Raw genomic sequence first — 72089 nt, 5'->3', positions numbered from 1 at the left:
CAACATCTTCATCTTTAAAATGAAGGGTTTGGATCTCACAGGATCACTGAGGTCCCGTTAACTCTGGAGACTCTTTGGGGAAGAAGCTAGCAAAGTATTTGGTTTGTTTTCAAAGGTGAAATAACTCTCTCTGAAATTTCAATGTAGATACACATGGCCTTGATATCATTATAAATGCTGTCAGCACACTCTTGTGCACCATTGGAAGAAGAGAAAGTCCATGACTTGGAATAGACAATAGAGACCTCAACATCTGGGTATTAGTTTGCTGGGGCTGCTATAACCAAGTGCCACCAACTGGATGACTTAAACAACAGAAATTAATTCCTTCACAGTTCTAGAATTTAGAAGTCTGAGAGCAAGGTCTCAGTAGGATTATTTCCTTCTCAGTAGGATTGTGAGAGAGACTCTGTTCCATGCCTCTCTCCTAGCTTCCAGTAGTGTGCTGGCAATCTTTAGTGTTCATTGGCTTGTAGAAGCATCACCCCCAATGGTGTTCTCTCTCTCTCTCTCACTCTGTGCGTGTATGTGTGTTCAAACTTTCTCTTTTTATAAAGACACCAGTCATATTGGATCGGGGCCCATTCTACTCAGGTACAATAAAATCTTCTTAACTAATACATCTGCAATAACCCTACTTTCAAATAAAGCCACATTCAGAAGTACTGGAAGCTAGGACTTTAACATATGAATTTGGTGGTGGTGGGGGGGGCACAACTTAACTCATAATAATTGAAAACCTGAGGTCCCAGATATGACAAAAGGTTTGAGTCACTGGGACCACACTTTGTGAGCAGTTTTGCAATGGGCTTCCAAGGTTGGCTCAGGAGTGTTCTTTTGATCCCTCAATCCCCCTTTGATTCCTACCGGAAATACAAGTCAGAGTCTGGGGTCTCCCCTGCCCCCTCTCCAACCAGCCATCCTGCCAAAAAGGACAAGAAGTTCAAGGAATCAACTTATTAGCTTGGCCACCTTCATGCCATCCAACCCACTATCTCTGCCACCAGCAACCTCCACCTCAGCCTGAAATGCAGGATCTCCAACTTCAGAATTGAAGATGCCTCTCTGAACATGTTTCACTATCAAAAAATAAAAATGACACCTGTGGGCCTAGAATTTGAGAAGGACACAGAACGCGCCCCTGTTCTTAACGCTAAGCTCACAGTCTAGTTGGGGAGACCCTCGGGGCTACCTGTTCGAGCAAAGTAACAATGCAATGCAGTGTATGGACTCTTCACTAAAAACCTTGGCATTTTCCCCAACTCAAGAATAAAATCATAGCAGGTGCTTTCTGCCGTGAGATTTCCAGGCAACACTTCTGGGCTTTTTTTTTTCTCGGTTGCAGTGGAGTTCCATAGTAAAGAGGCAGTGACTTCCTTTTGGGCATTGCGTTTTTCCTATCATGTGTATTTAGTGCATGACTCATACAAACCTCACGCCCTTCTCCTACGCGTGCACACATAACCGAAGTCTCCAGACCTGATAGGTGGCATATTCCTTCAATTCCTACATTGTTGTAGAAAATGCGTTCAAGGCAGACTTTAAGCACACTTTATGTCTTGACTTGGATGTCGTGACTCTGCAGAGTTGATATACATGATTTTACTGTGGGAATATCAACACGAACTGCTGTTGACCTACACCTTTGTATTGAAGGCCTAATATGCACACAGAAAAGCGCACGTTTCATACACTTAATGAATAGTCACAAACTGAACACATTCATGAAAGTGGAACCCAGAATAAGAAGAGAATTTGCCTTTGGGTCTTCTTCAGCCACTGTTCCCAAAAGAGTCACCATTATCCTACCTGTTTGTACATGTTCTATCAGTGGAATCATGATGCATACATTCACTTTTATGTCTGCCTTCATTTGTTCAGTAGCGTGGCTGCGAACTTCACCCACATTGTTGTGAATAGTTGTACACGATTCTTTCTCATGGGTGTATAGGGTTCCATTGTGTGCATATGAAACAAACGTTCACCCATTCTGCAGCTGTTGGGCACTTCGATGGATTGCAGTGTTTAGTTCCAACGAACAATGCTGCTCTAAAAGTCTTTGGGTGTTCACGTCACACATTCCTGGTGCCCATCCAAAGGTATATGTGCGCTAGCTTTACGAGATGGTGCGGAATGGTTTTCCTGAATGGCTGTACCAATTCACGCCCTCAACAGCAGTGGGAGGGTGTTCGAAATGCTCCACGTTCTGGTCAATATTTAGCAATGTTTACCGAGCTTTTAGTTGTCTTGGTGGTGCATAGTAGAATCTAAATTGTGGTTTGGATTTGAATTTCCTTGATGACTAATTAAGTGGAGCATATTTTTTTATACGTCCACTAGCCGTTTGGATATTCTCGTTTAGGAAGTGTCTTTTCAAGTATTTGTCCATTTTTCTCCTGGGCTAACTTTTAAAAAAATTGATTTGTAGGAGAGCTTCATATGTTTTTGATATGAGCCCTTTGTCAGGTATATATATATATATATATATATATATATATATGTATATACTATATATATATAGTTAGTATCTTCTCTGATCTGTGGGTTGCCCTTTTCAGTCTCTTGATGGCGTCCTTTGAAAAACAGAAGTTCTTAGTTTTAATAGAATCCAATTTACCACATTCTTCTTTTATGAATGGTGTCTCTTACATCTTATTTAAGAGGTCTTTGTCAATCCCAAATTCATAAAGATGCTTTCTCTTGTTTTTCTCTTTTATTGTTTTACCTTTCACCTTTAACTCTATCACCCATCTGGGATTCATTTTTGTGTGTGTCTGATGTATTGTCAGGGTAGTTCTTTCCCCAAAGAATATCCAACTGACCCAGCATCATTTGCTTATTTATTATCGGGTCTTTTTAAATGAAACAGCAGCTTCACCTTTTGTCAGAATCAGGTAATCATATTAGGACATGGTGCATCTCTGAACTCCAACTTGTCAGTTGGTCCGTGCCTTTATCCTTGTGCTAAAACCTCACTGTTGTCATTACTATTGCTTTAAAAACAGTGTTTGTTAACTGGTGCTTAAATTGCTCCAGACTGGTTTTCTCCTTTAAGATGTGGAATTTTTTTTTTTTTTAAACAAAGAAGCAATGTTTGGACTTCATGGGGCCTACTAAGTACATAGTGTTACTGTGTGACAGTTAAAATGATGAAGTCAGATTGAACGTGGACCCTGGGTGGACAGCTAGGTTCATACTGGGGGTGAACTAATGCTTTCCCTCGTGGAGCTCTTACATTATGGTCGCTGGATTTATGCTTCATCAGGATCATCCAGCACACGAGCCATAGCCCTTAGGGGTTGCTTGCGAAGACTGCCCGTACGCATTAAAGCTGTAGGTGCTGAGATTTGTACATGTCAGAGAATCAGATGAGTGGAATCACCACCAGCAGGCTCTACCACGGTGTAGACCACTTCTTTTTTTTTTTTTTTTTTTTAACGTTTATTTATTTTTGAGACAGAGAGAGCCAGAGCATGAACGCGGGAGGGGTAGAGAGAGAGGGAGACACAGAATCGGAAGCAGGCTCCAGGCTCTGAGCCATCAGCCCAGAGCCCGACGCATGGCTCGAACTCACGGACCGAGATATCGTGACCTGAGCTGAAGTCAGACGCTTAACCGGCTGAGCCACCCAGGCGCCCCTAGACCACTTCTTAAAGCGGACCACCATAGGTCAAACCCTGATTCCAAGTGCACTCCTATCCTCTCCTGATTGCCTGCGGGTAGAACTTGTAAACACCTTGAAAAGGAAAAAAAAAATTGCCACTTCTGCCTGAGGCCTTGTCAAACAAAGAGCGGTGGCCAGATCTCAGAGGACCTGTGAGGGCTGCCGGTAAAGATGTCCGGGCACAGGTGGATCAGGACTGGGTGCACACGCCGCTCTCCTCTGGCCGGGTTTCCTTCTGGAAACGTCCTGTGGTGAGTTTCCCAGCTATCATTTCGTTTAAGTAGATTTCCTCAAACATAAAGAACTCTTTGGCTGGAAAGAAGTCCCTTAGGGGGGCCTGTGAGCAGAGCACTGGCAGGTGCATCAACACGGAACTGCTCCCAAGCACCAGCAAGGTCCTACTGATGGGAATGTGGAGTCAAGGCTGCCCTTGGACTTCTTGGTCGGAACAAGGCCCTCCTTTTGCCCTACACCTTGTACGTTGAAGTGGCATGTTTTGTTTTTTTGTTTGTTTTTGTTTTTTTGTTTTTTCTGGGATCAATTAAATAATTAAATTACTTTCTCTTCATCCCTGCAGGAAACCCCCAGAAACTTCACTGTAATTAATTCTTGGCTCGTGGCCTGATTACCGGCCTCCACTGGGAATGCAAGTTACATGAACACAGGGACCTTGTGTCACTCAGTTCCTACTATGAAAGGAATGAAGGAGGGAAGGAAGGGAAGAATGCCACTCTAATGAGTAGATAAGGAAGAGTATTAAAGGATGATATTGAAGCCGTTACAGACATTTTCTATAACTAGAGGACCCAAGGGAGCTCGTCTCAGCTGAGAATACAACTGTAAGCCAAAGTTTTGTGGAAATGGGAACTGGATGGTTTACCTCTTTATACGGTTATAATAACTTCATAGCCCAGGGGGTGCAGGCATGGTGGGGGGGTGGGGCTATTTGGAGAAGTTGGGTAGAGAATCTTTTTTCTTTGTCTTAGCCCCTCTGTAGCACCTATCTTGAGAGTTCTCTTTCAAATCCCCCCCAGATTCTTCTACACCATAGCATTTCTGGCCCAAAATAGAAAGATCCTTTTGTCAGACTGAGAAGCAGAGTGGTAAATTAGCAACCAAACTTGATGGAGTAAGATTGCTGGAGTGTAGGAAGAACTCAGATTTTGAGCTATGCTCCCAAAAATAAATTTAAAAATTCCCCTCTGTATTTGAGTTACTAGAACAAAACTTATGATTAAAAAGCGTATCTTTTGTCCTATGGTTCCGCTTCCCATTTAGAAATGAAATATCTAGGAATTTAAATTGTGGGTGGAAAACTCCTTTTTTTTGGTTTTAAATTTTTTTAATGTTTATTTATTTTTGAGAGAGAGAGAGAAAGACAGAAAGTGAGTGGGGGAGGAGCAGAGAGAGAGGGAGGCACAGAATTGGAAGCAGGCTCCAGGCTCGGAGCTGTCAGCGCAGAGTCTGACGCGGGGCTCGAACTCACAAACCGCGAGATCATGACCTGAGCTGAAGTTAGACGCTTAACCAACTGAACCCCCCAGGAGCCCTGAAAATTCCTTTTTTAAAAAAAGAAAAGCAAAGTGGCTTTTCACGGGCCGTGTCTAAAAGTTCAGTACATATATGTTTGTGTGGGAGAAATTCCCTGGCCAAGATTCTTGTCCCAGCAAGAGAGACTGCAGGAGGACCCTTAGCACAGTAGCCTCAACTACCCTGTTGAATTCCCTTTTACCTGGATGAATGAGGTTGCCCCCTCCTCCCATCCCTGAGAAAGTGGATCTTTGCTCATCCACAGCTATGATGGTGCCTGGTATTTGCAAAGATTGTTCAAGACTCTGCAGGAACAATCTGGACTCCTGCCTCCTGTGTCTGCCAGGACATTTCTTCAGAACTTCTGCCTTCACATTTGTCTTAATTTGAATCATTCTCCACGGACATACTGGGAGAGGTGGGAGAGATGCCTTTCTTTTAACCATCTTCTAAGTTGAATCTACTCCAACTTATTTCCTTTAATACCTGCTGTGAACAATGGACAGGACTGGCGCCGTTTTAAAATAAAGCTGGTGAGGCCACAGCAGAGAAACTGCCTTACCCGTCTTTGAACGGGGCCAGAATCTTCGGATTGGGCAAAACAGCAACCGTTTTAAGCAACTGCCTGAGAAATCTGTGGGAAAATGGACATCCTGATCACAGCACGGACGGTTGTGGGCTTATAAAGACAGAATCAGTATTAATCAGTATATAACGAAAAATGGCTTAGCTCTTTTTTTCTCTTCCTTTTTTTTTAAAAAAAAAACTTTTTAAAATCTTTATTTATTTTTGAGAGAGAGAGAGAGACAGAGTGCGAGCAAGGGAGGAACAGAGAGAGAGGGAGACACAGACTCTGAAGCAGGCTCCAGGCTCTGAGCTGTCAGCACAGAGTCCGACGCGGGGCTCGAACTCACAAACCGACTGAGCCACCCAGGCACCCTTTTTTTTTTCTCTTAACTCAGGTAGTTGCGCTTCTCTCCCTTCCTTTTTCTTATAAAAACCCCTGCTTTCGGGGCACCTGGGTGTCTCAGTCAGTGAAGCATCAGACTCTCGATTTCAGCTCACGTCATGATCTCAATATTGTGAGATCAAGTCCCATGCTGGGCTCTGCATTGGGTGTGGACCCTGCTTGGGATTCTCTCTCCCTCTCTGTTCCTCCACATGCCTTCTTTCATAATAAATAAATGGACTTAAAAAAAAAACCCACAACAGCCTTGGGGTGCCTGGGTGTCTCTGCTGGTTAAGCGTCAAACTTCAGCTCAGGTCATGATCTCATGGCTTGTGGGTTGGAGCCCCGCATTAGGCTCTGTGCTGGCAGCTCGGAGCCTGGAGCCTGTTTCGGATTCTGTGTCTCCCCGTCTCTCGCTGCCCCTCCCCCACTCACACTCTGTCTCTCTCCCTCAAGAATAAATAAACATCAAAATAAAATTTAAAAAAACACACCGCCCCCCCCCCCAAAAACAACCTTGCTTTAACCCTACAAGTGGGGCACTATTTCAATTTCCGCCTGATCTGTGCTCCCTGCCTTGAAATTCTTTGATCCCAAATAAAGACTCATTTGCCTCCTATCGTGGCCCTTTACTTTCAGGTTAGCGCTCCTAGTGAGGGCACCCTTACCAAGTTCCCATTGTGTCCCAGGCACTGGGAACCCATAAGGCACTGCCGATGTGGCCTTTGATGTGTTAACATCCACGTGGTAGGGACAGGACGGAGGCCAGGACAGGCTGATCTCTAGGAGGCATCCTCCCCCTGGCCTTCTTCATACTTTGCATACGAAGTTGGTTTTCCTTTGCACCACTCCCGGCCTTCCCACATCCCTCGGTTACATCTTTGCCTGCTTTATTTCACCCTTAGGAAGGGCAGGGATGCAATTTATCAACAGGCTGCAATGATCTGATCACTTCCTTCTGTAATAAAGAAAGCCGGCTCCAGAGCATCCCTACCTCACGGGTCCCTCTGAGGAGCAAATGAGATAGTTTGTGGGAAGGCACTTTGTGAAGCATGTAAGGACCCATTGTGTTCGAAATCTATCCCAGGTTTCCACTGCGAAACACCATGTAGGCAAGTTCATTACCTCCTGGCAGGAGCCTCTGGGAAAACGCATCAAGGAGGTGGGCATTTACCTTCTGGAAATGTGGGCGTGTAGGCTGGGAGAGGCCAAGGGCCTTGGGGACCTGTCTTCCCGGATTCATGTCCTTTGGAGTCTTAATTTGTTTTGGAAATAAGTTCTTTCTAAGTGTAAGGGACTCTCCACAGGGGCCCGGGGAGGAAGACGGCATCCTTGTGCACGGCTACTTCCCGTCACATCACACTTGAACCGCTCTCTCTCAGCTCCGTGACCCACCCTGCACTTCTGGCCACCACATTCCTGATTTGTGGCCCTCTGCTCTCACACTGAGGGTTGCCCCTGCGGCATGAGCGAGCACCCTTGTGACACCAGGGAGTAACAAGGCCCTTGCAGATGGCCCACCCAGGCCAGATGGAGGTCCTCAGTGCTGACCTGGTGACTGATTCTGTTCATTAAAATATTCACCCCCATTGAATTTTGCATATATCTGTCTTCTCCAAAACTGATTAGGAAGCGTAATGGCTATTCTACCACCTGATCGGGCTAATCTTGTTTAGTCTGTTTTTGATCAGATGCCAGGCATGTAAACTATTCATATTGTTTTTAGGTAAGCTTGTCTCAGTGTTGTTAAACTTTCTGGGCATTTCATTTTTCTCAAAGTAGGATCTGCCCCTACTGGGACTGGTCACCATGCAACAGGGCTAATAAGATGCCTCACACAGTGACAGTGCAGGCTTTAGCATTTATTTTTCTCAGAAGGTGTTCGAACCCTGACTCCCAGATCCCAGGATCCTCTGAAACCTGAAGTTAAGCCGCAGCCTGACCCAATAGGAGGTAACTTAACTCTTTTATAGCCGCACTCAGAAAGCACTGTGCTCTTTGCATTATTAATTTACGGGAACACTTTTACCTGGCAGATTAAAGTTTATTTTCCATTATGGAAATCCGATCTCATCCCCAAATTATTCATAACCTCTGCTTGGTGGGCGTCTAAGTCTCTTTATAATCAAATTAAGCTTCTCTTAACATTCCTTAGGTGGAAAGTAATGTGGAATAAATCAATTGCACTCAGAGCTTGGGGTCTGTGTTTCTGGAAACTGAAAGTAAAGTGTCTTCTTGCCTGGTCTTTCTTTCTTTCTTTCTTTCTTTCTTTCTTTACAAATTAGGCAATATATTTCTACTTGGGCATAGGGCTTGGGCACCCTAGACTTGGTAGGGTAGTTAACACACTGGTACAGTTTTGCCACGAAAGTTGTTCTGGGAAGAATGGGCTTCCATTTTCTCTTGGTGGCTTTTGAAAGAGGTGGCCAATTTTCTGAGCATATGGATCCCTTTTAAAAGGATAAATAGAAATTTGCATACATCTCGGGGCACCTGGGTGGCTCAGTCGGTTAAGCATCGGACTCTTGTTCTCAGCTCAGGTCTTGAGCTCAGGGTCTCAAGTTCAAGCCCCTCATGAGGCTCCATGCTGGGTGTGGGGTCTACTTTAAAATTTTTTGCAGGCATTTCATGTTATAACGTTGTACTTTTTTTTTTTTTTTTTTTTTGTATTCTTAAATAGCTTTTGATAGGGACATGCATGTGTAAACTTGGATTCTAAGACCCCCGGTCACAACTGTCTTGCTGTCTGGGGTCCTCTGTCTTTGGTTAGGAAATCCAGGGTGGGAGATAAGGAAACCAGGTGCCTACTCGTTTTATTAACTGTGTAGGTCTCCAGGAAGGATTTCAGAGCAGGCCTGCTCTGACTCCTCCATGGCCTGAAGGATACACACCCTCCAGTGGTTGGTAAATCCTGGCCTAAAAAGGGCCTCTCTCCAGGCCTGAAATTTCCCTTTGAAAGCCCCCTGGGTCCCTGCAGCCCGTGGGTGGCATTCCTGGGGGCTGGGGCAGATACGCGTACAAATGAGTCACATCCGGAGTGGGTGGCCCCTGAAGGTCTTTTGCAGAAGACTCCGATTGTTTTAAAGCTTCCTAAATGAGCCGCACAGGGCTCTCAGGAGGCCTGTCAGGAGTTTACTCTTTCAGACCTCCGCAAGCCCCGGCCACAGTACCCAAGGTGAAACCGAGGTTAGGTTGCTCTGGCGCGCTTCTCGGCAGCAGGGGAAGCGATCGGATTTTCAAACGTAGACCTCCCCGTGGCCTTTTGGAAGGCTCTTTGTAGTCGCCGGAGCCAAAGTCTCAAAGAGACGTTACCAGCCGCATCCAGCGAGGGTGACCGCGGAGGCGAAGAGAAGATGGCAAGCGCCATTCTCCTTGTCCTCGGGTTACTCACATCTGGACACGCTCTCTTCTTCCTTTGGTGGGAGCCACAGAAGGTCACTGAGCTTTCCCCCCGCTGTGGTCTGGCCCACCTACGTGGGGCCCGGAGGCAAACGCACCCTGGAGACACATCGGAGACGGGATAAGCGGGGCGTGTGTTTGGAACCTTCTCCAAGGGTAGGTCTGTTCTCAGAGCGCAGGAAGAGGGCAGTTCAGCCTGTGCCAGATGTGGGGGCGCGGGGCGTTTCTCCTGGGAAAGGAGCCTGGCCTTCCAGGTCTGGGGGTGTGGCTGTCCACACTGAACAAAGGCTTCAGGGGGAGCAGGAGCCCACCGCACAGGATGGGCTGTGCAGTTGATGCCCAGGGCAGTGTCTGTGGCCCCAGGCACCCCTCATTATGTAAAACCAGCCATTGCCATCACTAACCTCCCCTTCCTGTTTGGAAGCGGCAACATAATGGGACCTCTGTAGTTCGTTTGTTTGACTAAGAAACGGAATTCTGCTGTGTGGCTCCCAGAGTGGAAAGATAAAATTCAAACGGTCAGAAATTGTCAGTTTTTTTTTTTCAGGCCGCAGGGAAGTTGGATGGAAAAAAAAAAAAAACCCACACCTCTTTCAAGTTTGGTTTAAGCCTCACCGTAAGCAAAAGATCAGAAAGAGGTGACAATCGACTGTGGGCCGTGGTCAGGGAGGTGGGAGCCTCCCCTGCTCGGCGAGTTAAGGGAGGGACCTCCCAGGAGCGGTACCTTGGCTAATTCTGAACTGAAGTGAGAATTTCTCAGAAGCACCAACTTTTTTGCAAGCCAACTTTTGCGGAGTGGGAAATTGAGCATTTCGGGAGAAGAAATAAATTGGCCTTGGCACCACACCTTGACTCTTTTCTACCCAGGCTGTAGAAAAAACTCCCAGGATATGGGGCCAAAGATTACAGAGTAGAATGGAATTGAGGAAAATAAGTGCCTTGGAAATGCAAAGCTGACAGTCTGGCCCAAGACGGTGGATAACCTCCTTGTCACAACATACCTACTGATACAGTAACAAAGTCGTTCCGATTCCATTTATTTGCAGGCTTGCCCTTAATCTTCTTCGGGGTGAGAATTGGCTTAGGAGGAGACTTGGGTATCCACAGGGACATCTGCGATTGGTATTAGATGTTGACATGCTTTAATAACTACAGAGCCGCTCACGTCTGAAGACAGAAGGAGGAGACAGACTACCGTTCTGAATCTTCATCAAGCTAGGCTCCTTGCATATGCAGAAACACGGAGCATTCAGAGTAGGCATCGTAAGAGATGCCAAGAATCTTTACAAGTGTGGATCTTGGGGAAGCAGGGCGAGGTGGGCCAAGAGGCATTAGCCTCCATCTACGAGTTCGCATGCAAGCCCTTGTTTTGCCAATATCATCATCCAAGGAGCCTCTCCCTCCTCAGTTCTGCATCATTTAGTTAATATTACAACAAGTAGAAACTTGATCACTTTAGAATGAATAGTATTCACACTGGCCCCTCCTCGATTGGAAGCTGCTGAGGGTGAAGGGCCCAGACCCTCTTAGTGGCAAGCCTAGCAGGTGAATTCCACTGAAGTCTGTGCACTAAAGAAGCATACACACTCCCCAGGGGACCATAAAAAGATAAATAACAAGATAACATGGAAAAGCTCCACTGGCCTCTGAAATGCGTGCTGTTCTGCCTGGACGTTGGTACAAAAACAGGGCTACGTAGACACGTGTGTAAAAGACTCTGTTGTGCATCTGTGTGGCTTCTTTATCCTATAAGGACAGCCCCTGGAAGACAGCATCACACGCAACCTTTCACTAGTTCCTGAAACTTGGTTGAGTGTCTCCTATACGCAAGGCACCTTGTGAGGCTCTGGGGAGTCAAACAAAACCGGTCCTTACCCTCAAGGAGCTTCCGGTCTATTGAGGTCCCAGTGACGGAACATGGGATTACATTAACCAGATAATCTTGCAAATAGATATATAATTAAGACCCATGAGTAGCGCCTTGAAGAAAAGTACAGGCCATTGAGAGTATAGCGGGGACAGTTTGAGGGAGGAGGAGGAAGCTGGAGGTATGCACACAGGGGAAGGAGGACACTGTTTTGAAGGCCAGATATAGGCACTATTTAGGAAGAAGAAGAAAAACCCAATCTTAACCATTGTACTTGGCTGGCTACTGAAGCCCTTGTCATCAAAGTAATCCGTGAATTAGGTTTGGCTTGTTTACAACAGAAGCCTTTTGAACACAGTGATCCTATAGACGCACAGGATGATGTGTAGATTTTCATGAGCATATATCTTGGGTGGCAATGTTTATAATGAATCCCGTTGTCCAATAGTAATCGATATTTTATTTTTTTTAAGTTTACTTATTTATTTTGAGAGAGAGAGAGCAAGCACGTAAGTGGGGGAGAGACACACACAGAGAGAATCCCCAGCAGGCTCTGCACTGACAGTGAGGAGCCTGATGTGGGGCTCGAACTCACGAACCTTGAGATCATGACCTGAGCTGAGATCCAAGAGTAGGATGCTTAACTGGCTGAGCCACACAGGAGCCCCAATAATGGATATTTTAAATGAAATGTGCTGTGTTCATAATCTCCCTCCAACCCCCAACACATAACAGAACTGGCAAACCCAAGGGAGTAATCTTATACAATAACATGAAGTGTTTTCCCCAGCATTTTGTACAGACAGATCACTTTTGAATGAAAAGTTCTTCCTTCTTTTTTCTACTCTTGAACATAACTCTATGCCCACAAGCCATGTCTTTCTCCTCCTTCTCCTCAACACTTACCAAATACAAAAGACTAACTCTAAAGCCAGAAATTGTTCATTTTCATTGCTCGGGTTGTATATACGTCATTACTTCCCATACGCTTATTTGGAAGTGAAAATGTTGCTGTTAGTCTTAAAGTTTAATTAGCTCAGAACCTGAACCAAAACAACTTCTGGCCCATGAAATCAGAACATGATGTCATGGCTTGAACAATTCCAACAAACTTTAAACGACTATACTTGTGCTGTATTTGTCCTGTTTATTCTATTTTTATGTTATTATTATAGTCATTCACTGTGGTAAGTAGGGGTGCAAAGTTTGACCAAATATTGTTGAACACGGATCGGTTTTTTTCCTCCACAGGTGAAGGTATGGAAGTATTAAAGGAGTTTAATTTGGTTTATATTTTTTCTGGGAAGGCGTTTCCATAAATCTAACCTCTCCTAATCTCATCTCATCTCATCTAATTTGTATTTTTTTTCAACTTTGGCACAGCTGTTTGTTTTTAATATACAAAGCAGGGATCTAGTATCCTAATTGGAAATTTGATAAATTGATGAGAAAAATCCCAGAGGATAAAGAGAAAGAAAAAAAACATTTTTCCCCAAGCAGAGAGCTGGTTTTGTTCTTTGGTATTCTCATAAGGACCTAAGGGATGCGGTACAAGTGAAATATTTTCAAAACTTACAACACTGTAACGCCATAGAGATGAGTTAGTCGAATTATCTGATTTTATAGAAATTTGGGTCCTGAGAGATGTCACCTTGTCCAGACTCCCATGGCTAGTCAGCAGCAATTAGGGTTTCCCAATTTTTAGTCCAGTGACTATACCTCTTCTTGGAAGACTGGATTATTTGGTAATTTTTACCTTGCAATATAAAGAAAGAAAATATTCTGATAACAATAAAACTTTAATTTCAGTCTTAGGGGTCCATTTATTATTGGGCTCTTGGTGTCCAAACTCCATTATTGTAACTCCTCCTTTCATAACCTGCTTTGTCTCCTTACAGCTCTGTGTGTACGTGTGTGTGTGTGTGTGTGTGTGTGTGTGTGTGTTCCTTCTTTAAAAAGCATTCTAGGAGGACAAGAGCCACCCTGAATGTTTTCCTTCAGCACCTGCAATCTTCAACTATTAATCTACACACGGTTCTAAAATTTTTATTTTATTTTTTATTTTAGAAAAAATTGTTTTTAACATTTATTTATTTTTTAGAGATAGAGCATGAGCAGGGGAGGGGCAGAGAGAGAGGGAGACGCAGAATCCGAAGCAGGCTCCAGGCTCCGAGGCATCAGCACAGAGCCTGACGCGGGGCTCGATCTCACCAACTGCGAGATCATGACCTGAGCCGAGTCGGACACCTAACCGACTGAGCCACCCAGGCGCCCCTAAAATTTTTAAAGAAATGCTTCTAAAAGCCTTCTCTGCAGGGCCCTGCACTGAGCATTACAGGAGCTGCAGTGACAAGTATGATGCTGCTTTCAAGGAATTTGCGACTTTGTTGGGAATTTGACTCTTCTGAAAATACCTTCTTCAGAGCAGATCTGCTGAGTGTCATTGTAGACCCAGAAACTAAATGCTATGAGAGGTTCAAGGAGAGGAAAGATCATATTTGTGAAGACGTGGCTGGGGATGGATGGACTCAAAAGGAGTTCACGATAAAGGCCGCCTTTGACATGACCTTGAAGAGTCGGTAGGATTCCAATAGTTGGAGATGAAGAGAGGCGTTTGTGACGTGGCAGGGAGCAGGGGCCAGATGACATCACCTGTCATTACAGACCTCCAAAGCCTTGGTCTCAAACTCTTCTCATGCAGTGACAGTGAATAAACGTGCGTTGCCTAATTGATACTTTGTACCAGGATCCCTGTCATTCATGTCTGTCTTTGGCATGGAAGGCCCACAAGTGCTGTCAGGCTCCATACGACGAGGCCACGGGGCACAAAGGTTATGTTCAGAGGCTTTGCCTCTGCGATGTACTTGAATGTCTGATCCAAAGATATCTGTCCTTGTTCCTTCTTTCAAAGCAACTTAACTTCAGGCCCATATCGGTTGTCCGTTTAGAATGATGGTCGTGTCCCGTTTGCACAAAAGCTAAACCCAGGTCCTAAAGATTTGAGCACAATTCTCTCAAAGGCTGGAGCTTCCTCCTGCCGGGTCCCATACATGGCTCCAGACCACTCCGGTTTAATCAAAGTGTTCATGGAAGCAGGCCAAGTCTCTGCCCAGCTCCTTTATAGTGGAACAGCCAGCTTGCTTTTCCTAATCAGGACGGCAGCTGTGTCTCCTGGCCTTTCCCCAGGAATCTGCCCCAGGACCCCATCAGGCCAGAATCTCTACTCTTCCTAGAGCAGAATTGGCAGCTGATGTTCTTTCCCTGAAATGGCCAGGCGCCCAGATCTCAGAGATGGAGAGCACAATCACCGTCTAGACCAGAGGTTTCCAACCACAGTATGGAAACTTGCTGGTGAGTCCTGGGGCGCCTGGGTGGCTCAGTCGGTTAAGCGTCCAACTTTGACTCAAGTCATGATCTTGCCGTCCTTGAGTTCAAGCCCTGCATCGGGCTCTGGGCTGACAGCTTAGAGCCTGAAGCCTGCTTCGGATTCTGTGTCCCTCCCTCTCTCTGCCCCCCCCCCCCATTCGCTCTCGGTCTCTCTGTCTCTCAAAAATAAATAAACATTAAAAAAAAATTGCGCGTGAGTCCTGTCAGTTGTGATCATGTTGCCAGAAACGAGCTGCAAGCGAAAGAGCACATAAGCTTACAAATCACGCAGCTAAACCACTAGAAAGGATGCAGTGTTTTTCCAAAAGTGCACTTATCTCATGCAGCAGTGTGGTTCTGGCCTAGGGTAGACCAGAGTGGACTTACAGCTTAGCAGGCTGGGATTACCATGCCACATCCACCTTCCTGGCATACGTGAGCCCAGAAGGGTGAGGCAGCTTATGAGTTCATCAGCCAGGCATTTCCCCGTGGAATGGAGCCTGAGAAATGCTGGTTTGGTGCATACCCAAACTGAGGGGGTCCTGAGGGATTGAGCACAAGTTGGGGGGCAATCTGTGTGCATTTGCAATGATTGTGCGGGTGACTTTTCATTGAACACCTTCCAAATGAGGTGAGCCATACCTTGTTGAGCTAGGGTTAGGCAGGGTGGCCTCATGCATTTACCCATTGTTCTTTAAACCCTGCGCTAGGTGCCAACGAGACAGCAGGGAAAGAGACACAGCTCTTGCCTTGGGGAGTTCAAGGTCCAATAACGTTCCACGTGCTATCATCGGTGGCCAGGGGAGGACATGGGAATACAGGATGTGGGAGACAGCATTTCAGTTTAGAGATGACTGAATCAAAACCTGCTCAGAGACAACACAAGTAGATCCTTGAAGACTTTGCTTGCTGGAACTTTTTTTTTTTTAATTTTTTTTTATAACATTTATTCATTTTTGAAAGTGAGAGAGACAGAGCATGAACAGGGAAGGGGCAGAGAGAGAGGGAGACACAGAATCCGAAGCAGGCTGCAGGCTCTGAGCTGTCAGCACAGAACCCGACGCGGGCTTGAACTCATGGACTGTGAGATCATGACCTGAGCTGAAGTCAGATGCTTAACCGACTGAGCCACGCAGGTGCCCCACTTGCTGGAACTTTTGTAGCTGATTGTGTCTGTACCAAAGTAACGATGGGGCCGTAAATGTTTTCGGGTGCTACCTTCTCCATTTAGGATGGGGTCAGTCTTCTGTGAAGACCCCTGGGTTGGGCATCAGGAAACCTGTACTGGTCACTGACTTTTCAACCAGGCAGAAGTTCTATCTATTTGGGTCTCAGTTTCTTCATCAGTAAGAGCAGACAATAACATCGTGTCCCTTTCCTCTTCACTGAGGCTCTGTGTTAAGTGAGTCAATATATGGTTTCCTGTGAAGGCAACTGTATTAGTTTCCTGGAGCTTCTATAACAAATTACTACAGTGTTGACATCTTAGAACAACAGAAATTCATCTGCTCACAGTTCTAGAAGGCAAAAGTCTGACACCAAGGTGTTGGCAGAGTTGGTTTTCCTTGGGGGGTGTGAGGGAGAATCCATCCCAGGCCTCCCTTTAGTTTCTGGTGGCCCTTGACGTAAAGCTGCATAAGCTTCTACAGAGTCTCTGCCTGTCCTCGCACGGCCCTGTGCTCTCAGGCTCTCTGTGCCTGCTCCTTGTCTATCTCTTAGAATGACAGTCATCATTTGATTTGGAACTTACCCTAATCCAGCATGATCTCATCTCCAGATCCTTACATGTCCATATTCACAAAGACCCTTATCCTAAATAAGGTCGCATCCTGAGGTTCTGGTTGGACATATCTTTTGGGGGCTGCATTTCTACTCACTGCAGTAACTTATAGTTCTTGGGGGATCTTCAAGAGTTTACATGGCAGTGGTCCCATCTGGAGCACTAGTAGTCGGTAAGTAATTTGAAAAATGAAACAATAGTTGCTATAATTCTGAGTTCAGATCTTAGATTTAAAGGAGTTCAATTTATAGATGAGCCTCCCCACACCCCCGCCCCCCACATTTGGTTCACAGCTTGAGGAGTTGGCTAAAGGAAGCACTTTTTCTCCCTTCCCTCCCTCTTTCTGTCTCTTGCCAAGTGACGTATAAAGAGGAATGACCTTGGTCAGATCCATCTTGGCTCTAGATCTCTCTCCCTGCAGAACTGACTGGTGGTTCTTAGCCAGTAACCTTAGATTTCTTGTGGCTAAATCGGACATGGCTGTGAAGATTTGACATGGTCGTTAAAAAGCTATACTTTTTTCTTACTGATTTGAAAGGTTATAGGTTAATAAAGAGGTTTAAAGATGTAAATAATGAAAGAGCAGAAAATGACAACACACTTGTGAATCTATGAACTTGACTTGTCATTACAGAATTCTGTGTTAGATGTTGATTATCACAGGGAAGAGTTTCACTTCAGAAATACACAGATGTTTCCCAAACCTCTCTTGGCACACACGGATAACGGTAACACTTCTAGGGCACACCAGGGTAATGGGAGGAAGCCACTGAGGGTCTGCTTGCGATGGCCCCTGATGGGTGCCCAGTCACGGAGAGCCATTCAGGACAGACCTGAATGATCATGGATTTGCCATTGGTGTAGGTGACCCAGATTTTCAGTGTCTTGCCCAATGGTATGACTTGAAGAAATGGAAACTGTCCTACTGTTTACCAATGAAACTGCATCCCCAGTATGTTGGTCCTTCCAAGGTTTTTCTAGTTCTTAAATATTCTTATGAAATAGGCCAGAAGTCAGTCAAGCAGATTGGACTAGTTCAGAGGAGCACAAATCATTCACCTGGTAGGGATTAATGACAGGAACTGAGACTAGTTGAGGGGTAGGAAAAGGAAGGATTTTGGTTCAGGTCAACTGAGAACTTTGTTCAAATAACTTATGCTTTTCAAGACTCAGTTTCTTTGTTGGTTAAACCTTAACATCTGCCCTGACTCTCCAATGGTTTCTTTCTTAAGACTTAGAGGAAGAAAACCAATGTGGAAGTTATTGCATAATAGAATTATTAGTTGTGCACAAAGTTTGAGGAGATACTTTGAGGGTCATGCAGACTGAGCCCCCAGGGCCTCTCTTCCTTCACCCTAGTTATTAGCAATTATTTTGTGCAATATATTATTAACAACATGACAAGTTCTTGAAGTTCCACCAGTTTTCTGGGCATTAAGGGGAGCCAGTGATTTGGGCAGAGACAGGATCAAACACATGATTCTAGAACTGTAAAGTCTTTTCCTTTTATGATAGTGCCTGGCTTAGTACCTTGTCAGTACTCAATATTTAGGATTCTAGAGTTGAAGGAATGTAAAGGATGGCCTGATTCTGTGATCAGCAAACTCCCGGATGGTGAAGGGGGAGGTATAATAGGCAGTTGCTGTCCTTCTGTCTTGGTACGACTCTGCTCCTGTTTGTTTTAACTGGAATGTTTCAATGACAACAACAAAGGAGAAGGTGGAATTCTTTCCAATGTCTATGCATCTTTCATCCCTGACCTTCCTCCCAAAGGTGAACTTCAGCTACTTTTGTTCACATCCTGGACCCATCACCGACCACTGTGGAGTCTCAGATGGGTCACTGATCACCCTCTGAAGCTGTTTGCTAGGTTCATCTGGGAGATTACAGAAGAGAAACCTCTTATTCTCCTTTTCATCTTCAAAAGTATTGTTTTTGTTACAAGGGCAGGAAGGGTATCATTAGGAGCCAAAGGGACAACTATATGTGGTTGGAACAAAAATAGAGTGGGGGGTGGGGTGCCTGGGTGGCTCAGTCAGTTGAGCATCTGACTTTTGATTTCAGTTCAGGTCATGATCCCAGGGTCATGGGGTTGAGCTCCACATCAGGCTCTGTGCTGAGTGTGGGGCCTGCTTGGCATTCTCCCTCTCTGACCCTCTGACCCTCTCCCCGGCTTGTATGTGCTTTTTCTCTATAAAATAGAAAAATTAAAAAAAAGAGTAGGGGGATGAATTGCTCTGCAGCCCATAGTGCAAGAGATGCGCATTTCTTTTTGTCTTAAATTAAATCATTCTTCTCTCTTTCCAACCACTGGACTGGCAAGCCTTCCAATCTCAGTAGGTTTTGTGAGTCTTCTTCCATCATTTGGAAGCAGATGGGAACTCCCAATCTTACATACTCTGTGAAAATCAGGTAAGATCATCTAGCTTTCTAACAGTTGTACCTGAGATCCTTAGCTCTGTTTCCAAGCTGGAAGCTCTGATGGAGGCATCCATTTTCACCACACCGAGCCGGACCCTGTTTGGTTTCCTTCCCCTATCGGAGTAATACTGTGTCTCTGCCATGTGTTAAAACCAACTTCTTTGGCTCTCTCTCAGTCTGGCCCTAGAGTGGGCCATACCTCTCTTTCTCTGGGATGATCTAGCTTGTCCACCTCAAGGTGACATCTCAAAAGGCTGAGGTGGGGAAATTGAGCCCAGAACTCCAAACCCAAAGGCTTAGCCACGCTAGATGGGAGAGGGAAGGGAAAGTTCCCTTTTCCTGTTCTTTACTGATAAATCCTCAGTAGCAAGAAGGATCGAACACCAAAGAAAATCTCCATAACTCATCAATGAATGGCAATGTTCACTGCTATTTAAAAAAATTTTAAAACAAGAACAAATAATACATGTGGATGATATGTTGCCAATGTTTATCGAGAGATCAGCCTTCAATGCCCTGGGAATGTCCTCTTCTTTCAAAAAAATCTTAATTCTCCATAAAATTAGGATCACCCATTTGGATAATATAGCTGGGAAATACGATAACTGAAAGAAAAATTGGATTGGATCCAGCATTGTATACAAGCCTTGTACTTTCTCCTTATCTGGATCCTAGGCTTTACTAAAAGGGCAGGCTGAGACTTTGGTATGTTATCTTTTCTGCCAAAGAGAACATCAGAAGAGAACACAATATATAATGAGTATTTGTTGCATGTCAGGTGTTATGTGTCAGATAGTCTACCTATATTTGTTTCATTGACTCTTAAGAATAACACTGTGAGGCAGGTATTATCATCTTACTTTACACATAAGTCACTTGTAGAGGCGAAATACATTTCCGTCACTTAACTAGTAAGTGAACGAATCCAGGACTGGAATCTAAAGTCTATGGTTTTAAAGTTCTGTGTTCATTCTGATAGCCCATGTTGTTAACAAGGAAGAAGATGGAGGTCTTTCTTTCTGTCCAGGTGGATTATTTTATACGAACTTATGGGTACATGATATTTTAGCGCCTGCTAACTGACAAACCCTGGATGGTATAATAATGGGTACGAAAGGAAGAGGGAGAAAGAGGAATGAGATGGGAAAATACAGGGAGACATGGATCCACATGTACACTCCGTGTTCCCTTGACTCCAACCAGCCAATGAAAGGACTGAATAGAAGTGGATCTTTTGAAAGACATTGACTTTAGAAAAGTTGTCAACAAAGTCTTTGAACAGCTGTTTGCTGATAATTGCATCTGAAGGCAAAAATGTGAGTGTGTCTAAACGTTATATTGGGAAAGAAAGAAAGAAAGAAAGAAAGAAAGAAAGAAAGAAAGAGGAAGGAAGGAGGGAAGGAAGGAAGGAAAGAAGGAAGGAAGGAAGGAAGGAAGGAAGGAAGGAAGGGAAAAATCTAAGATACATAGATTTATTCTCCCCTATAATCACAAAGCATTCTCTATTGTAACTGTGTTTCCCCTTGGTAATAAACAGTAAGCAACATTGATTATAGAAATGATCTAATTTTTTACCTGCTATCTAATTGCCTGCTATCACTGCTGAACTCCTTTTTCGCACATGAGTGCACACACACACTCACACACACACCTCCAATTCATGATCACCAAACCATATTAAGTACTTATTCCATACCAGGTACTGTGAGAAGCACAACATAAGAGATGTAATCCATATTACTGAGGACCAAATATGTGCTCCTTGACTCTTGACCCAAGAGGAGACCCAATGTCTTTTCGGGTAGGAATTGTGTAAATGCTCTATTCTCAGGGGCCTCTTAGAGTGATCTTTTAGACTTGGGGAGAATTTATAAAGCAGAGTGCCCTTACAATCTATTTCAAAGAGATGTGAATGCATAGAGTATAACATTAAATTTCTTTCAAGTGGTGATTACAGAGTTAGGCAGGGTTGCTTCAGAAGAAGTGAGAGCCAAGGGGCTTTCCAAATGTTAGAGGTGGGGAGATGAAAATGTGAGTCGTGTTTGCTGTGTTTGCTGTAGCAGGTAGAAGGTGGTGATGAGCTCCCGAAGAGCCTAGCCCCGGGGTAAGCAACCGATCACCAGCAAGGCAGCTAACTCAGGAATGTTGGAAGCCATTCCCAGCCATTTCCTCTGCTCCTGGCATCAATCTTCGTATTTGGAAAGGATACCGGTGGAATGGTGCTTCCCAAAGTTTTAGGCACTGCTTCCTTGAGAAATATTATGATAACCCATGTTCCAAACTGTCATTCCATACTGGTGTTAAAAATCAAACAAACAAGCCACCTCGCCAAGGTTGACTTAACGGGTTCCACATCCACTAAGCAACTTAAAAAAAAATATTCAGGAGGCTCCCTCTTGACATCACATCAGATGTCTTGGAGAAAAGGAAGCCTGTGGGAGGGCCCGGGGCTGAGAAGAGAAGTGGGCACCTTGTCCCATCCCTGCGGCCCAGGTGTGGGACAGCCTCGTCTGAAGAGGGATGGACATAGTCTCGGAGTCAAGTGGGTACATGCGTTCAAGTTCTGGTTCTGCCCCTTACAGTCTGTGAGACCTTCCCAGCCCCCTAGGGTCTACAGTCTTGGCTTTCCTTATGTGTAGGGGGAGGTGTCTGAGAATTAGAGAGCGTATGAAAAATGCCTGACATTGGAATTCTTGATAAAAGATAGCTGTTACTATTTTACAAATCCGCCAAATAGTGATTTAGTGGTTGGCGCAGGAGGCTCTCATTGTCTTTGGAGTCTTAGACGCTCATGTAGCTTAAACCTTCAGAACTCCAACTACGGAAATACTGATGGGGAACATGCCAGTGGGTGAATACCTCCCTCCCCCGGGTGCCTTTCTGTAAGGACAGGCCCGAGTGTATTCGTGCCCAGTAACCTACAGAATCTATTACTAACCTGAAGAAGAACAACTTACGTGACGGAATTGGGACTGAAGGCATAAAAGCGAAGCCCGAGAAAGTGCAGGACATTTCCTATCCCCCCAGACTGAGCATGGAGTGTCTTGTCGCAGCTGTGCCCATGGAGGGCTGACCCCATGGCAGAGACGAACAGGAAGAGCCCTTTGTCTGCCAGGTGCTACCAGGGATGACTGCCTTAAACCAACAGCTAGAGGAATATTGATGTGTAAATCAGAGAGGAACCATTAGCTGTGAGGCTCCTGCTTGGTTTAAGATGCTTTTGACTTTGAAATGAGAAAGCTGACACCTTGTGGGGCTCTCTCTGTAAGTGTGGGAAACCACAGGCTTCGGAGAGCCCTGCACCTGCAAATACTTGAATTTATTTTTTCCCCCACACTGATAAGTTCTAATTTTAATTCTTTCCCATACTTCCTCTGCTACGTTTTTATTACCGCCTTTGCTCTGGGTGCCCATTTAACCTAATGTACACACACACACACACACACACGACATCAACAATAACAACCCAAACCATTGCTTGTACAGTTAATAGAAACCAAATGTCCCAGTAGCTTGCAACATTGCATATCATATGTTTTGCTTTTTCCCACTGATTTAAGAATCTCTCTCCCTGAGCTAATTTTCTTCCCTGTTCACTCCACCCCAGGCCCCCAATGTCTACAGTCTAAAGGTCTTTTGTCAAACACACTTAAAGACTTCCATCTCCTCCAGGGTGAACTTGCCCGCCTTGTTTCATTACTCGCATGGCTTTCTTCACAGATGGGGACTTTGACCTTCTGAAATTCCTGCTGGAAATTAAATACTGAACCCAGCAGTCCATAGGAGAGTTAACAGACAGTTTCAGTACACAGAGCAAGACCCCTCAGCGGGGTCAAGTTATTAACTCACGAGAAAATGTGGACTGGATGGTCAAATGCAGGATGTAACTCACGTTCGAATCGGCTTTTGGCACTAGGGGTCACTGAGTCCTGGGTAGGGAATAGCTCTGTTCTCAGGAAGCAGGAGATCCCAAGTTCAGGCTTTTTCTGCAAAACGCACAAATGCTATTGATGCCCTCTTTGCAGAACTTTTAGAAGCTTCTGTCTCACTCTAGGCAGGTTTGCTCCTGACCCTCCTTCATATCTTTTTTTTTTTTCGTGTTCTGATACAATGGCTGAGTCAGAACTGTCTCTTCCCTCTTCCTCCTCTCTTTTGCCTTTTCACATCCCAGTTTTAGGCTTTTCCAGTAGTTTAAAAGACAGCATGGGTGGTCAGCAAGACAGAAGTTAACAAGAAGCCCACTGGGTACCTGAAGTATATTATTCCATGGCTATGCAGGGTTGAATTCCCAGGTCATAAGGTGGGGAAGTCAGGAATATGGTTGAGAAAATCATGCCCTCCATTCAGAGGGAGAATCTGCTAACACATTTATTGTTTTGTTCTTGCACAGAGATTTTAAGATTCTAAACTTTCTGAAAAGTTTGTGAATTTGAAGGTGTTTTGTACAATTTGTCTCTTGATCGATTCAGATTTTTCAATTGGTCCCTTCTTCCTGTGGCCTGCCCTTTGGTTATCTCAGTTACTTACTTTCTGAATCAGGAAGGTGGAGGTCTCAGAGAAAAATTGGACTCTGTCTTCTTCCTCTTAGGAATTTGTTAACCTTTTCTCGGGAACTGGAAACTATCATTCTGGGTGACGTGTTTCGGGGTGTGATTTCAGGTAGTATCGTGCAGTGGTGAAGAGCAGAGGTTTAGTATCAGAAAGACCTTCGACTGGAATTACTTGAATTAATTAACTAAACTTGTCTGACCTTGGGCAACTTGATTAGACTCTCTCAGCTTTAATTTGCTTCCTTGTAAAATGAAAATAATATTGGTTTCATGGGATTATTAAGGGGACTCAGTTAGCCAAGACGTATGAAAAGTCCTTAGCTATGTTCCCAACATATAGGAACATTTATTGATTATTCTTCTTCTTAATCATGATCTGATCATTATGAACACTGCGATGCCCCCATGAGTCTGCTGCGTAAGGAACCCTGATGGCTCAGCGGGCAAACCATCGTTCCCCTGCTCCACTTTATGTTCAGTGTGGCTGGATGTTTTTGAGAATGTGTTTCTCTCTTCCTCTTTCATTTTCTTCATACTACTTGGATGGCTGAGTTTGTGGGGCCAATTCATACTGCTATGCCATGAAAGACCGCAAGACCTCCTTAAGTGGAGGAGAGTAATTTCAAACCTAATCGATGGATTCATTTACAACTAATCAGAGACCTACATGCCCCGAGCTTCCTATTCACCAGTGTCTGGGAAGTCAGGGAGCTGAGTAGCTTTTTCAGGGTGCATTTGACAAAACTTCAAGACAGGAAGTTTTGAAAACTGCGGGTTCTGAGCTACACCTTCTAACCATTTCTGAATGTTCCAAGCTCTTCCAGAAACTGCTGTGGGAGTATTTAAAATATCCAGAAGGCATCTGACTCTTGATTTCAGCTCAGGGCTTGATCCCAAGATCATGGGATCCATGTTGGTCGTGAAGCCTGCTTGGGATTCTCTCTCTCTCTCTCTCTCTAAAAGAAATTTAAAAAAAAAATCCAGAAGGAGGTAGTGTTCACCTGTTGTTGTTGTTTTTTTTATTTCCTCCTAATTTGACAAATTCAATTCAATCACTGTTGTTACTCTGGGATTTGGGTGGGCCCCCGGCCTAAGAACCTGGTTTTCATTTGGCCTCATGGGAGAAAGTACCTATGAACCATTACAGGACTGCTTGGCCAACCTGACTGTGGCCCCCCATCTAAGATGGGGCTTCCAGTGCTCGCTCACATTTTGGTCTCGAAGACCCTCAAAGTATGGAAGGGTGGGGTTCCCGTCCTGTTCCCAGGAGCTGTGGAATCGGCCCACCTCGTGTCCAGGCTTCAGCCTAATGCAAACAGGGAAGTTAGTGACAGTCACCCCAGCTTATAATGCTTTATGGTTCCCTGAAGGCTACCTTTGCATTTCTGCCTCTGTCTTCACCAATGGCTCTGGGGGTTTTGCTGGGCTGAATTGTAATAATAACAGCAAAGCTCATTGAGCACTTGCCACGTGCTAGAATTTTCCCTACTTCAGTGCTCATCACACCCTATGAAGTAACAACACTGTGACGCTGGCTGGAGGGCAAACAGAGGTGAGGAGGGGCTAGGTTCCTTGCCCCCCTGCAGAGCTGGGTGTGAACCGAGGGCTGCCCAGCCTGCTACCCTGTGCTTTTTGTGCTACCCTGTGCACGAGAGCCTCCGCACAACCAGGATCAAACCCCAGATTTCTCATTCCATGACTGGCCCTCTTCCTGTTATATGATGCTAAAGGCACTCTATATTTTGGATTATTAAATTTAAGCAGCTTATAAAAAGCACTCAATTTCACTTACACTGCAGCTGGGAGCGATTAGCTCAGTACGTGCCCTCGGGTCAGCATACCTAGAACACAGGGGCCCGCTGCCCCCCCGCAGTGGCTGTGTCTCCTCTGGCAGCGTCCCCACCCTGGCCACCCAGCAAGGGATGGGGTGGCTTTGCCACATGCCGATCCCCGCTGCAGATGAGGTAACTGAGGGTCTCTGGGGGATGGGGCCCCGACACGAGCATGTCTACAAGCTGTCAGGCGAGTCACATGGCAATCAGGGCTGGACAGCTGACCTAAGGCATCGAAGCGTGAGTTCTGAAGGCTGCTGGATGGAAAGGTGAGGGAGTGAGAATGTCACATCATCTTGGTCAGGCCCATATCTTAGCCAGCCTTCCAAAAAGAAATGGACCCATGTAAACCACTTATGGGCCCTTAGCGCAGGGTCACATACAATCTCCGTATTTTTCACTACGCTACTCACAGTACTACGTACGATAGATTGGGGGCAGTCGGTAGCTTCTCAAGGGTAGGAGAAGGGTTTGGGGGACTGCATAACGTATCTGCCAAATGAGCATTTTTCCATGGAGGGTTTTCTTTGTTTTCTTCCGGCTCTCAAAAGTTTCTGTAACCCAAAGAAGGTTAAGGACTTTACAAAAGTCACCGTATTAATGATCCCACGAGCAGCAGCAGAACCAAGAAAGCCCAAGATGTCAGAGCTGGAAGAAGCCAAGTATTCCCAGCCTTGGGAGCATGGCAATGACCTTGGGGGCTTTGGCAATGCCCATTCCAGGGCCACAAGCTCAGAGCCAAGACTTTCTAGTCTGTGGGCGGAACCCGGGAATCAGTATTTTCAAAACGCTCCACAGAGAACTTTTATGAGCCATCAGGAGTGAGAACCATGGGTCTGATGAGCCAAAGTTGGCTTCTAAATGAGGAGCCTGGGGTCTGACAATGTGTCTCTCTCAGCTCGTTCTGATCCTGAACAGTGATCGCCACAGATGGGTTGTTCCCTGGCTAATGTGATGATGGGTTTTCATTCCAAGTCCTAACTGCCCCCCTGCATTTCTCTGTATTTCTCACAGTTTTTTCTCTCTCTCTTTACTTATTTCTCAGAAAGATCTCCACCTAGTTCTCTTATCTGCCTTGATTAGAATACTTCCAGGGCCAGGACAAAGGTGAGGCCTTAGCACAAAAAATTAAATCAGGGTGTAAACACTCAGTAATTGAAATAAATAACACCCAAAAGGCTATTTTTTTTAAATATCAAAGTCAATTTAAAAAAATCCATAATGAACAAAACACCAAAATTTTCAAGTAAAAATCATTCCCAGTGCTGTATTAAAACCTGAGGCGAAAGAAAAAAATGGTGATATGGGTCGCGTGTTTATTTACAAATCCAACGTTTTGTTCATCATGGAATTTTTGTGTGTGTGTGCTTTAGTTTATCGAAAGGAAATATTGCAAAAAAAATGGGCTTTAAAATATTGTTGATCTTGGCAACTGAGTGTCCCGGTGGCCCTTGCATTTTGTGACTGAGGAGAGTGCCCCACTGGCCCCGTCCCAGCCTGGGTGCTTCGTCTGCTCTGTGGGGGCCTGGCCGGGGAAGAGCAAGAAACTGATGGCCAGGATGGGAACAGGTTAAGTTATGGTGGGTGGGAGCCGGCACCCAAGGAACAGCACTGTGGGTGGGAAGAGGGGATTTTATCATATATATAAATTACAGTCGACCCTTGGAAACCACGGGTTTGAACTGCGTGGCTCCACTTACACACAGAACTTTTTTCAATAAATACAGTAGAGTACTGTAAATGTATTTTCTCTTCCTTGTGATTTTCTTAACAACATTTTCTCTCCTCTAGCTCACTGTTTTGGAAGAATACAGTATAGCATACATATGACATACAAAATATGTGTGGATCAGCTGCTTATGTTATTTGCAAGGCTTACAGTCAACAGTAGGCTCTTCGTAGTTAGGTTTGGGGGGAAATCAAAAGTTAGATGCAGGGGTGCCTGGGTGGCTCAGTCGGTTAAGTGTCTGACTTTTTGTTTCAGCTCAGGTCTTGAAATCAGGGTGTTGAATTCAAGCCCCACATTGGGCTCCGTGCCAGACATGGAGCCTAATTTAAAAAAAAAAAGTTATATGCAGATTTTTGACTGCATGGGGGTCACCACCCTTACTCCCTGAATTTTTTGAGGGTCACCTTAAATATATATATATTTACATATATACATTAAATGTTTATATACATTACATATACATACATTTATATGTTTATATACATATATACATTAAACATTTAATATATAATGTATTATATATTTAATATATAATTATATAGTATATTATATATATAATAATATATTATATATAATATAATGTAAACAATTAAATGTATATATAAATATATATATGTAAATATGTATAAATTACATATTACATATATAAATATAAATTACATATATATTAAATATATACACACATATATGTATATGTATTATATAAAAGTGTTTGGAAATATCTATGTTTTTATGCATATATACATTAAATGTTTAATGTATATATGAAAATATATATATTTACAAATATATATATATTTACATATATATTACATATTACATATATAAATATAAATTACATATGTATTAAATATATATATATACACACATATATGTATATGTATTATATAAAAGTGTATGGAGATACAACCTTCTTATCAGCCAGCACCAACATTTTTCTTAGAGGAGAGATCAGACTTCATTTAAAGCTACTATTTCATCAACAACTTAAAGAGGAGAGAAGACTCTGAGTATTTGCGTTCTTAGGCAGTCGAGATGATTTAAAAAACGAAGGCCAACAGGGGCCTCAGCTGGAGTTTCTGGCAGAAACATGAGCATATCATAATGTGCATAAGAATGATTTTAGTGCCCTTGTAAAGCATGTCGGATACTTTCTATTAAAAAGTTGATTACAGTTTTTTCAAGGTAAAAAAAAAAAAGTTCTTTAGTCATAAAAGAGAATATAGAGAAGGAAGGACCAGAGAAAGGAAGGAGAGGAAGCATCTTTTGGGGAACAGGAACTGTTGGCCTCTGAGTTCACTGCTTTTGTGATCCAAATCTTTCCATCCGGAAGGACTGAACCTTCTAGTAAAGCCCGTATCAGTGTCGTATACGATTGGGTTTTATTTTATTCGTCTTGTGCAAATTAAAGAAGGGGACATATCTTCTCTGAGAAACGGAAGGATCCCTACAGGAACCAGCCGGTGGGAGCAGAGCCCCGTGCGAGATTTGCGTAAACTTTGCAGGAATTCGCAGGAATCTCCTGAAAGCCTTAGGCTCTCCGCGGCTGTGGAAGGTTGACTCCATCTTCCCGGAAGTTGAAGGGGCCAGTGTGTGGGCGACGCCCAGCACGGTGCTGGGCAGACAGAAGAGCTGGCTTCTGCGTGGTCTTGGGCTTGCCCTTGGTTTGCCGCGATGTAGACGCCAGGCTCTCTCAGGTGTGCCTATGAAGCTACTACCTCGGTCTTTCTTCTCCAGACCTGTAGTCTCACCACCTTCCTCTTGCTTCCAAGAAAATGATCAGACACTTGGAAATGAGGCTGATAGGTGGGCAGCATGGGCTTTCAATGTCCTGTGGGGCGAAAGCCCCCCTAAGGATTATCTGGGGTACTTCACTTCTTCCAGCTCGCTGTTTTCCTGCCTTTTAAAATTCCTAGACTTGGTGAAATTACATATTAAGCTATAGATTTTTCTTTGGGAGAAATGCAACTAATTTGTCGGGCAGGAAAAAAAAAACCCTCAAAGGATATAGTGTATTTCCTTTAAGATATTAATTTTGGATCTAACCCAGCAATCTGACCATAATATCCCTTTTGGAAATAGCCTAGAAATACCTAGCTCTTCAAATCTCTTTCTTTTTTCTTTTTTTTTTTTCAACGTTCATTTATTTTTGGGACAGAGAGAGACAGAGCATGAACGGGGGAGGGGCAGAGAGAGAGGGAGACACAGAATCGGAAGCAGGCTCCAGGCTCCGAGCCACCAGCCCAGAGCCCGACGCGGGGCTCGAACTCCCGGACCGAGAGATCGTGACCTGGCTGAAGTCGGACGCTTAACCGACTGCGCCACCCAGGCGCCCCACTTCAAATCTCTTTCAACTGGTCGTAGCGTCTTACTGGTTTTCTCATTAATTAATGAGTTGAATAAAATCTTGGACATGTGTTTATTTTATATTTGCATATATATGTATGTATGTGTACATTTACGTATTTTATTTTATTTTTTTTGAAAGTTGTACCTTAACCTTCTCTGCGTTGGTAGGCTGCAGGCTGTGGATGGTTCTGCAACCCTTTCCCTGCCCGGAACACTCAAAGCATCGGACTCTCCCGCCATTGTGTCTCTGCACCATGATCAGCATGGGGTCTGGCACAGGGTGTTGGCGCTTGTATGATTTCTATGTCTTGTATTTCCCCCTCTCTGTTTGGGTTCAACGCCTCAGATATTGAGATCAGCTCTAAACCATCCAGGGGGAATGACTTCTTGAGGACCCGGGATGTAGCTGGAGGATGTGGGAGGGGGGGGGCGTGCAGGTACTTGATATTCTCCCAGTGGGGAGGCTGAGTACAACAGCTCAAGGAAAGCCTGCCAGCAGGGCCCCTTTAAGTCTTTTGCTTAGGGTTCATGGCCCTGGCCGCACATTCGGATTAATTGGGAAGTTAAAAAAAAAAATACCCTCTTCAGGGCTCCACTTTCAGGAAGCCCAATTTAACATAAGTGAGCCAGACCTGGGTACTGGCATTTTTCAAAAAGCTTCCAGATGCTTCAGCCAGGGTTGAGAAGCACTGTGCTAGCACGATTGCTAAGCCAGCACATGGGACCACAGGCGATGATTCTCATGGGCTCTCCTCCTGCTTGGCCGTGGGTCACTCGAGCTATGTTCAAAGCGCTCCGTTTTTTTCCTGGGAGGGCCCCATCTTAGTCTTCGTGGTGGGGCCCCGAGGAGCTCCAAAGTCCACGGAAAAATCCCAATTCCTCAAAGATTTTCATCTTATCAGCAATCTCCCTACTGCCTGCACAGAACGTTCTATTGTATGAGGGTTTTTCTTTTTTTTTTTTTTTTCTTTTTTTAATTTGAAGTTCCTGGCAGCCACTAAAACGTCTAAGAACCCGAATCCAGGTTTGATCGGTTGTCAGCAGAGTTGAAAACTGCTGTCTTTAAACAATTGTCTAAACTCTGCCTCTTCTGGTCTGTCCTTTGTTCCCCTGGCAGGCCTCTGGACCACCGATTTGCACAGTGCGCTTCACTGGCCACAGCCCTGGCCACCTCTTCTCCTCCCACCCTCACAAATGAACACGGTGCTGCTCAGACTGTGGGTTTCTCTGAGCGTGCCTCTTTCTTGCTTCTCTGCCACCACAGCCTGGCAGTCCCAAAGCTCTCACCATCCCGTTCCCATCTCCCCCTGAGGCTCTGTGGCCTGATTCCACCGCCCGGGTCAAAAGCGCAGCCTTGGGCGCGAGCAGTGACCTGAGAGCTGGCACCCCTCCTCCCTCACCTCCTTTCTGCCCCTCGCCCCTTGCCCAACTCCTCCCAAACCAACCATTCCTCTGGAAAGATAAGACTCTCTTCTCAGTTCCTGTATCCCCTTCCCCTGAGTTTGCATTTCCTTTTATTCCAGACTAAGGCGGCTCTTTGTGAAGGGGGATGTGGCGTTTTTGCACAAATATTTAATCTTTTCCAATCTGCCCTCTGCACTGCCTGTCAGTTCTCAGGGCTGAAACCACTCTGTTTGCTTTAGCTCGTAACGGGATACTGTTTTGAAAAGTGATGCAGAAGTCCGATTACTTATGAATCTGGGCTTTATTTTGCATGAATGCTTTTCAAGGCTACGATAGATTTATTTTTTCTTCCTCACCAAGAATTATGTTGCCAGTGGGGGTGTGGTAGCAAGCAGGCAGGGGAATCCAGAGAGCTTTTAACTTTTTACCCTGTAGCTTGAAAACCTCAGCTGCAGGGACCTAGTAAAACAAAGTTAGCCAAGGTTTTACTGGCAGCTTCTTTCAGGAAAGATCTCCCCCTTCCCTTTTTGGAAATGTCATTATTTTCCACAAAATGTAATTCATCCTATTAAAGTGTCTGCAGTACCTGTTAGAAATCACCTGTTTAGGGGCGCCTGGGTGGCTCAGTCGGTTGAGCGTCCGACTTCGGCTCAGGTCATGATCTCGCGGTCCGTGAGTTCGAGCCCCGCATCAGGCTCTGTGCTGACAGTTCAGAGCCTGGAGCCTGCTTCGGATACTGTGACTCCCTCTCTCTCTGCCCCTCCCCTGCTTGCACTCTGTCTGTCTCTCTCTCAAAAATAAATGAACGTTAAAAACTAAAAAAAAAAAAAAAAAATCACCTGTTAAATAATAAACATACCGAACAAAGAAAAATGTAGACGTAGAATAATAGTAACCAATTCTTTTTAAAAGCCTGATTGGTGCCATGTGCTTCTGATGCTGTTGCTAATTGCTAATCCTTGCCTCAACTGTGTGTGGCAAATATGTTCTTCCCATTTTATAGGAAGTGAAACAGCATAGTAATCACACGCTTTGGGTTTGTCAAGACAGTATGGACTTTCATTTTTTTTTTTTCTCTCAACGTTGGACCAAGTGGCAGATGATGGGTCCTGATTGGAAAGCGTGGCTCAATCTCCCGTTTCTAGCCTCAAGTGAGGTTCTCCCCAGGCAGCCAAGAAGTCCATGGAGAGATAGGTCCCATAAAAATCGTGTACACGGGGGTTCCTGGATGGCTCAGCTAGCTGAGCGTTTGACTCCTGATTTCTGCTCGGGTCATGATCCCACGGTTCAAGGGATCAAGCCCCGCGTTGGGCTCTGCATTAGCAGTGCAGAGCCTGCTTGGGATTCTTTCTCTCTCCCTCTGTCTCTCTGCCCCTCCCTCCCTCCCTCCCTCCCTCTCTCCCTCCCTCCCTCTCTCTCTCTCTCTCTCAAAATAAATAAATAAACATTAAAAAAAAAAAATCATGTACTGAGAGCTTTTGGTGAAGTCCGGAAGGAGCATAAGCAGTGAGAAAAGAAAGAGCCCTTTCCAGAACTTCAGGTCTAGAGTCCCAGGCCTGCAAATGTTGCTGGTTAAGCCAACTACACAACAAGAGAGGAAAGAGTACAGAAGCAGCAACTGAGTGCTGTTGCTCATAGGTGCTGTATTTTAGAAAACATTAATTGGGGGAAATCGTGTGGTATGTGGAGTGAAAAGATTGGGTTACAAAATTAAAACTGCTTCCAACTCTGTAAAAAATAGAAAGAAAAAAAAAACGGGGAAGAAAAGCCAAAAGTATTCATAGTAGTTATCGTTGACTGGTGAGGATATTTTGATCGTTTTGAAAAATATTTTCTGTATGTTCCACAATGAATATGTATTCTTGTTATGAGCGGAGCCCAGCTGATAACGCGACCAACACCAAGGCCAGGGAAACGCCCCTAGCTCCACTTGCCGTGTGGGGTTTGGCCTGAACACCAGTAAGGAGCCCCCAGTGGCAAATGTTGTTTGAATTGCAGGCTCACGTAAGAAAATATCATCTTTGTCTTTCTTCTCCCTTCCCCTCTTCTGTGAGACTGTGTATTAGCTTCTGACCTTCTGTTTCCCCCCTTTGTGCTGTTCCAGAAGGATCAGATTAAACAGATGTGCTTGCTGTGTCTGTGATGGAGGACGGTTTCTGAGCGTCCCTCTCCCATTCTGCACTGTGAACCAACTGGATAAGAGGGAAGGAAAAGGAGGCACAGACAGAGTCACCTGTCTGAATCACAGTGCTGTGTAGCTGCCTGAGGTCCCTAAGGGGGCCCTGTGGTGATCCAGAGGATTCTGCTACAGTCAGGTTTCCTCCTGGATCCTAAGCTCCCCCAGGGAAGAGGCTCCCATGCAAACCAGCAGAGAGAATTGTCATCCCCTGCCCATTGCGTCTAAGAAACTTCCAGCAGCTTGATGCTCCGTGGAGTGGCTGCCCTGGATGATGGTCATGACCGGAGTGCTTCCTTGGCCATGTTTACTCTTCCGTCTAGTGGCACCGCAGAGAAAATGTAGAGCCTGACTCTGGGGGAGTGGGCTTGGAGTTGGCCATTTAAAAGAAATGGCCACTGGAAGAAATAATTTTCATGTTTTAGATTTCAAATCGTAAATTTTTTGTTGGAAAAAGCAATACGTGTTTCTTGTCTCAACTTTTAGAAGTCTAGACCGCTCGCCATCGATTTTGGGAGGACAGAGGAAATCTTTCTTGGTCTCCTAATGAAGCCTTTATTTCTTTAAATTGACTTAGATTAAATTTTGGGTGTGAGCATTTCCTAGTCTTTTCTTCTAGATCTTTCTGGGGCTGGCTAATGTTTGTGCTATATTGGGGTACACAAAGAGGTGGGCGATGAACACAGGTGAGGGGCTCAGGCATTCCCTATCCCTGAAGAAAGTAGGCTACTATTCTTTCACTGGGTTCAGAAGATTCCTATAGAGCAGCAGAGTTGCTCTGGATTTCCCACTGTGGCACTGTGGGTCTCAAGGGGACAGTCACCCTTTCTATATAATTCAGTGTCTTCACTGTAAAGTGAAGATTATGTTACACTGTGCCCCAAGGTAGTGTGAGCTGCATTTGAAATATTAGCTGTGAACCTGATTTGAAAATAAAAATATTCCAAATAACAAGGTCTTGTTTCTATTCCTTCTATGACCCTGCACGTGTTCAGTGGGAAGGACCATAGAGAAAAGACTGTTAAGAGACGGAAGGACTAGAGAGGCTTCCTGTAGGCTGGTTGGGCTTGAAGAGGCTGTAGGGAAGTGGTACAATCTTCTGGTTTGGGGGAAAACCGAGAGCCAAGACATCCAAGGGGAAATGGTCTATGGGTTCAGGAGTCATCAAGAAAAAAATGGCAAACTGGACAGAAAGTGTTGAGGAATGACAGAGAATGAGGTGAGATACATAGGGACAGATGTTGGGGGAGGAGGGATCCCAAGAATCAGGTAGAGCTGGGTCCCCCCTACCAAAAAAAAGAACGTATCTACCTCAGCAGTTGTCCAAACCCTGATATCCAACTGTATGCTCAGTATGTCTGGTAAGCTACTGATAAGCTGGTCGTGAAGAGAAACTGAAAATCTATTCTTGGAAACTGCACAAGGGAATATAAATTTCTGTTGTTGTTTCAATATACCTTTGTTAAATAACGATAACTCAGGAATGGGAGCAATATTTTCTTTTTGAATTTCTGAGAGTATTAATTATGGGAAATTATCAAGGACAATGCATTTTTTTATCCTAAAATTTTATGAAAATATTGAATAAATAAAACAATTAGGGAAAGAAATAGTAGGATTACATGCTTATAAATTTTATGAGTTTTGTGAAAAAATGGATCAAATTGTAGGGCCAGCCAACCCCTCTCCACTTGGAATTTCAATGCACTCCTTTTTTTCAGTTGAGTGGTTTTTTTTGTTTGTTTGTGTAATCTCTCCCCTCGTGTTTGCATAGCTAACACCAGTCCCATGCCAGCTTAGGTCATGAACACAGTATTACTGGTGTAATTAAGGTGGTTTGGCTAAGAATTGGGGCAGCAAAGCAAACGGATAACAGGACAATAGTAAAGAACGATGCATATTTATGAACTTCTAGAAGCACAAATTGTTGACTTCGTGCAGCTAAACGGATTCAACATTTTTTACATTTTCATCAGCCATCTTCAGAATTCTTTTTCAATTCTTACGCGGGATCCAAAAGCTTTCTCCCCCCTGGTTTGTAATGCCTGTTAAATTGTCACTGAATTATGTTTGTTTAGCACATATGAGGCATTTATATTCTTTGGCAAGTAGCAGTTTGGGTTTTTTAAAGCCTATGCCTGCAAGTGAAGCCAGTGGCTGTGAAATGGGCCAATGGTAAAGCCCAGGCAGTTGGCAACTAGAGAGTGTTTATGGGTCAGTTAGGTCCTATCACAAAACTCATCAGTCTGACCAGTGGGAGCTTTCTTGTAAGTGGGAAACTTATTTACAAATAATGATAGGCATAACCATTTCTTCAACAAACCTTAACTGAGTGCATTCTTGAGGTCAGATTGCATTCAACTCGAGCTTTCCATGTAAAGTTACGATAACACAGCCCCAACCACCTCTGCCCCGGCAGGACAGAGAACAGACAAGAAAAAACTCGGCAGACCAAAGCTTGCCTGCCATGTGGGCCATCCTTGCCTGGAGCAGAAGGCTTTCTGGGAATAGCTCTTGAGGGTCTGAGCTCCTCAGCTCTGGGTTACATGTAATGAAGCATCCTTCAGATCACCACCAGTTCCTTGACCAAAGTACTAAAATCTAAAGGTCTAAGGCTGGAAGCAATTTTACCATGAGATGTTAGTGTAGTTTTGAATTTGATAGATTTCATTTGAATAGGTGTTGGAACAACATGGGGAACTCTCGTAACATTGGAGATGAGAGCTGCACTTCACCACTTTATTTCCATTGGAGTGTCCATCAGGATTGCCTAGAGGGCAGAGAACATTCTCTCTGGCAGTGGTAAGCTGAGGAAGGACTGTGTGTCTGCTGACCAGAAGAGTGACCTAGTGTTTCAGGACAGAAGTCAGCAAACTATGGTCATTCATCTAGTGTTCTCCGTGACCTGGGAGTATTCTTTGTAAATGAGAAGCTGTTTCAGGGCCACAGGAACCAGTAATCCTTATAATGATGGCAGAATTTCGTTCCTCCTGGAGCCAGAACATTTTGCAGGTGACTTTCCAAATCTTAACCAGGGTGCTTTTATGACATCACTGAGACGGAGTCTGGGTGAGGTAAAGATACTTAAGTGGAAATATTTATTTCCTTAAAATGATAACTTAGTTTTCCCTCTCCAACTTTGAGAAGGAACATCAAGAGGAAGGGGGACAAGGTGATACCAGCATTTTGACATATTACAAATCCCAGGGACTTGTTGCAGAGCGTCCTGGGTCCGGTTCTGGTTCAGGAGACGTCACATCCCTTTTTCCATTCAGACAGGTCCTTGCCCTCGCAGTGTTTCTTCCAGCCTTGCCTGAGGAGGACAGGGAAGCAGGAAGAACAGAAAGAAGCATGACAGTCCAAATATTCTTAGGTCCAAAACCATAGGTAATTAACCAAAACAACCAGCAGCACCCAGGATTTTGTTTTATTCATTTCTGAGATCCAAGGACTCTGTCCCTGTGCCTAGTTAAGACTTCTCTCTCCTTGATTTTCTCCTAGTCCTTATTAGCCTCAGCAACAGGTAAACAACTTGCATAAGGATGGGTCATTTAGTTAAACACCTCCGCCTCTGAAAATTCAGGTTTCCCAGGTGGGTGACCTGGTTGGCAATGTTCGTAAGACACCCAGCCTCAGAAATTGACAGTGAGCACCAGAAACCATGTCTCTGCACAATCTTAGGGCTGTTTCCAGCTAATGTAGGGTATGGCTGACATGGTTATCCTTCTCTCGCTGCTTCCTGTTCTCTCTCCCCACAAAATGTTGACAAAATGTTGCTCTAGCTCTCCAAAACTATATCCAAAAGTTGAACAAGCTCAAGCTTTTTCCCTCTGGTGTATTACCTTCACCAGCAATTCACATTCGAAAATACCTATCGTTCCACTGTTTGGGCCATCTTAATGTGAAAGACAATCACACATCGCCATGACTCATAACGTCTCTCCTCCCCGTAGAAACCCCTTTCACGGTGTTCATGGTACACCCACACACTCATGGGGGAGGGTATAGACAAGGTCCCATTAAAATCATTGGACCATTCTGCAAAAGGGAGTTTGTCAGTGCCCGCTGCAGCCATGATGAATGGACACACGGTCGGTTTTTTGCCCTGGCCGGTCCAAGTCTCCCAAGGAGACTCTTACCAATAGTTCATCCCTTCTGTCTCTTTAGCAATTTTCTTGGCACAGATAATCGCATCTGTGAGGTCGTCAGTGAGCAAGGCTGTAAAAGAGAGAAGTACAGTATTAGCTGAGACTGTTATTTGAGGGGAGCCCCCAGTCACTATTTTTTGGAACGGGAGGGTAGGAAGAACTCAGAGATGCATTCTTACTTTTGTTGAGCTTCTTCACAAACCAAAGAATTGTTTTTTTTTTAATTTCTAGAGTAGAATATCTTGACTTTTTGAAGTTTTAGTCCTGAAGGGTTTTTGGAAATGTGTTTAGAGAAGACACGGTAGGTGGCGCCTGGGACCTTGAGCATCTGACTTTTGATTTCAGCTCAGGTCATGATCCCAGGGTCATGGGAATCAACCCCACATCGGGCATCAAGCTCCATGCTCAGATGCTTAAGACTCTCTCTCTCTCTCTCTCTCTCTGTCCCTCCCTTTCCCTCATGCACATGCTCTCTCTCTAAAATAATTTTTTTTAAATTTTTTTAACGTTTATTTATTTTTGAGACAGAGAGAGACAGAGCATGACCAGGGGAGGGTCAGAGAGAGGGAGACACAGAATCTGAAACAGGCTCCAGGCTCTGAGCTGTCAGCACAGAGCCCGACGCGGGGCTCGAACTCACGGACCGCGAGATCATGACCTGAGCCTAAGTCGGCCGCCTAACCGACTGAGCCACCCAGGCGCCCCTAAAATAATTTTTTTTAAAAGACACAGTAGGAGAATGTTTTCTGTGTCCTGAAGAAACACACAAGTAAGAGGCACAGTAAGTACAAGGTTTTCTCTACTTGGGTTACTTTGACACATGCGATCTCCTTATAGGTAAATATGAACCTTGTCCATTTAACTTTGCAGTTTGCGCATTAAAAGCAAGTTCTACCCAAGGTGTTTATCATAGGCAAATTTTTTATGTCAAATACATTGGTCTTTATAATTTTTTCTATGGCTTTCAGACATAAGGAATCGTTTGATTGCAAATGAAATCATTGGTATCTGCATTCTCTCCTGCTTGTCCAGAAGTGGGCTCAAAATCCTCAATGCAAACATGACAGAAAAAGGCAAAAAGTATAAAGTCTAGCATCACTTCTGTTGCATGGCGGGTTCTTCAGAAGCAAATGCAAAAACGGGTTTGGGATGCCAACACGTATCACAGATCCACATCTGTGGAAGGAAGAGGGCAGAAGCCGGACTGGGCCGATGGAGATATTCAGTTGTGATGCAGGCTCACCGAAGTTGGCCAAGTTGTGCCCAAATAGCTAAGTCTTTTTTTTTTTTTAAACGTTTACTTATTTTGAGAGACAGCGAGTGTACATGTGCATGCATGCACCGGGAAGGGCAGAGAGAGGAGAGAGAGGATCCCAAGAACGCTCCTCGCTCTTAGCGTTCCTTACTGAACACAGGGGTCCATCCCGTGAACCATGAGATCACGACCTGAGCCAACTGAGCCACCCAGGTGCCCCCAAATGGCTACGTCCTTAGGCCTCTGCATCACTCAGTCCCTGGGTGTGGACTGCTGCAGAGGGGCACAGTGTGAGATTAGACAGTCCTCTGCGGTTAAGACAGACCCTAAAGGAGGTACCGGGTAGACGTCTACAAATGCGCAGATGTCGCAGAAGCCAGACATCTTCCCTTCAAGGGGAATCTGGGCCGTCCATCTCCCTGCCCATCACAACCACTGATCGAAGACATAAAAGCCAGAGCCATTTGATGGCGTTTTTATTTATCAATTAAGCAAAGATCTTGAAAGAATGGGGTAATACTCCGTGTTGACGAGGGTGCGATGAAATAGGCACTCTTCCGTACTTCCTGGTGAGAATATAACGGGTTCAGCTTTTCAGGAAAGCAATTGAACAGCATGTGTCAAGAGCCTTAAAGTGGTTCTTATCCTTTCAGCTAGCAATTTCTCTTTCTGGGCCTATCTTAAGGAATTCATTACGACCCGAGACAAAGATTTATTTACAGAGTAGTCTATTGCAGCTTAGTGTGTAAGAGGAAATTGATTTTCAAGCGTAAGAGATCTAATTGCCTCATAATTAGGGATGTTCACATTAATAATAATAATACCTCCACAGAATGGGATAAGGTGCCATTTAAAATCACGGGTTGACGTGGTTTCATAATAGTGGGAAATGCTCCCAATACGAAGTTCTCAGGATTGTAAAAAGATCCACCTAGAGCTATACCATCCAATTTGGTAGACATTAGCTATATGGGGCTATTTAAATCTAAATGAATTTATACAATCAGAACTTCAGTTCGTCAGGTGCTCTCGCTACATTTCAGATGCTTTATAACGTCTTTGTTGTGGCTAGTCGTTCTCATATTGGATAGGCCAGAAAACATTTCCGTCGTCACAGAAAGAACGATTGGACAGCACCGGTGTAGAGAGAAAATAAAAAGATAGTCATAGCCACCAGGATTTGAAGGTTTAGCTGCAAATTGTGGCATCACCAATGCTTTAAATCTTCCCCGCATGTGTCTAATTTTTTTATGGTAGAAATGCATTATTTTTATTTTCAGAAAAATGTAACAAAAAAGAATCATATTGCGATCAAATGGATCGCTAAAACACAAAATTATTTTGTAAACTCAGTTGAAAATGGTGTTTTTCTTGAGTATGCCAACTTAGTTGCTAATTAAGTTGCTTTCTCAGATAAGCTAAACCAGAAGATACAGGTAGTGATAGATTGCTTTTAAGCAAATTCATCCAAATGTGGTGGTTTTTAAATTTAAAACAAAATTCTGCTAAACAAGAGAAAATTAATGAAAAATATGAGCTATAAGTGATGGCCAATTGGGACAATATATTCAAATTCATCCTTTGATACACAGTGAAAAATAAAGCTTTGTTAGCTTATATGCACCTTGTTTCTAGAGAGATGAATAGTTAGAATAGCAATTACTGTTACTAACACCTGCCTTTATAGAAAAAATACTCTGGTCAGGCTCATGTTAAGTCCCTTCACGTATTATCTCTGTTAGGACTTGGAACAACCATGTGGATGAGTACCATTATTAGCCCATTAAACTGAGGTCTACACCCAGTAAATGAGTCTGCATTCAAACCTAGGGCTTAAATTCTGTTGTCTCCACTGCTTCCTTCCAACACGGCCACTTAAGCAAAGATTTCTGCTTATAAGACTATACGCTAATGAAGTGGATAATAAAAATATAAATACTTTATTAATTTTTCAAGTAATTATTTATTACGAGATTATCCAAACTTAAATTCTTGGTATCTGATACACATTCCAATTACATAGAAACACTGTATTTTGTGTGCGTAATTATTTTTTAATGTTTATTTATTGAAAGAGAGAGAAAGAGAGCACGTGTGTATGTGTGTATGCATGCATGAGTTGGGGAAGAGCAGAGAGAGAGAGAGAGAGAGAGAGAGAGAGAGAATCCCAGGCAAGGTCCATGCTATCAGCACAGAGACCAACTCAGAACTCTATCCCATGAACCTAGAGATCGTGACCTGAGCCGAAATCAAGAGTCAGATGCTTAAATGACTGAGCCACCCAGGTGCCCCTGTGTGTATAAATTCTTGATAAGTGCTGAGATATTGTGGGGTTTGTATTAGGAAGTGGTTGGAGACTGTTTCCTAAGAGAAGTGGGCTCAGTGGGGCCTCAAGGGGTGGGAAGGACATAAATTATACACAGTGGGCAAGAGGTAGAGAGTATTCTATTATGCCAGGACTGGAACACAAAGTGGAAGGCTTGTGTTTGGGGTAAGGCAGTTTGCTTGGCTGGAGATGCTGTGTAGCCATTGGCAGCCATTGGTAGCTCCAGTCACTGGCTGGAGATTCGCTGCTGCAGAACCATGTGGTGGAGACCTTGTAAAGTTTGTCAGTCTCCCATTTTGCGATAGCTTTATGTTGCCTAAGTGAGATGTTTTCAAAGTGCTAGTTGGACGTGACTTTGAATTTGCTCAGGAAAATTTGTTGAGGAAGACGGGGGCTGGGAAACACGAACTTGATGTGCTGAGATGCGAAGACACAAGGAAACCACCACAGAGGGGCAGCAGAGGGGCAGAAATGAGTCAAGAGAGCAAGTGTTTACAAGGATCCATGCCAAGAATTGCTTCTGCTCAATTTACTTTAAATAGACAAGTCTGTCCAGTCAAAGGGTTCTGTTGAACAGCAAAGCATTATTCAGCTGAATAGTTTATTCTCCACATCCAACAACAGAAAATGGCAACGATCTACAAAAAAGAATAACTTATTTTCAGGTAAGTTGGTTCTGCTATAAAGTCTGTCTGTCTCTCGCCAGCATCCTTCTGCCTTCCAACTAAAATATCACTACCATGCCTACAATTTAAATCTCCTTCCCCTCTCTGAAGTGACAAAGGCCAACTCAGATACCAGGCTGATGAGAAATAGAGATTAATATAGGTAGACGAGACTAGATACGAGAGACTAAAATCACCCTTTTTTCCCCCCTTAAACATCTCTCATTTTAAAGAGGTCTGTGCTATTAGAGGAAAATAGAGATTGATATTTTATTATCATGTGTGTGCATACACATATATATGTTTATATTTATACATACGTATATATACAAATATTCTGTCTAAATAGTTTGGGGAAGGTAGGCAGGAATTCTGGAAACACAATTTGGTATGGGTGTGAGGAGATGGTATAGCTTTGGAAGATGGGCAGGAGGTACATATGAACCATACATTTATGAAATGTAATGTTTCTTGTAAAGATACCCCAATGCTAACTTGTTTCCCAGTTCCCATGACAAATGTCCCTACTTCTGTAATACGCGGGACAGAATAACATCGTCCATAATTAAAGCTTCTCTGGCCTGAGGCTGAGGGAAGCCAGTTACTAAGGGGTGATTAGGATATAAAACCAACATCCTGTTTTCTATTTTAAAGCTGTCTCTGAAAATCCCATGCTCTTTATGATGAGAAAGCAGATAGGAGAGTTCCTTCACCTCTCACCATGAGCAGTCCAACATTTTCATTTCCTAGAATTCAAGATTGCCTTGCAGATATATGTTTGCCCCAGACTTCCTTATTTCAAACTAAATTGAACAATATTAAATTAGTCAACTGCAAGTAAAGTGAAGCCAGGTCGTGACGGAGTCACAGATTTTCTCTCCCACTGTAAACAGCTAGAAAACTAGACAAATACATGAAAACATTATTTTCAGACATTAGACGGCAAGCAATGCAGGATCGTGACCCTTGAAAGATAGAAACCAAATGAGGAGAGTCTTATGATTGCCGTGAGTTTCTGCCCAGAGGCACTGTTCAAGCAAGAAAGGTAAAACCCAGGCAGGAGATGGCAGTTTAAGTGGAGGAGACAGAGATAAGAGGCCAAGGCAAGTGGAATTTGTGGAGAAGAGAATCTGAGAGGAAGGGCACACCCAGAAGGAGAACACCAGAAATCTGCGTAGGGATTCCACTGAGTTTTTGACCGAAAGCTTAACTGGGTTCGCAAGGGGTAAAACTCCGTGAAGCTAGTTAGAAACGATTACCAGGGACCTGTACAATTACAGAGCTCACACAGGGCTGGGAGACATTTGTTTTCTGAGTAGTCCGAGGGAAGAGAGCTTGGTGAACCCCTGGACATTCAAAAGACACTAGAAAAGCTATGCCTTGGTAGTTGGGTTAAATTAGCCCTACCATAAATACTACTAGCGAACTTCCCTACCACAATTTAAAAGCAAGTATTAACAGGGTCAAGCCGATCGGAATTAATGACTTGCCAAGATGAAATCCAATAGTCCCTAAAGGACCTTGACAACATAATTGAGACACTTACAAATGTAATACATACTATGTTTAGTATCCGACAAAATGTTATTATATGTGCAAAGAGGTATAAGAATGTGACCCATAACCAGGGGAAAGAGCAGTTAAGACCCAGAAATGGCACAGTTTATTGAATTACCAGGCAAGAAATGTAAAATAATTTATAAATATGCTTATTGATATCAAGGACTTAAACAAAAACATGAATAAAATGAGGGAAATGAAATACATAAACCGATCACCCAGCACTGAAAATACACAATATCAGAAATGAAAAATTCAATTAATGAATTTAATAGATTAGGCACTTCAGAAAAAAGACCAGAGAATGTGAAGATATAGCAATGGAAACTATTGAAAATAAAACACAGAAAGGGGAAAAGACAGAAAAAAAAGGAAGAGTGTTGGTGACCTATGGGACAATATCAAGTGATCTGACGCATGTGTCATTAGAATTTTCAAAGGAGAAAAGATGAAAATTATAAACCCAGGGATCCAAAATGTTAATGAAGATCAAGTAAGATAAACATAAGAAAACGGACTTCGTGATCACATTGCTGAAAATTGGACATTATAAAGAAAACTTAAATGCAGGTAGAGAAAAAAAAGAGACATTACACCCTGGGGATGCAAATCAGAAGATCACCAGTTTCTCAAAAAAACAAAATGAGCCAGAAGACGAAAGGGTATCTTTAACACATTTAGAGAAAAACAGCCCCCAGCTTAGAATTTTATATGGAGAGCAAATAGCCCTCAGAGAAAAAAATGAAATATAGACATTTTCAGGCAGATAAGAGCTGAGAAAATGCTTTTTAGTAGACCTCCACTCCAAAAAACATACTGAAGGATATTCTTTAGGTTGGAGGAAAATGATATCGCTTAACTGCCTCCCCAAGTGAATTCCACTAAAGGAGTGAGGAGAGTTGGAGATGGTAAATGTGTGGCAAATATAAAGAGACCTTTTTCCTCAGTTAAAAAATTTACTTAAAAGATAATTGCTTCAGGCAAAAACGCATGAGGTGTATATAACACGTTGAAGTAAGGTGCAGGGCAACACAGCATAAAGGATGGGATGGGGAAATAAGTATATGGTTATAAGACTCATGTATTATACATGGGTATAATGTTATTTGAAGGTAGAATGTGAGAAGATGATGCATGTTGTAAACCTTAGAGTAACCGCTGTAAATAAAACAGAAGTGCAGCTAACAAGCCAATGGAGGAAAGAGAGTACTGAAAAATATCCAATAATCCAAAAGAAGGCAGAAAAAAACGCACCCCAACTAGATGGCACTAAGAGAAAACAAACAAAAAAACCCAAGACAGTGGATTTTAAAGTAACCGTGTAAGTAATCACATTGGATATAAATGATCTAATGTCCAGCAAACTGGCCCACAGGCCTATGCTCTGTTTTTGTAAATAAAGTTTTATGGGAACACAGCCACGCTTACTCATTCGCATCTTCTCTATGACTGCTTTTGCGTTACACGGAGAGTCGAAAGTTCCAACCAAGACTGTACACAACACTAAAAAATTTACTATATGGCCCTTTAAAAAAACAATTTGCTGGCACTATCGACAATAGCCCAAGTATGGAAAGAGCCCAGATGTCCATCGACTGACGAATGGATAAAGAAGATGTGGAAAAGAAGGGAATATTACTCGGTGATCAAAAAGAATGAAATCCTGCCATTTGCGACAGGGTGGATGGAACCAGGGTGTGTTATGCCAAGCGAAATAAGTCAGTCAGAGAAAGACAAATATCATATGATTTCACTCACGGGTGGAATTCAAGAAACGAAACAGATGAACGTAGGGGAAAGGAAGTAAAAATAAGATATAAACAAAGAGGGAGACAAACCATAAGAGACTCTTAAATACAGAGAACAAACCGAGGGTTGCTGGTGGGGTGTGGGGTGAGGGGATGGGCTAAATGGGCAATGGGCATTAAGGAGGGCACTTGTTGGGATGAGCACTGGGTGTTATATGTAAGTGATGAATCACTAAATTCTGTTCCTGAAATCATTATTATACTACATGTTAACTTGGATTTAAATTTTTAGAATGTTCAATGTTTAAAATGTTAAAAAAATAAACCACAATGAAATATAAGAAAGAAAGAAAGAAAGAAAGAAAGAAAGAAAGAAAGAAAGAAAGAAAGAAAGAAAGAAAGAAAGGAGTTTGCTGACCTCTGGTCTAAAAATTCTTTTTTTGTTGTTGTTAAAATTTTTTAAATATTTTATTCATTTTTCACAGAAAGAGAGAATTGGGGGGGGGGGGAAGGGCAGAGAGAGAGAGAGACACAGAATCTGAAGCAGGCTCCAGGCTCTGAGCTGACAGCCCAGAACCTGATGTGGGGCTTGAACTCACAAACTGTGAGATCATGACCTCACTTAAGTGTCCGAAGTCGGACACTTAACCGAATGAAACACCCAGGCGCCCCCCTGGTCTAAAAATTCTTAACAAAAAGCAGAAACTGTTGGACCGGATATAAAAGCAACACCTAACTATGTGCGGTCTGTAAGAAATTCACAGTAAATATAAAGATGTAGATAAGTGAAAAGTAAAAAAATGGTGGGGAGCCTCGGTGGCTCAGTTGGTTGAATGTCTGACTTTCAGCTCAGATCATGATCTCTCTGTTTGTAAGTTTGAGCCCCGCATAGGGCTCTGTGCTGACAGCTCAGAGCCTGGAGCCTGCTTCAGATTCTGTGTCTTCCTCTCTCTCTGCCCTCCCCCGCTTGTGCTCTCTCTCTCTCTCTCTCTCTCTTTCTCAAAATTAAATAAACATTAAAAAAATTTTTTTAAGTAACAGAATGGAAAGAAATATATTGTGCAAAGAAAACTGAATCACTATAGTACTATCAGGTAAAGTAGATTTGGGGATAAGAAATATTATCAGAGTTAAGGAGGGGCATTGGCACTAATGATAAAAGGGTCAACTAATTAGGAAGATTTAACAGTCCTCAATATGTATGTATCTAATAACAGAGCTTCAAAAATGGGCAAATCTGAAAGAAGGAATATGTAAATTGTAATTTTATAGTTGGAGATTTCAATACATCTTTCTCATTACTTGATAGCATAAGTAAGAAAATAAGTATATAATATACTTATAGATAATTATAAAATATATATCTAGTATAGATGCTTATTATATATATATATATATATATATATATATATAGTATAGAATATCCACCTAGCAACTGTAGAATACACATAATTTTTTCAAATGCACATTTGCCCTGATTATATGCTGTATGGTGACCATAGATCTATGTCACAAATAAGGTTCAAATCATTTTAAAGGTTTGAAACCATATAGACTACTGCAATAGAATCATTTTAGAAATGAAGTGTAAAAATTCATCCTGGGATCATCCCTTATAATCATCTTGGGCCTTCCCTTTGGCTCTCTCCTTTATTGAAATGTCTTGTTTTGTGGATCCGTGTCTTCCAATTTCTTGGTTTACCTTGTCCTTTTGGTGGAACACCTTTTTCTGTGCACTAAAGACTGATCTACATGGATGACATCAGTAGACACACCCCTCCGCCCACCCCCTCCTCTGACTTCAGAGTTGAACGGTGAACACCAGCAGGAGATTACAAGGGAAAAGGACAGTGAAGTTGGGATGTATACATTTCCTCAGGTTTTTTTTCTGTCCAGTCACCAAGAACAAACTGTCCATTGATGGAAGGTCACAGTTCCTACAAGGTAGCCTTCGCCATACGGACCCTGTACCTGGGTGTGGGTCACGGCTCTCTCTCCATTTCCCCTTGGGCCAGGAGTCAGTAATGGTTTGCTGTTTCGAATCCCTTACTTCAATACCTCTGGGGTTTCCCTGCAATCTGACTGCACTTTTGTAAGTAGCTCCCTTTTAAAAATTCCTGAATTACTTAGTTTGAATTGGTTACGTTTTACCAAGTCGGGATTCTTTCTGTAGGAAAGACAACTTGTTTGTCTCAAAATCTATTCATTCTATACTCATAATATATTGAGGATTCAGCTAGTGTGGAAATTTAGATTGGAAATAGCTTTTCTTTAAGATTTTAAAGACAGGACTCTATTTTCGTCTAGCTTCCCAGCGTTGATATTGAGAAGTCTGATGCCACTCTGATGCTTGATCTTCTGTAGGGAACATGTTTCTTTCTCTCTTTGAAGACGATAGTGTATTCTAATACTCCCTGGTTTTCTGAAATTTCATGAGGCTGTGCCTTAATGTGAATCTATGTTAATTGACTGTACTCATCCCGTGATGAACCTTATAAATTGGAGATGCGTGCCTTTCTGTCCTGGAAATATTTTTGAAAGATGTCACTCTATCTACTGTTTCCCTTCTTATCCTGCTGAAACTTGTATTACTCAGATCCATTTATTTTTCTTATCCTTACTTCCCCTATTTTCCATCTGTCTCTTTCTTCTTCATTCTGCTTTTAGAGAGAGTTCCTTAAATCTTATCTTCCAACTTATCTATGGAGGTTTTCGTGTCTGCGATCATATTTTAAATTTCCAGGGGCTCTTGTTCTCTAAATGTTTCTTTTGTTTTTATAAAAGAAAGCATCCTTTTCTTGTTTCATTGATATGACTGACATGTTTATCTATATGAAGATATTAATGATCGTTTCCTTTTTCATTTGAAATTTTCACGTCTCTGTATCATCTCTGCTTTCAACAAGTCACTTTTATCTGATTTTGGTTTTTTTCCGTTTTGTTTTTGTTTTGTTTTACTTTGTCTCATTCTTTCACGTCAATGACGCTTCAATGATGTGTGGTGATCTTTGGTTATCTGCACTTATTTAAGAAGAGAGACTAAAAAGCTGATTAGGAATTCTGTACACAGACACTGAGATTTTCAACTAGGTATCTCACTATAGGGAATTCTGGCTAGTTTTGTTCATGGAGAGGTCCCACTCAGAATCTTCAGTTATTTCCTTTTCATCTGTCTGAATCCCCCAGAACAGAATCTTCTCTTCTGGCTTCCATCATTCTGAGATCTAACTGGAGGAAAATGACTGGGACTATGGAAACTTCAATTCAATCTCCCATGTCTTCAGTATGGAGCTCTCCCATTCACAGGGTGTTGAGCTCCCTCAGCTGAGGGACTTTTTACTTGCTCTCTCCAGAAGGGAAAGCTCCAGTATTCTGCCAGGACTGGGGAGGAGCAGTCAGTAGCTAAATAGAGTCAGGAAGGGAATCTGATGGTCTAGCTGCTCCTTAATTGGACTTCCAATCGATCCTCCTATTTTCTACCTACCTTCGCTCGAGTTTCCGGAATTAGCTGATCCTGCTGATTTCTGAGCCCTTTTAGGATTCTGTGGTTGCTTCTTGGCTTTTCCCACTGTCAGTTTAGGACTCAAATTTCTCTAATTACTAAATTAGCCAGCCCTTGTCCTCCTGCTTTTCAACTTCTAAAAATGTGCATGTCCGTGGGTTCTACTCCCGAAACCAATACTGCATGGTATGCTAACTAACTTGAATTTAAAGAAATAAATTTTTAAAAACGTACATGTCTAGTTGCTGGGTTTAACTGGAAGACTCCATTGGCAAGCTCTTGGGGATGCTAATGAAATTGACTGTGGATGGGGAGGGGTTTAAAATTCACACCTGTAGGAAGGTGAAGATACTGAATGTTTTAGTCCAGAAGGTAAGGAATTAAAGACAAGAAATATCGACTAGTCATTTTCAAGCATTTAAATCAGTTTCTACGTATAAGGCTGAACAAATTCATTTTGAATAAATCCAGAAGAAAAACTAGAATTAATGGAAGAAAGCTTTAAGGAGGTAGATTTGGGCTCATCAAAAGAATGTTCTAAATTAAGAGTTGATCGACAATTGTGTGCTCTGCCTCAGGAGTTAGTGAGCATTCTGTTTTAATGTAGGTGTAGGGACAATTTACTAGAAAATTAACACATTGTTCAATCTTTCATACATTCAGACATATGTACTGATTACATAGTAGTGTCAAAAGGAAATTAAAAGTTTATTTTTTGCTTCTAAGGGGTTCGCCACAGAATATCTTATAACTCCGTGTCTTCACCCTTGTTTCTCATTCCTTCCATTCATTTATTTAACGAATATCTCTTGAACCCCGAAACTCTGGCCAGGTACCACTCTGGGCAATGAGGATACCGCAGTGAACAAAACAGATGAACCCTTGCCCTCGCATTGTAGAGTGGAGATGATTGGTTGAGTATCTCTTGCATGTTATTCTCCATGACTCCCAGCCATGACCATCATTCAGAACTTTCTCTCCCCTCCACACTTGCAGTGGCACTTAAATGGTCTCTTCTTCAACCTATCTCACACCCTGTTTGCAGACTAATCCTTCTGGAGCAGTGTTCAAGTAACTGGCCTCTGTTGATTTCCGATTGCAGGCAGAGATCAGTACACATGTCTCAGCCTCGCCTCCAAGGCCCTTCACAGCCAGGTGGTAATCAACCTTTCCAACCCCATGTCCTGTTATTTGTCTTTATGTTCCCTTTGTTCTAGATAATACAAATGTTTCACTGCTCTCTGTGCATGCACCGAACCTCCCCACATGCACTTTTTAGCTTTCATTGTTCCCTTAACCTGAAATGATTCATCTCTGAATGTCCAAATCTTACTTACCTTATCTTCCAAGTCTTAGGCCAAATATCATTGTGTCTACAAAACTTTCCATGACTTTATCCATAACGTCTTTGTCCTCTGCAGTCCACCATACTCAGCCAACCCCTGGTTATAGTCATTTAATGTCATAAAGTATATGACATGTCCTAATACCAGGTTTCATGTCTGATGCTTTCTGCCAGCCTCAACTCGGTGCACATGTATATTTTTTAAACGATTGAAGTAGCACCCTTGGAGTGAATTCTAGCTTAATTTCCACTGTTTAAGAAATTTAAAGTGTATTTAGTGGTCTCATTTTGTACAAATAAGCATAAATGCATACTTCGAGCAAATTGCTTATGGAAAGCAGTTGGCAAACAACTCTCTCCTTCCTGTTGAAGATATTTCATGTCCATATGCGTGGAAGGATAGTAAGGTCATCTGTCCACCCCTCTGTTGTTATGGTGGCTTCATGAAAACCATCCTAGGAGGAGTAAGTCCTCGTTGGGCAAGCAGGCCACAGAACTCTGAGTGTCACCCAGGGGGGCCGTTCCATAATTTGTTGGCATGGTATAGACCTACTTGCACATCTGAACTCGAAATCTCCGCTAAAACAGAAAATGGGTGGATGTTCCATGATCAGCTTTCCTGCCTTTATCCCCCAGGACGTTATTTTTGGAAAAGCAAAACCGTACCTGAGCAGGCGACGTGACAGTGGTTCTTCTCCTGTAGCTTAGCATGTCTGCACCACGTGAAGCTGTTTATCTGGAAAATGCCATAGTCAGTGCTTCCATCCTCCAGCTGGGTCTGCGCCGTCGTATTGTAGTGGCTCTCATAGTATGCCATGCAGATCCCTAGAGGAGGAAAAAGCCAGAAATGCCAGTAAATGTATGTTTTCCCCTCCAACCCTGCTCTTAGAGGAGAGTTCTTTATACATGTTATAATAATGCTGTGGTCCCAACCTAGCTTGGGGAAGGACACGGCAGGTAGTATACCCACGGAGCACACCCTAAGCCACATACCTTGTCGGTGGCTACACCTGGACTAGATGGGAACTCAGGTCCTCCCCCTACTGCGCCAGCAAGGGTGGCGTTGTTTTCTCCTTCCCTGACTGATGGACTCCAAGGGTGAGGACAGGCGGGGCAGGGAGGAGGACAGGAGCCCCAGAGAGCAGCGGTTGAGAAGAACATGTGGACAGCCAGCAGGTGTCCCTGGTGGGGCAGACCGTGGAAGAGCTGGGGACAAGCCAAGGCTGGAGGTGTGGGGAGACTTTGATATCTCGGGCAGTGGGGGGGGTGGGGGGGGAGATCAAAAGTAGAAAAAGAACAGGAAGGAAGAAATCTCACAGTTTCCAAGGCTAAAGCCCTGGTAATTGTCCAGGCCAGCCCTTGAAAATATTTTTGCCAGTTTACAGCGAGTGTAGACTTTGGACTCAGTGACGGTGACGAGGCAGCCAATCAGGGCCAAGATGCTGGCAGCCTTCATCCCCAGGTCTGTTGTAGGCAGAACCTGTCAAAGACAGGAGACCACGTCAAAAAATCTTGCTCCGTCCTGAGTCCTGAGATAAGTCTGTTGCCATTGAGATCTTCAAATCTGCCGCAGTTGTGGATGGTTCTGCCTAGAATTTTCCTGGTACTTTTATTTTTATTTTACTTTATTTTATTTTAATTATTAAATTGAAAAAAATTTTGAGTATAATTGACATACAGTGTTACGTTAGTTTTGGCTGTACAACATGGTAATTTGACAAGTTTATACATTACATTATGCTCATCACAAGTGTCCCCACACAACGCTCTGGCAATATCATTGACTATATTCCCTATGCTGTGTCTTTTATTCCTGTGACTTATTCATCCCATAAGTGGAAGCCTGTGTCTCCCATCCCCTTCACCCATTTTGCCCAGCACCCCCCCACACCCCCCAATTTCTGTTTCTTTCGATCTTTCAGAGCAGCATGGGGAAAAAACAAAGTACAGGAGTAAACAGTACAAGGAAGGAATGAGTACAGGCTCTTTCCTTAATACTTTTCTTCATGGTCGCTTTCAAGTAAATGCTATGTTTCTGGGATCAGACCAGCAAAGAAATGAGCGCTTCTTTGTTGAGGCTCAGTTAGAAACCACAGAGGGCATTCCATTTCCAGGAGTCCCATTTTAACTCTACCAATAGACCAAAATAGAATACAAAGAGTTAAGCGTTCCTTATATATGTGGAAACATACACCCCAGTTTCAACCACAGGTGGCAGAGACATGGGTCTGCAAGGACAACTTTTAAGATTTATTAATCGGGGCTTTATTGAAATAAGACTTATGGGTGCTTGGGTGGGTCGGTTAGTTAAGCACCCGACTCTTGATTTCAACTCAGGTCATGATCTCATAGTCATGAGAGTGAGCCCTACATTGGGGGGAGCCTGCTGGAGATTCTCAACACGAAGCCTGTTTGAGATTCTCCCCTCCTCTCCCTCTGCCCCTCCCCCACTTGCATGCATGCTCTCTCTCTCTCTCTCTCTCTCTCTCAAAAAATAAAAATAATATAAAATAAATGAAATAAGAAGATTTAGCATCTTGTCTTTCTTCCATTCTCTTAATACATTTCCAAATGTGGGAGCCTGGTTTCAAAAATATCAGTGTTATACTGCAAAGCCAATGTTGTTCTGAACCCCTCCATCACTGCTGCATAGGTTCCCTTAAAAGTCTTGGTGTTGACTGTTGAGCAAGAGGGGACAGATGACCATGGATCACAAGAGGAAGGAAGCGTTGGTGGTAGGAGTAGAGAGGCCATAAAGAGACCCCCACTGACTTATTTAAAGTGGGAGCAGGATCAAGAGTTCCATACCTTGTTGTCTACTGGTTTTCTAGAAGTGCTTCCTCTCTCAAAGCAATGCCTTCCCCAAATACAGCAGTCTTGCTGGGATGGGGGTGGAGTGAAATTTATGATACTGAATTTGATATTCATACATATTTTCATCCAGCATAGTTGTCTGCCATTGCCTGGAGATTTCTAAAGCTATTAGTTTCCCCTCCTAGAGTTACATTCTCCAATTGAAAGGTGATGCTGAAAACAGGGCTGAGTAGTCAGAAAGCCCAGAAGAAGAGTCACTATGGGGGCTTTAAGGTAACTAAGCAATAAGGTCATCTGGTGTATACAGAATACATACTGGTGAATAGCAAGGCTCAGCAACCCAGGCCTGCTTTTGTAAATAAAGTTTTATCAGAACATAGCTATGCCCATTCAGTAATAGAATGTGTATGGCTGCTTTTCGCAGGGTTGAGTGGTTGTGTTAGAGACCGTATAGATCACATAGTCTAAGATACTTATCTGATCCCTTCCAGAAATGGTCCCTTATGTGGTCACATAAGGGTGGTCACAACAGTGAGCTCTGCGCTAAGCGCTGAGAGGGAGATACCTGAGGTTTATGATGCAGAGCTTACATATTAAGTTGGTTTCTATCGCCTGCACGAAAGGGTCCCCTTAGAATCTTACTGGTCACCAACAAAACAAAATGAAACAAGACCTCACAGAAGTGGTAGCCCCAAGCACACTGTTCTCTGCCCTTCAAGCCAGAGGTGGTTTTTACTGGTTCTTTGGGACAGGTGGTTTCACTGGAATAATTTAGGTCTCATCAAAAAGGCAGATTCCTGGTGCCTGCCCCAGCGATCCTGCTCAGGTGATTCTGTGAAAGGAACATTATTCTACTTACTCAGTCGGTGACTGGCAGCTTACACGAGCTTCCTGCACCCTGTGAAGCCATTTCTGATTCTTACAAGGCAAAAGTGATCTGTCTTCAACCAAGAATCTTTCTTTAGAGCCTTAGCAAGAGAAGAATTCCTAACTCTTGTTCCCAACTGCCTAGAGATTCTAGAATCCTACTTCTTGAGACTTGGGTGATCACTGCGTTCTGGACCTTCCTTACTCTTCTTTTCTCTTCTTCCTGCACAACAGCCCTCCTCACTGCTCAACTCAGCCAGGGCTTCCCTTTCAAGTGCAAGCTCCTCTCTCAGGCAACAGTCTCCAAACGTTATCACAAATCCCATCAATAAAGAAATTTGAGCCCGTACCCCCAGTAGGTATATATCAAATTGTAAACCACACTCATGCTCTTCTGTACTAATGTTCCATAAATTAGAAACATATACAGAACTAAAATTTGAAAAAGGATGAGATAGAGGTGAAATTAGCCCTTAAAAGTTGTATTAAAAGTCCAAAATATTTTGCTATAATTTGTTATTGTTAATAAAATATTTTTAGCGAGATCAGCAACACCCGACTGAAAAATGGACAAGTGATCTGAACAGACATTTCATCAGAGAAAACATGAAGATGGCAAATAAGCATATAAAAGATGGTTAACATCTTTTGCCATTAGAGAAATGTAAACTAAAACCAAAATGAAATACCGCTTCACGTCTCTTAGAATAACTAAAATCAATCAAACAGACAATCTGCAAAGACAATGAGGCTGTGGGTCAGTGAGAAGTCTCATTCTTCACTGGTGGAATGCAAAATTGTATAGTCGTCTTGGAGAACAGTTAGGCAGTTCTGACAAAGTTGAACATAGACTTTCCAATTACATCAACAATCACACTTCTGGTATTTATCCGAGTGAACTGGAAACTTCTGTTTGCGTGAAAACAAGTTAGCCTATATTTCTAGCAACTATTCATAATCATTGCAAATGGAGGCAACCAGATGTCCTTCAACAGAAGAATGTATGCAAAACTCGGCATATCCATTCAGTGGAATACTACTCGACAATAAAAGCAACGAGCTACGGGTCCCGCAACACGGATGAATCTCAAGTGCATTTTGCTAAGTAAAAGAAAAAAAAAACCCAAAAGACTATATGTTACAGGATTTCACTTATGTGACATTATGAAAAAGAAAAACTATGGGATTGAAAATAGATCAGTGGTTGCCAGGGGTTTAGGGTGGGGTTGACTACAAAGGGAGAGCACAAGGGAAATCTGAGGTCAGTGACACCATTCTTTGTGGTACTGGGGGAGTGAATACATGATTCTGCATATTTTTCAAAACCCACTGAACTGTGCACCACAAAGAATGAGTTTTGCTGTATGCAAATTAAAAAAAAATCAGTCCAGATGTTGGGGGGAATCCCAAGGTGGAATGCGGACTGTGACAAACCTGTGTTCCAGATGTTTGACATAACCTCACTGAAGGGGGTGGGAAAAGAGTTATTGATCTAGATAATTTTGGAAAACAGTGTTTTCGCTGGATGCTTAAGTCTAAGGCCAAAAAGATCTGTGTGTCAACACTGTACTATAGTTAGTTAGTAAATTAGTTTCTCATAGGGGTAAGACTTAGCAATTCTAAAACTATTTTACATGTTTACTAGGATTAAATAAATGAGTAAGTAAACTATGAGTAATGGGAGCCAGGTTTCACACTCTCAGAAGAAGTTACAAATAAATAAAAGAGGAAGTCTAGAATGAACCCCATGGTGCTGGATTAGAGTCAGAGATTATCTATCTATCTATCTATCTATCTATCATCTTCAGATAGATATACACATATGTATACACACATACTTATATTTTCCCCTATCTTTGATATCTTTTAGCTTTGATAGAGAAATAAATGTAGGTATGTGGGTATACATGGCTTAGTACGTATACATTTATTTCTTAACTTTGGCTTCTGAGAGGACCTAGAGGATGTGACCCTCAGGAACAATGAGCACACTCAGGACCCAGATCTTGCTTCTAGCACCATTCTCCAATGAAGGAAACCAGGACTTCTTGGAAAATTGGCTGACTCCAGGACTGGGGCATGGAGGACGAGCCTGCCTGGAGCATCTTATTAGTATTATATTAAGGAAGTGCTTGGGGTTCCCCGGGTGGCTCAGTCGGTTAAGCATCCGAATTCAGCTCAGGTCATGATCCTGTGGTTTGTGAGTTCGAGCCCTGCATCGGGCTTTGTGCTGACAGCTCAGAGCCTGGAGCCTGCTTCGGATTCTGTGTCTCCCTCTCTCTCTGCCCCTCCTCTGCTCATGCTCTGTCTCTCTCTGTCTCAAAAATAAATAAAAACATTAAAAGAAATTATATTAAGGAAGTGCTGAAAAAGGGAGAGATGAAGAGGGATGGGATATTGTATCCAAGGAAAAGAGGAGTCAAACTGAAAGGACATTAGTGGCCAAAGCTGGAACAATTTGAACCACCAAATAAATAAGTATAGTATTGGATTATAACTCGGAAAATAAAATAAATATCTATGAGTGCATACTGATATAAATAAATGATTGGATAAATAAATATATGGGGAGAAGGGACAAATCTTACTTACAGAAGAATTTAAAATAATCTATGTGGATAATCTCCCTCCAGGAAATGGAGCTTAATTCTCCTCCCTTTGAGTAGGGGTTGGATTTAGTGACTTGCTTCCAACAGGCAGAGTGTGGGAAGGGGGAAAACAGAAACTTTATAATGGAGAAACCTGGTGGACCTCACCTTAGCCAGTGTAGAAGGTTAACCTCATCAGGGAGGAGTCATATTATAGGATGTAATGAGAGGGACATTTGACCTCTGTGGTTTTCTTCCCCAACATCTACAAGCATCATCTAATCATGACAAAATAAGTCAAACCCCAAATGAAGGACATTCTACAAAATACCTCATCGGTACTCTTCAAATGTGTCAAAGTCAAGAAAAACAAGACTGGGAAAATGTTACAGACTAAAAGAGAGTAAGAAGATATGATGATTAAATACAATGTGGTATCCTGGATTGGACCCTGGAATCAAAAAAAAAAAAAGGCAATATTGGAAAATCCAGTGAAATCTGAATAAAGCCTATATTTGACGCACTGTGCCAATGTTAATTTCTTAGTTTTGACAAATATGCTGTGGATATGACAGATGTTAATGTTAAAGAAGCTGAGTAGAGGGTATATGGAGACTCTCTGTTATCTGGGAAACTTTTCTCTAAATCTAAAATTGTTCCAAAATAAGTTTAAAAATCTGCTAGTTCACACACTGCTGATAGCCACTTAGAAGAGAAAAGTTAAGCAAACGTGAAACATTTGTGTGATATTGTGATTTATAATAAGAAATATATATTTGGTCTTCATTCTGCTTCTGGCACAAAGCTAAAACCCTTGGAATTTCCCAAGTGATAAAGGCGTCTTGATATTTATAACAAATCCCTTTCATGTTAATGTTTATGTTTATGAGTTTATGTTAATGAGGTGACTTTTGGAGAGCACCAAAGGATAGGGCTGGTTGCCAGCAGCCCCAACCATGCGATTAGGAGACTGGAACTTTCGGTACGCCCCCTCCCCGCCACCCCCACCCCCCCAACCTGCCGACCTCCCAGAGCGGAGGGAGTCTGGAAGTGGAGTCCAATCCCCAATGGCCAATGATTTCATTCATTGTGCCTACGTCATGAAGGCTTCATAAAGACCCAAAAAGGATGGGGTTTAAAGAGCTTCAGGGCTGGTGAAATGCAGGAGGTGGCATGTCTAAGAAAGAACATGAGGGCTCTGCACCCCTTCCCACACACCTTCCCCTATGTATCTCTTCCATCTGTCTCTTCTTGAGTTTTATTCTTTTATAATAAACTGGTAAACATAAATGTTTCTCTGAGTTCACTGAGCTGCTCCAGGATATTTATTGAACCCAAGGAGGGGGGTCTCTGGAGCCTCCAATTTACAGCCAGTTGGTCAGAAGTGCAGATGACAGTCTGGGTTGTGACTGGCATCTGAAGTGGAGGGCATGTTGTGGGACTGAGCCCGTGACCTGTGGGACCTACCTGGAGGCAGATAGTGTCAGAAGTGAGTTAAAGTGTGTGACACCCAGACAGGGTCTGCTGAGCATTGGAGACTGCTTGGTGGTGTTGGAAAAACACACACAAACACATATATTGGACTTACTATTGTAAACTAAAATTGATTAGTTTCTAAATTCGACAACCCTTTTATTACTTCACCAGCGAAAAACCCAACAAACACGTGGCAGAAAAGATTTTCAAAATCACTCTTCTCGTTACAAATTATTGCGAAGATCCTACTATTTAACAGCCTCATTTCAATAAAATTAACCATATTGACTACTAATTCTATTACCCTTACTAATAAGTCTGATCTTACTTAAGTTTTTATAAAATGGGACCACATGGGTGATATCCTATGCCATCTAAGCTGCCATAGATTGAAATAAGCTGACAGGATGGAATGGATACATGATTTTCAACCCACTTATCTGTGGCCACGTAAAGTAAGAGGAAGGACACAGGGCCATATGGCTTAGCGATGTGATGGGTGGCGACTGGCCACTGGAATTGGAGAGTAACCCATCCTTACGAGGGAGGGGATGGATCCTTTGATTAAAATTCTAAGACTTAGGGTGCTTAGTTGGCTCAGTCAGTTAAGTGTCCGACTCTTGGTTTCGGCTCAGGTCATGATCTCACAGTTCATGAGTTTGAGACCTGTGTTGGGCTCTGTGCTGACAGCACGGAGCCCGCTTGGGATTCTCTCTCCCCCTCTCTCTCTGCCCCTCCTGTGTGCTCTCTCCCTCTTTCTCAAAATAAATAAACTTTTAAAAATATTCTAAGACTTTCTCTGAATTTTTTTTCTCTATTATTTCTCTGAAGTAATAAGGAAACAGGAAAAAACCATTTTCTTTACATTTTTTTTTGGTTCATTGTGTTTATATTGTGTGTGGTTATTTTTAATTTCCACTTCCATGTATAGGAGGGAAACATTTTTATGCATAGAAGAAACTGGTAAGGGTAAGAATGCAAGGTCTGAAATCACACTTCAGAGTCTGAACCTGCCAACTGCTACTTGTTACTTTAAATTCTCTGTGCCCCAGTTGTGTCGTCTGTCAAATGGGACGATAGCAGCATTTTCTTCAATAGGGTCGCTACGAAGCCAAGTAAGATAATACATATAAGCTGTCAGAATACTGCCTCACACATAAGAGCTCACTGTATGCTCGTTATCAGCATCATTTTTAGGGATTACAATGTTGATGACTTTTTATTACCATGGTGAAGAAAATGAAGTCTTAGGTAAATGCAACAAGGTGGGTTTGGTAGTTATTTCGGTGAAGAAATATGGGAACATTCAGCATAAAGCTTCATCCATTGGAAAGGTGCAGAGGTATCTTTTAGTTAGAGTTCTTAGCCCAGAGCTTCTGGGGATCTGAAAATCTCCAGCGATTGTACGCAAAATGGGAGTATTTGTGTGCATTTTCAGGTACAGACTCCAAATTTGACCAGATTCTCAAAGGAATCTGGGGCTTCCAAAATATTAGGAACTGCTGCTTTTGAGCCAGCACAGTCAAGGTTAAACAGCTCTGCCCCTGAAACACTTTCCCTCTCCTGGAGACCTGGGCAGGGATAGGATACAAATCCTTTGTCTTTCACGCCACACTCATCGCGCACTGGCTCTTTTATTGTTTCTATTCTTTGACGTTTTTGACATTTGCTGAATGCACAATGAGAGCTCTCTAATGTTCCAAACACTCTAAAATTTGGGGGTCATGGTTTGGGACATTAGAATAGCATTAGTTCCTGCATGAAACACACATTTACTAAACTTTGTGGCACCTCAAGAATTTCTTCATTCATTCATGCTGTAACTTTGGGAGAATCTGTGTGTGTGTGTGTGTGTGTGTGTGTGTGTGTGTGTACGTGCCCGTGCACATTAACATTCAGTCTTTCCCACCCCACTGTTGACACTTTCCCCCCACAAATGCCCACCTATCGGTCGACCTCTTTCTTCTTGCCATCAGCTTTGCAAACCTTCCGCATTTGTACTCATATGTCAACATGTCGTGTCAGAGCCATTTCCAATTTTTTTGAAGTCCAAGATAAATGCAGAAAGAACTTGCACTGTGGCTGAACTCTCCCTAACTTCTTGAAAGGAAAATGTCTGTGTGGCATGACTTTTTCCATCACTTAATCCAACTGTGCACTCCCACAATAAGAAAAATCCGAAACCTAGCAGGCTTACGACGCCTGGATCCGGTCAGTGGCAAGTGGCTGTTCAGGGCCACACAAGTGAGGTCCGAGGGCCCAGCCAGACTACCTCTAGCCTTCGGTGTGTCCACCAAAGCGAGGGCTCCATCTTTCGCTGGAATCCCGGTTTTGTTGCCACTATTCTGTGAGACAGTAGTCTTATGGGAATGATTCTACGGGTCTCGGTTCCCTTGCTGTCATTTATTTATTGTATCCGAGGTTTGCAGAAATTTGTAAGCATGTGTTTAAAATTCCGGTTGACTTTCATCTCCCTTCTCAGTGCTGGCAGGCTCCAACGGTAACAACTGAATCTTCGGGTGACCTTTCCAGTGTATAATTTAGATCTAGGAAGCATCACAGTAATGAATCTGGATTCTCGAAGTTTATAAATGAAAGACAAACTATTTATAAACAAATAATAAAACCAATCAAAATGAGGTTTTGTTTTGTTTTGTTTTTAACAGGAAGAAACTCCAGAAATGTCATATAGTGCTTCATTTTACAGATTAAAAAGCTGAGGATGATGGGGCACCTGGGTGGCTCAGTCGGTTAAACCTCTGACTCGTGCCCTGTCTGTCTCTCTCTCTGTTTCTCCCTCGAAAATAAATAATAATCACTAAAAAAATATTTTTTTTAAGCTGAGGATGCCATCTACAAAATGAAAAGGCAGCCTACTGAATGGAAGAAAATATTTGCAAATCGTATATCTGCTAAAGGGTTAATATACAAAATGTATTTAAAAAAAAAAAACCACCTCACACAGGAGCATCTGGGTGGCTCACTCGGTTAAGCCTCAGATTTTGGCTCAGGTCATGATCTCGTGGTTCGTGAGTTTGAGCCCCGCATCGGGCTATGTGCTCACAACTCAGAGCCTGGAGCCTGCTTGGGATTCTGTGTCTCACTCTCTCTCTGCCCCTCCCGCCCTCCACCTCTCAAAAATGAACATTAAAAAATTTAAAAAATACTCCTACAACTCAATCGCAAAACACTAGCAATTCAATTTAAACAATGGGCAGAGGATGTGAATAGACATTTTCCCAAAGAAGATGTACAGATGGACGAGAGGTACCTGAAAAGATGCTCAATATCACTCATCATCAGGGAAATGCAAATCAAAGCTACAATGAGATGTTACCTCACACCCGTTAGAGTGGTTATTGTCAAAAAGACAAGAAATAACAGGTGTCGGTAGGGCTACAGAGAAGAGGAAACCCTCGTGTACTGTTGGTGGGAATGCAAACTGCTGCAGCCCGTATGGAAAATAGTATGGAGGTTCCTCAAAAAAGTAAAACAGAAATTCCATATGATCCAGCAATTCCACTTGAGTATTTATCTAACAAAAATTAAAATACTACCTTGAGAAGATACGTGCACCTCCCTGTCATTGCGGCATTATTTTCGATGGCTAAGACATGGAAGGACCTGAGTGTCCATTGATGGATGAATGATAAAGAAAACGCTGTGTATATGCCGTGAAATACTATTCAGCCATAACAAAGAATGAAATCTTGCCATTTGCAGTAACATGGATGGAATTTGAGGGCAATAAACGAGGCTAAGTGAAATGGGTCAGACAGAGAAAGAAAAATGCTGTATAATCTTACTTATATGTGGAATCTTAAAAAAACAGAACAACCCAGTTCACAGATACAGAGAACAGATTGGGTGTAGGGGAGGGGCCAAACGGTGAAGGAGATCAAAAGGCAAAAGCTTCCAGGTATAAAATAAGTCACTGGGATGTAACGGACAGCGTGGTGACTATAGTTAATATTGTATTGCCTATTTTAAAGTTCCTAAGAGAATAAAAAAAAAAAAAAAAAAAGGGGGCGCCTGGGTGGCTCAGTCGGTTAAGCGTCCGACTTCAGCCAGGTCAGGATCTCGCGGTCCGTGAGTCCGAGCCCCGCGTCGGGCTCTGGGCTGATGGCTCAGAGCCTGGAGCCTGTTTCCGATTCTGTGTCTCCCTCTCCCTCTGCCCCTCCCCCATTCATGCTCTGTCTCTCTCTGTCCCAAAAATAAATAAACGTTGAAAAAAAAAATAAAAATAATAAAAAAAAATAAAGTTCCTAAGAGAATTGATCTGAAAAGTTCTCATCACAAGAAAAAAATCCTGTAACAAGGTTATGATGACAGATATTACCGAGACTTCTTGTGGTGATCATTCTACCGTCTGTACAAATACGAAATCATAGGTTTGTACCCCTGAAACTAATATAATGTTGGATGTCAATTGCACTTCGGTTTTGTTTTGTTTTTGTTTTTTTTAAAGAAGAAGAAAAAAGGCTGAGCCCCGAAGTTACCCTGTGGCATTTTAACATGCAACACAGAAGCTGGACTCCAAGTAAGCGGGCACTAAGTGCTTGTTGAATGAATATTTGTGATGAAGTGACTTGGCATAAGAGTCTCCAAGTGCCTGGCACTTAGAGCTTAATAATAAGACCTATCAATGGAAACTCAGCGGAGTACCATTAAGCCCAGGGACCCAACTCTCCACAAACCAACCCATCTCACTGTGAAATATGACTGCAGTGTTCACTTTCTTCTTTCTTAAAATGTTTATTTATGTTTGAGAGCGAGAGAGAGAGAGAGAGAGAGAGAGCACACCCAGGGGAGGGGTGTGGGGGGGGGGTGAGGCACACAGAATCCCAAGCAGGCTCCGTGCCATCCAGGCAGAGTCCAAAGTGGGGCTCCAACTCACTAACCCTGAGATCACTAACCCTGAGAGCATGACCTGGGTAGAAATCAAGAGTCAGAGGCTTAACCGACTGAGCCACCCAGGCGGCCCTCGCTTTCCTTACTGGACATAGCAGTGCTGCAGCAGAATGCCAAACAAGACCAGCCCCTCGCTGCTATGCCTGCTACCCTTTCCACGAGCTAATTGGCAAGTGTACTTCTGCTCACAGTGGCTGACCTTGACTGGGGCATTCCGACCCTCTTCGAAGTAGTCATTTCTTTCCCCCGATCATCATCAGAGCTCCGGTGCCCCACCCAAACCCCTGAGTGCTCAAAAGGTGGGCTTTCGAGGCCCCCAGTCTGTTCTGGGAGTGGTGGGGAATCAGTCTGATCCCAAGCCACTGCCGCCTGGCCAGGTCCCCATTTTACAGCTATTCCCCATATGCACTGGGCCCCAGGATTTTGCCCTTGGCCTTACATGTCTCACCGTTTTGACAAGAAGATGATGCTGGTCGCAAATCTGGATACGTTTTCTCGGCAGGGTTTATGTCCCTAATGAGGTTGCAAAAGAAAAGTCGGGGATCCAAGATTGCGTTGGAAATCCCACTTGCTAACCCAGATGTGGTAATAATATTTGATATTAACTCAACCAAGCCTTCCACGGTTGTTAAAAATCATGGGCACGTCCAGGGGGTTATTATTTCTCATTTCATCTGGGGATTTGGGGAAACTCTTTTTTTTTTTTTTAATATTTTCCCTTTGACTGGTAACCTGGTTTGTGGAGTATTCGAACTTCCCATTTCTGGTTTTTGCACAATCCATGCATTTCCCCAGTCGTTAGCATCTCCAATAAACAGTGGGAGAAGATAGGCCAACGAGAAGCTCACATCAGCCCACTTTGTCTTTAAGGCAGCTCTTATAAAAGATTTCAAGGGAGAAAATGCTAAAATGATTGGCAAAAATGAGGTTTGGGGTTTCTGCGGATTTAAATTGGTATGCCTTTCCTGTGTCCTACTAGAAAGGATAATAAGATTTAATTTGGATTTTGGCGTCAAGAGACCAGCAACTAGCTTTGGGATTATTACAGGCTCTTTTAGGAGACTAATTGAAGATACTTACTTCGGCCAAGGGAGAATCTGGTCCTTATGTTTTAAAGACACTCTCCTTTGTAACTAATTGCACATAAAAGATGAAAATGTGCTTTCATCTATTGATAAATTAGTGCAACTTAATTTTTTTTTCCCATTAAAAAATCCTGTGACATTTTTGCAAAACAATGCTTTTCACTTTTGATAGGCTCTGAGGGCTCAGGTTTGTTTCAGTCCCCCTTTGTTTGTTTGGAGACAGACCATGTCTTTGACGTCGCGAATGCATGTTCAACGCGAAGCAAAGGCTGGAGCTATTTGGAAGTCCAGAATTTTGCAGTATTTGGAAAGCCTGAGTTTTTTTAAAATGTAAGAGTGTTTTGAAACGCTGAATTTACTTGGCTTAGAAAATCCAAGGACTAAGTTTGTATTTAGGCATCACTGGCTCCACCTTCGGCAGCCCTGGGTCCTGGACAGAAACCAGGGGAACCATGTGACTCTGGGAGAGAGTCGGGCTGGCACCAGGCTCAGTTTCCATAACCTCAGGGCAAGGTGAGGAAGAGCTGAGCGTCTGAATCGGCCACAGAATGTGAAATGGAAAATCTAATGCTGGCTCTGCCCCTGCCCCTGAGGAAAATATGCATAGAGCACAGAGAGTCATTGCCCCGAGGGACTATTCCTTGCCTTGGAGACAAAGTCCAAGAGTCGCTTTACTTTTAAGGGTCTAAAATAAGTTCACAGTCGTGCGAGGGAGATGATCTGAACGCAGATCTTTTGTTCAGCTTCTCTGCATGTATCACAGGCCCGAGCGTGGCACTTCGTAGGTCGTGGCTGTGCAACGAAAGCTCTTTCTGACTTGCGGTATTAAAGATCCGGAACGTTATAAAATGTCTTGTTTTTCAGATCCTGTTAAGAATCGCAAGAAGGTATGAATTTGAAGCGATTCTCTAAGGGACAAGTTTCTATCTGGGGGGAGATGAACGTCCGTGCGGTTTGGTTGCTTTTCAGGTCCCACAGCACGTGCAGTATATAATCCATAAAATACACATGTACAACAATATTGGGTTTATTTCTGAATACCCTGCTCGGAAACAAAAGGACAAATGGTCTGGTGTTAGGAACTGTGCCGAGGAACAATGTGGATAATATTTTTACTGTAGTTTATACCAGCCTTTGTCTTCGTGGGGAAAACATTCTATTTGCTTTCTTTTATGACTGCCAGCAGGGTGTCTTGGAAATAACAATATCTTCAGAGTTTTCAGGGCTGGGGAATCCAAGAGCATAAGTAAGGCCAGGAGCTTTGTCAGAACTAACTGCTCCCTCTGCCTCATAAAACTGCTATCTACATCAATCTATGTTTATTTTTTCCTCCTGCTTTTTAATTTGCTTAATGGACTTCAGCTGAAAACTTTCCTCAATGTCTGAGGAAAGTAAAGTCTAATAAACCCCTAAGGACTTAGCAAGCATAGTTCAGCGCTTTTGGATTATTTTGTCTGACTTTCATCTTTGCTGCTGCAGAAACAATGGCGGTGGAGGACCTTGAACCTCACCCCGAAGATTTGGAGCCTGGGAAGCAATAAACCAGATAAGTCACGCTTCCCTGCTCTCTGTTCTGCTTCTCTGCTGTGCCGTTCTCCAGACTCCCCTGGTCTGTCTCTGCCTCTTTCGGTCCTCCTCCTCCTCCTCCTCCTCCTCCTCCTCTTCTCCCCCTCCTCCTCCTCTTCTCCCCCTCCTCCTCTTTTTGGTGCAATTTTATCTCCAGTTTCATATCATTTGCTTTTTCTGCACTTTCTTTGACTTAATCATAAGCCAGAAAATGACATAGCCTAACTTTTCAGCTCACTGCACCAAGGGCTATAAGGGTTCAGCACGATGAAAGAGATGTTTCTGATGTCTGCAAGAAGCTCATACTCTGGCGGAGATGAGCTCTGGACGTGTCGGGGGTGGTGAAAGGAGAAATATCATTTGTTGGGGGATCAGGGAAAGCTATGCTGAGAGAGGTAGGATTCGCTGATGATGCGACGCGAGGTTTTGATGGCAAGAATGAAGGCTGAAGTAGCTGATGTTCTAGAGTTGGATATTCGATCACCTTTGTGAGAAACCATTGGCTAACTGGCTAAACATCCAGACTATTGGGTTTAGCAGCCAGGTGCACTCAAGCAACATTTTTGGGTAGGGACCCAGGAATCTGTATATTCAGCAAATGCTTTCATGGTTCATGAGAAGTTTGCAGAATCACCGACTAAAGCAGTAGGGAGCCTTGAAATTCATAAATCAAAAAAAAAATTTTTCTTTTCTTTTTTTTTAATCTTATTTTTTAATTAAAAAAAATGTACATCCAAATTAGTTAGCATATAGTGCAACAATGATTTCAGGAGTAGATTCCTTAGTAGATTCCTTACCCATTTAGCCCACACCCCCTCCCACAACAACCCCTCCGGTAACCCTCCGTTTGTTCTCCATATTTAAGAGTCTCTTATGTTTTGTCCCTCTCCCTGTTGTTATATTATTTTTGTTTCCTTTCCCTTATGTTCATCTGTTTTGTCTCTTAAAGTCCTCATATGAGGGAAGTCATATGATTTTTGTCTTTCTCTGACTAATTTCACTTAGCATAATACCCTCCAGTTCCATCCACGTAGCTGCAAATGGCAAGATTTCATTCTTTTTGATTGATGAGTAATACTCCATTGTACATATATACCACATCTTCTTTATCCATTCATCCATCGAGGGACATTTGGTCTCGTTCCATACATTGGCTATTGTCGATAGTGCTGCTATAAACACGGGGGTACATGTGTCCCTTCGCAACAGCACACTTGTATCCCTTGGATAAATACCTACTAGTGCAATTGCTGGGTCGTAGGGGAGTTCTGTTTTTAATTTTTTGAGGAACCTCCATACTGTTTTCCTGAGTGGCTGCACCAGCTTGCATTCCCCAAATTTCTTTTATTTTTAAACTTTCTTCTGATGCTTACTCTTTTACTTTTTAAATTTTTTAATTTATTTTTTTAATGTTTATTTATCTGAGACAGAGAGAGTGCACATGAACAGGGGAGGAGCAGAGAGAGAGGGAGAGAGAACCTCAAGCAGGCTCCATACCCCTACTCTGTCTTTTAAAAGCTGCGTATTTTAGGGGCACCTGGGTGGCTCAGTCAGTTAAGCATCCAACTCTTGGTTTCTGCTCAGGTCGTGATCTCATGGTTCGTGGGACTGAGCCCCTCCTCGAGCTCTGATAGTGCAGAGCATGCTTGGGATTTTCTCTCTCCCTCTCACTCTACACCTCCCCCACTTTCTTTCTCTCTCTCTCTCTAAGTAAATCAATAACCTTAAAAAAATGAAAGCAGCATAGTTTAATAGGTAAATATGATTATTTTACACTTATTGTATTTATCAACACATTTGGGCTACTTCCTACGACTTTTCTCGTACCATGTTTTTTCTTTTTTCTTTTTTCTCTTCTCTTTTCTTTTTTTTTTTTTCTTCTAACTTTCCTGACATCGGTTGAATTGTTAAAGGTTTTTTGTTGTTGTTATTGTTGGTGGTGGTGGTTTTGGGTCTGCTTTTTTGCCCTCTTCGTTTGCTTAAATATTACAGCTTATAATGTTTCATTTTTAGGTAAAATTCGTTTAACTTTATTTTACATTTCCCCAGTGATATCTTAAGTTATCCAGTGCCTCTGTCTTCCTCCCAAACAGGACAAGTGCTATTAGTAGGCTGGCATGTTTTGTATATTTTCCATCTTACCCCCTATCTTCATATTGTTGCCATGTGAATTTCAGGGCTACCTCTTCAAAAGCAAAATACAGTAAGGACACCTGGCTGGCTGTCAGTTACGCATCTGACCTCAGCTCAGGTCGTGATTTCGTGCTTCCTGAGTTCGAGCCCACATCGGGCTCTCTGCAGTCAGCACCGAGCCCATTTCGGATCCTCTGTCCCCCTCTCTCTACCCCTCCCCCACTTGCGTGTTTTCTGTTTCCCTCAAAATAAATAAACTAAAAAGATTATTAATATTTAATTAACAGTAGTGAGCTCTATCAACTTATTTTACTCGCACTTTTCTTGCTGAAGCCTATGTTCCTTAAAACCTCAGGAAGGCTCTGTAGGTAGTCAATTTTCTGAGCGTTTGTGCTTGAAAATGACTTTATTTGGCCCTCATGACTGAACGATCCTTTATCCTGGTGTGACTGACAGTTGCTTTCTCCAGCACTTTGAGGAAATTATGCCACTGTCTTTCGATATCTGTTGTTGGTGAGGTATTTGCTATTAATAGCAGACAAGGGTTAATGTGGTTTCCATGATCTTCCCTACTGGTGTTCGTAATCTCTCCTTTTGAGTGTGGCTGCTTGCTTCTAATCAATAGACTATGGCCAGGGAGATGAGATATCACTGCTGGGATTGTGGTATGTTGTGTAAGACTGCCTTGCTAGCAGACTGGCTCCAGAGTCGGGTGCTCCTTGCTGCTTTGAAGAAACAAATAACTGTGACTCTAACAATTGCAGGAAGAAGAATTCTGTGGACACCTTGAGTGGGCTTGGAAGTAAACCCTTCCCCAGTTGAGCCTCCAGATGAGAACCCAGCCCTGGCTGACACCTTGACTGCAGCCTCACCAAGAACCTAGGTAAGCTGTATCCTGACTCCTAACCCATAGGAACTGTGAGATAAAGAAATGCACGTGGCTTTAAGCTGCCAAACGTGTATTAATTTTTTATGTAGCATAGGAAACAACTATATCACCCACCTGTTACTCATTTGTAGGAAATTCATCATATTTCTCTTAAACTTTCTAAAATTTGTCTCTTTGATAATCTGCAGTTTCACTACAAAGTGTCTAGGTATAGTCTGATTTTATCCTTTCCACACTTGGCATGCACTACATAAATGAGGACTCTTTTTTCCTTCAATTCAGGAAAATCCTCAGCCGTTAGTTCTTCAGAAATTGCCACTCTACCATCCTGTATATTCTCTGCTTCTGGAACTCCTATTATGTCCTTTGGGGAGGGTTACCTGGATTCTCTTCTATATTTCCCATTTCTTTGTCTGCCCGTGATTCACTCTGGAGCGCTGAGAATAATATTACAGTACTATTCCTTCCTGCAGCTGTGACACATCTGATATTTATTATCCCTTCTGTTTAGTTTAAAATTTTGGTTTATGTATTTTTGTTTGGGTTCTAATATTTGCCTTTTGTAATCTCCCCTGTTCTGGATTCAAGTATTTCTGGTTTTGTTTCTTTGTTTCATAATGTCTTGTTCTTGGTTTAGCTTTCTTGGAAAGATGTGTGTGCATGTTTTCCTTTCCCCATGTTAGTGCCTCTATCTGGATAGTTTATTATTGTCTCTGCCCCTCAAGGTTTCTGATTTGGAACCATTTCTTCTTTCGGTGTGTCAAGTGGGGATTTGACAGCTCCTGTTTCTACCCCAACTAGGGCTTCCTTACTTTGAGATCATAAAGTTGCCTCAAATCTCCTCTCACCCCATCAGGTAGCAGCTCTGTGCAGCTTAACAGCTTAGCATGGAGACCCCATCCAAAATGGGGAGCCCCAACTTAGACACTGATTTCATGCATGTTTCAATCATGAACCCCACTATAATGCTTTGTATTCTGTTGTATTCATGACCTGCCCATGGATTCATTTATCTAATTTTTTATTATGGTTATGATTTTTAAAATTAGCTTATTTTAACCTGTAGATGCTGCATGTTTGGAATACAGGCAGGAGATTAACGTGTGTAATCACAACACTGGCGATTGTTGTAATCACAACATTGGCGATTTCCGGCATTGCTAACATTAAATTTTCTTACTGTCGTATTCGGTTAGGATAGAATATTTGCATAGCATCTTTGAGTCGCTGACCAAACCCTCCTTTGCCATTGTGTTTAGAGAGAACATATGAAAAGCACTTGTTAGGTTATGATGCACCTTGTTAGGTTATAGTTAGTGTTATCAGAGATCATCAACTACCTTCATAGGCAGATGTGATATCAGATTAAATTTGCTTTAAAAGATACACACACACACACATTTATGTTATTTATTTATGTTATTTATGTTTATGCTTATTTATTTTTATTATTTATCATATTTATTCAATATATATAATATATATTTCAAAGTAGTACATACAAGCAGGAAGAAGAAGTTATGAAAGCATTAAGGTGTTTTGAGCTACAGAAGCAGTATAAGATCAGAGTCAATGCAGGATACAGGATAAGAGGCAGCTGGAAGCAGGGCTCTGGGACTAAGACCAAACAAGGCTCTGGCTGGATTTGAAACCCAGCTCTTTTCCTTGCTTCTTGCACAATCATGGGTTCTCTGTGCCTGAGTTTCCTCATCTTTAAAGTGGGGAGAAGAGTAGAATCTTCCTTTTAGAGTTGTGGTGAGGATCAAGTGAGTCAATCCATGGGATGTGTCCAGATATTTTCTGGCATGCAGTCAGTGCTCAGGAAAGGCCAACCAATATTATCAGAACTGTAAAGTTTATTGAATTGGCAGTTTCGAAGAGGCTAATAGTCTTTCGGATGTGTAGGAGCTGGTGTTATTTGTTAAAAGGAATCAGTCTGTTTGTGATGGTTTATTTTATGTGTCAACTTGACTGGGCCATGGGGTACTCAGATATTTGATCAGACATTGTTCTGTTTGGGTCTGTGAGTGCTTTTCTGGATGTCGTTAACATTTGAATTGGTAGACTGAATAACCCAGATGCCCCTCCCCCCAGTGTGGCTGGGCTTCATCCAATCAGTTGAAGATCTAAATAGAACACAAGGACTGAGTAAGAACTCCCCTTGTCTAACCGCCTTGAGTTGGGACATCAGGTTTGTCCTGCCTTTAGACTTGAATTGAGACATCAGTTCTTGGTTCCCAAGCCTGCTGGTCTTTGGACTAGAATTTACACCAGGGGCTCGCCTGGGTCTCCAGTTTGTTGACTGCAGATCTGGGGACTTAGCCTCCATAACTGCACATGCCAGTTTCGTATTTTCTAGATATCTCCTATTAATTCTGTCTCTCTGGAGAACCCTAACACACTCTTTCTCTTCTAGCTGGGCTTTGTGTGTATGTAGGTGTGGTAAGATTGTGTCTCACATTGCCTTCAGTCTTGAGTTTTGACCACATTGATGTTGCAAGACACTAACTTTGACACCTACAGGCCAGATGACATCGTCTTACAAAAATGGAGTCCAACACAATCACAAAGGGTTCATCTTGTGTGTGATGTATTCTCTTCCGTCCCCTAACTTCAGACTTCAAGTACGAGGCGGTGTTGGTCTGAGTCCTTCCAAGCCTGTTCTCCCTGACACTAGATCTGCTTCTCACATATTGTTCTCCTCCCCCTGAACTCTTTCATCTCAGTTTCTGGACTCAGGGAGTCCAGATGTTTTATCCTGTCATACATTTGTAAACTCCTAAAAGCAAACCTTGCCTTTGGGGACATCGAGACTGCTCAGTGGCTGCCTTCATCTCATAGGAATGAGGCTCTCGGCCTTTGCCCTTCCCCAGACCTTGGCGCCACGTCCTCAGGAAAATTTTGGAGTAAACAAATCCTTCCTGTACTGTAATTATTCAACTCCACAATATTTGCTCTTTCCAAAATACACTTCTGTTTCTAACTGACTCTTTTGCTTTTATCTTACTTTACACCAGTGGTTCTCAACCTTTTTTGGAGTTGTCTCCTCAGAATCTGATGAAAACCATGGGCCTCGGAGAATGTATATTCACGCATAAACATGCAAACATGCACAGGGAATTCACTCCCAAACCTCCGTGTGGACCTGCCGTAAGAATCCCCACATCAGATGGCTGTCAAAACACTTGTAACTTGGCAAAACCTGGCTCATTTCTGCATTTCCAGGGAAGCTGAAATCATTCTACTGCCGTGGACTCCCCTGTCCCAGTGGGTTATAAATAAGATCCTGAGGTGTCTGTTTCTGTGGAAAATGTTTCATTGTCGGTTAACTACTAACTGAAAAAGGCCAGAAATAGACTTTTTGAAAGCGAAAATACACTTGTCATCTCATTCCTTAAGAAACTATTTCACTAACTGACAGATAAATGTGCTGAACTTAACACGTCTTCATCATGGGTTTTATCATTTCAAAGAGAAACTCAGACTTACTCAAAATCCTGATAATACAACGTCCCCATCGAAAACACACAAAAGGCTTACTTCTGTGGCATTTCCTTATTTTCCTTCAGAAAGCATGATTAAAAAAATATATTTGATGTTCTCTTGTCAGTGTGTTCTTTGAAATAGGTAGATTTTGACCATGGGGGAGGGGAAGGGTAAAAAAAAGTTACAGAGAGGAAGGGAGGCAAGCCATAAGAGACTCATAAATACTGAGAACAAACTGAGGGTTGATGGGGGGTAGGGGAGAGAGGGGAAAGTGGGTGATGGGCATTGAGGAGGGCACCTGTTGGGATGAGCACTGGGTGTTGTATGGAAACCACTTTGACAATAAGTCACATTTAATTAACAAAAAAAAGAAATAGGTAGACTTTGACTCATTGCCAGGAATATTGTTTTCCTAGACACATAAAGTCATTTTATCTCAGATGTTTTCCTCCAAATGTCTTATAGCAATACACATTTCTAGAGGAACTCATTAATTTGAAATACACCTTGAACAAGGAGTTGATAGATGGTGCATTTATTAATTTCATTTCCTTTGCTCTTTCATGTTATCTGGAGTGGAGGCTCAGGAAACTGACCACCACAGTGGTGAAAAATGCTGGTTTAAAGGATGCTGCGATCATATTCATCCTCTGTGGTCAGATGTTGCCAAGTCTGGAGATAGACAATCATGGTTGATCAGAATCTTAAA

At 42.9% G+C, this 72089-nt stretch overlaps 1 protein-coding gene across 1 annotated transcript; it reads right to left on the bottom strand.

Annotated features, from left to right (window-relative positions):
- Window positions 1-36086: 36086 nt before the first annotated feature.
- LOC106977501 (lysozyme-like protein 1) lies at window positions 36087-53394 on the bottom strand. Its single transcript, XM_015075014.3, has 5 exons — window positions 53239-53394; window positions 50883-51045; window positions 50232-50390; window positions 37156-37234; window positions 36087-36329 (listed from the first exon to the last, which is right to left on the bottom strand). Exons 2-5 carry the CDS (start codon window positions 51019-51021, stop codon window positions 36260-36262), a joined length of 447 nt encoding a protein of 148 aa, XP_014930500.1. The 5' UTR covers window positions 51022-51045; window positions 53239-53394; the 3' UTR covers window positions 36087-36259.
- Window positions 53395-72089: the final 18695 nt, after the last annotated feature.

The sequence above is a fragment of the Acinonyx jubatus genome, chromosome B4, assembly GCF_027475565.1.
Source record: "Acinonyx jubatus isolate Ajub_Pintada_27869175 chromosome B4, VMU_Ajub_asm_v1.0, whole genome shotgun sequence".
In the NCBI taxonomy this organism is placed as follows: domain Eukaryota; kingdom Metazoa; phylum Chordata; class Mammalia; order Carnivora; family Felidae; genus Acinonyx; species Acinonyx jubatus.
This window is presented reverse-complemented; position numbering and strand designations above follow the sequence as displayed.

Bases quoted from the DNA above. Each gene is read 5' to 3' on its own strand.
- LOC106977501 (XM_015075014.3), bottom strand. From the start codon at position 51,021: ATGAAGGCTGCCAGCATCTTGGCCCTGATTGGCTGCCTCGTCACCGTC. The intron at 50,391-50,882 runs GTGAGATTTCTT...TTCCTCCTCTAG, and splicing joins GGGCTTTAGCCTTGGAAACT to GGATCTGCATGGCATACTAT. The intron at 36,330-37,155 runs GTAAGAGTCTCC...TGTCCTCCTCAG, and splicing joins ACAGAAGGGATGAACTATTG to GCAAGGCTGGAAGAAACACT.